This window comes from Hevea brasiliensis, chromosome 18, assembly GCF_030052815.1.
Source record: "Hevea brasiliensis isolate MT/VB/25A 57/8 chromosome 18, ASM3005281v1, whole genome shotgun sequence".
Lineage (NCBI taxonomy): Eukaryota > Viridiplantae > Streptophyta > Magnoliopsida > Malpighiales > Euphorbiaceae > Hevea > Hevea brasiliensis.
In genome coordinates, this window is record NC_079510.1 from 52,051,996 (window position 1) to 52,104,788 (window position 52,793).

Below are 52,793 nucleotides of genomic sequence, written 5' to 3' on the forward strand. Positions count from 1 at the left end.
GTAGAGTTTGGTCCTAGTTGAAACACACCTTAGGTGCCTTGAGAAAGGACCTAGGATATCTTAAGATTAATTTCCATCAAATCAACCATTCTCAATCTAATGAATAGACAAGATTTAAATCCATAATAAGGCTAAAGTGTGAAATATTAATTATGAAATTGCTTTAATAAATAGTTTTTTTCAAAATTTATTTTCAGCATCCAAAATAGATTTAATTCACTCTCCATTTATATTCAGTAGCCTAAATAGTAAGAATTATTGTGTAGCTTGGTACTTGCTAATTAAATTTCTTATGGGACAATACTCTACTTACTACTTTATTACTTGTTAGCAATTCGTGCACTTGCGGTGGTTGTAAAACCAGCAAACAATGGTATACTGTGATGCTTCTAAAGTTGGGTTGGGGTGTGTTATGATGCAGCATGGTAAATTGGTGGTTTATGCTTCTAGACTGTCAAAGAAGCACGAGGAAAATTACCCCATTCATAATCTGAAAATGGTGGTTGTTGTCTTTACACTGAAAATTTAGAGGCACTACCTGTATAGTGAAACGTGTGAGATATACACTGACCATAAAAGCTTGAAGTATATCTTTCAGTAGAGAGATTTAAATTTGAGACAGAGGAGATGGACGGAGCTTCTGAAGGACTATGACTGTACTATTCAGTATCACCATGGTAAAGCAAATGTAATAGTAGATGCTTTGAGCATAAAATCTTCTAGTAGCTTGGCTCATACAACAACAGAGGGGAGACCGTTGATATAGGAGTTGCATGAGCAGATGGATCAAGTTTTGATATTGGATGTAACTGCTTCAGGTGCACTTTTGGCACATTTCAGAGTATTACTAGATTTAAGGAACAGAATTAGAGTTTCCCAGCACAAGGACCCATAGTTATGCTGATCGTGGAAAATGTGCAATAGGGAGAAGATTATGAACTTGGATTTGATGGAGATGGTGCTCTTATGCAAGACTCCAGGGAAGAATGTAACATCTCAAATTTTTAAATAATTATTTTATATGTAAATTTTGATATTTTAATTTATTAAATATTGTGGTATTTAATTTCAATTTTTTAGGTTTTGCAAAATTGTGTTTTTTTTAAGGTAATTAATTTCAATGATTTTTAAAAATTAATTTAAAGACCATGCTACAAGTTTGAAAATATTTTTAGACTATAAATTTTTTTAAGTTTTCTGCAATTTTTCATAATTTTTAGGCCTTATTTTGTCCCAAAGTAGAGCAAAAATAAGTTTTAGGTGTTTTGAATCAGATCAGTCAAATCAAACTGATCTTCTTTTTCTTTTCTTCTCCTCTTTTGTGCCGCCCCGACTCCCTCTCTTCTCTCTCTCTTTTCTCTCTCCTCCCTCCCTATCACTGCTGGCCACCACTCCTCCTGCCTTCCCCCATCGCCGGTGCACCCCTAGTCCCCTTCCCCATCGCCGACAGTCCCTTTTCTGTAAAGAATTGCGCTCCAAACCTCCTCTTGCATGCGGGCGACTTTTGAGCTTCCCTCCCTGTTTTTGGCAATTTCAGCCACCAATTGGACCGTGTCTTATTTCCTTTTTATTCTACACTTTACAAGCTTCTCACAGACACCAATTTCACTAATTTTCATTAAGTGGTTTGTGCGAATGAAACCTTGAAAGTTTTAGTCATTTTTGAATTCCAGACTAAATTTCTCCCAAACCGTAAATCCTACAAAAAAAAAATCTGAGACCACCAGTGCATCATACACATTGAGAGCTTTGCAACAACACCAATTTGAAATTTTTCTGACACTGAAAATTTAGTGCGTCCCATGAACTTGCTAGTGATTTTTCAGATCTTTAATGAGTCTTTTAATTAAATAAAAATTATATTTTAACTCTTTGTGTTCTGAGCTTCGCTTAGGTATTTTCACTTCAAAAAAATTCCACTGGTGACCGAGATTGTAATTTCGGGTTGAATGTGCGGGCTACCAAACCTACTTCGAAAGTGGGTTAATATTATAGTACTTTACACCATTTTCAGATACCACGAGCACATTTTAGGTGTTAGAATTGGTGTAGGTAAACCTGAACTCCGAATTTTCCTTTTTACCTAATATTGAGTTTAGAATAAAAATCCATAAAATATTTATGAGTAGCCAGAAAATTATAATTTCAATTGTGATGCATGCATTTTATATCATCATTTAGGTATAATTTTTGCACATAATTTACCCCTATTCATAACTTTTACTATAGATATTAGCATATATTTAGTCAATTTTGCCTTTTTACACTTCTTAATTTAATTTTTGGAATTTATTTGTTTTTTAGGTTAAATTTGAAGAATTTTGGTGTATTTTGATCAAAGCAACTATTTGGAAGAAATTAGAGTTGAATTGCACAATTTTAAAATTGAGTTAAAGAAACCGAAAGTTGCACAACCTATGACACAACTTATGTCACAGGTTGTGTCATAATCAGATATGAAGTTTTTCTCGGGCAGAAGGTTACACAACTTGTGACACAAGGCACAACACAATCGATTCAGCTTGTGTCATTTTAATGAAAATGGCTGATGTAGCACTTTTATCCCTCTGATTTAATACATCACTTTCTCTAGAATCTTTTACCTTTTTACCCATTCTAGGGCAGACTTCTGAACCATATAAAAACTTCTTTTTCTTTTTCTTTCAAAAAAGAGAAAAACAAGGAGAAAAACAAGGAGATTTTGCAAGGAGAGACGAAGTAGAGAAGCACGTGAAATTTAGTCTTGCTGTAGCAAAAAGGACGCCTTCTGCAACATTCCAACAGCAGATCCTTCATCATTTTACTGGGTTTTTTTGTTCCTTAGCTTAGATTTTCATTATTTCTTCATTTATATACTTAGGTTTGTCTTGAAACCATGATTTGTGAGTAGATCTTTGAGGTTCTAGAGATGGGTTTGTAAATATTGCTTTGCATTGTGGTTTTTGAAATAATTTAGTCATTTAAATGAGATTTGCTGCATTTTGATTTATTGCTTGTGAGCTTGTTGCCTTGCTTGGTGAATGGGCTCTCATTAAGTTAAGTTTTAATCCTTGATAGATTGACTGAAAAGTGAATGTTTGTAATAGATAATCTTGCAATAAACTTAATTTTCTTGGAATTAGAGATAAGCTAAGAGGATTAAGGGGACTTTTAAAATCAATCAAAGCTTTAATTAGGTTTTTGTCAGGTTTGAAATACCATGAAAATAGGGTTTGATTTGATGAATACCAATTTTGAAATACTTGGAAAAAGTTTCAAAGAACTAAGAATTGACTTCCCTTAAAATTACAATTCTCATGTGTTTAGCTAAATTGGGGATAAACCACATGCACATAATATTGAAAACCCTATATTTAGAATCACTTTAATTTTTATTGAATTTAGATTTAAATTCCTCCCAATTTCATAATTAGCACTTTCAATTTAAATTTTAGTAATCTAGTCTAATTAATTTAGTTAATTATTTGATTTAGTTTAAATTCCTTAAATACCAATTTTAACTTTAAATTTCATTTTTAATATTTTTAAATTTTACCATTCTAATTAGCATATTATTTTATTTTCAATTTAAGCACAGTTCTCTGTGGGAACGATATTATTTTTAAAATTATACTACTGTGACCCGTGCACTTGCAGAAGCTATTTCACAGCTAACATCAAGCTTTTGGCGCCGTTGCCGAATTGTTTGTTTTTAAGTTGGATTTTAATTATTTTAAGCTAATTAGAATTTTTATTTTCTTTTATTTTCATTGTTGTTCCTTATGTTTTTCAGGTACTTTTCTTGTTTATGAGACGATCGAAAAGCACAAGTGATACTCAATTATTGTTCAACCCTGAAATTGAAAAATTCTGTTAAGCCAACAAAAAGGAATCTAAGAGAAGAAAGGAAGCAGAAAAAGAAGAATAGCAAAGATTTGAGCAAGAAGAGAAAATTGAAAATATGGAGAATCAAAATAGAGCTATTGATGGAAACAATGAAGAAAATGAGCAAATAGGCAGAATGAAGTTGTTAATCAAAATGATCCTCAGAGAATATCCATGTTAGATTATGCTTTTCCTAGATTGGCAGATGTGAGAGATAATAGACATATCATTGGAGCTAATCAATTTGAGTTAAAAACTGGTCTCATTCAAATGGTTCAGAATTCACAATTTGGAGGTAGCTCACTTGAAAATCCTCATTCTCATTTGAAGAATTTTTTATGATATGTGATACACAAAGGCAGCCTGGAGTTTCAGATGAAGTGATACGGCTCACCTTATTTCCATTCTCTCTTCGGGATTCAGCAATAGAGTGGTATGACTCACTTCCACAAGCTACTATAGCTACTTGGGTGCAGCTATCTCAAGCTTTTCTATCTCAGTTTTTCCCACTTGGGAAGACCACTCATTTGAGGAATTTGATAGTAGCTTTTAAGCCAAGGGATGATGAAACTTTGTATAAATCTTGGATGAGATTTAAGGAGCTTGAAAGGCAGTGTCCTCATCATGAAATACCCAAATGGATGATTGTTCAGAATTTCTACACCAGAGTTACTCCAACCATAAGAAACACAATTGATTCACAAACAGGAGGAGATTTCATGAGAATGACAAGTGAAGAATGCTGTGATCTATTAGAGAAGATTGCTCATAATACCCATTTGTGGGGAAATCCAAGAATAATTGAGCTAAAGAAGGCTGGGATTTATGAACTTGACTCAGTTAGCTACATGAATGCAAGATTTGATCAGTTAACTCAGCTTCTTAGTGATTTTTGCACAAAAGCAACAACCTCAACTCCTACAACTATGCAACAAGTTGCATACACAGATGGAACCCACAGTTGTGGAGTTGATTACTCTTCTTATGGTGATGATTATTTGCAAGAACAAGCTGCTTATGCAGGAGGTTATCAACAGAAATCTATGGGAAATTCTTACTCTAATATGAACAACTCAATATGGAGACCACAAGCAACTTTTGCTCAACAAGTTCAAAGCTCAAATTATGCTCATAACCAGCAGTATATGCAGCATAATAGGCCTCAGTTTTAGCCTCATTTCAGCCCACAAGGTAGCCACAACCTTGATATCAAGCAAGAGCACAACAATCCCTTCCACCTCATAAACCGAAGCCAACCTTGGAAAGCATGATGGAGAAATTTTTTGCTGAACAAAGTAAGATGAATAGAAAATTGGATGAAGAAATGCAACACATGAGACAAACCATGGATCAATTACAAGCCCACAACCGTATGTTGGAGACTCAATTGGCTCAATAAGCAAGCTCATCAGGAAGTAAATCCTATGACAAACTACCTAGCCAACCACAAAACCCTCATGAACAATGTAAGGTTGTGACCTTGAGAAGTGGTAAGAAAGTTGGTCAAGAGAGTGAAAACAAGAGAAAAGAAAAAGAGAGCACAAAAGAAGAAAAATCAGTTGAAAGCAAGAAAAATGAAAAAGAAGAAGAAAGCAAAAGTGAGCAAGATGAGGGAAAGAAACCATACATCCCACCTGAGCCTTATAAGCCCACCCTTCCCTGCCCTCAAAGATTCATCAAGCATAAGCTAAACAAATAATTTGACAAATTCCTTGAAGTGCTAAAGAAGTTGTATATCAATGTGTCATTCACTGAGGCACTATCCCAAATGCCAAGTTATGCCAAGTTTTTGAAGAAGATTCTTACCAACAAGAAAAGACTAGAAGATTATGACACCATCAACTTGGGAGAGCAATGCAGTGCTATAATTCAGAAGAAATTACCTCCCAAACTCAAAAATCCGAGTGTGTTTTCCATTCCTTGTCATATAGGTGATAGTTGTGTGGCAAATGCCTTATGTGATCTTGGAGCTAGTGTCAGCCTAATGCCTCTTTCAATATATGAGAAGCTAAATATGAGAGAGTTAAAGCCCACAAACATGTATCTTTCATATGTATCTTTCATTGGCTGACCGTTCAATTAAGTATCCAGAAGGCATTTTAGAAAATGTGCCTATCAAGGTTGGGAAATTCTACATTTCGGTAGACTTTGTCATTTTAGATATAGAAGAAAACACAAAAATTCTTATCTTATTGGGAAGACCCATTTTGGCAACAACTGGTGCATTAATTGATGTAAAGGGTGAGAAATTGACACTTAGAGTAAGAGATGATCAATTGACATTCAACATCAATCCAGCCATAAAAAGAAAACATGAAGAAATTGAATCCTGCTTGCGAGCAGACATTATTGATAAGATTATTTAAAAGCATTTCAGAAAAAGCTATCCACAAAACCCTCTTGAAAATTGCTTAGTCCATAGTGGGAGCATTAATGATAACAATCACAACATAGCTACTTTTGCATAACATTTGGAGAGCTCTTCACCACATCTTGAAACCACAATTTTTCAGTTTGAAGAAGTACAAACTTTAGAGATTAAACCACCATCATTAAAGATAGATAATACCCCAAAGGTAGATCTTAAACCTCTTCCTTCTAATCTCAGGTATGCTTTTCTTGGACCCAATAGAAAATATCCTGTTATAATTAATGCATCTTTAACTAATTAACTAATATTGAGATTGATAAATTATCCAAAATTTTGAGAGAATATAGGAGAGTTTTAGATTATACAATTGATGATATAAAAAGAATTATTTCAACAGTCTGTATGCATAGAATTTTCCTAGAGTCAAATAGTAGACCTTCTATTGAACACCAAAGAAAATTAAATTCTACAATTAAGAATGTTATGAAAAAAGAAATCCTGAAATTACAAGCTACTGGACACAAAAGATTTTTGCAACTTGATGAATTAGAAGAATTAAGACTTGATGCTTATGAAAATGCTCGAATGTATAAAGAGATAACAAAAAAATAACATGATAAGCACATCGAAAAAAAAAAGATTTTAAAAAAGGAAATTTAGTACTTTTATTCAATTCAAGGTTTAAACAAAGAGCACATCTACATTTGAAAATTTTAGCATTTTTCAAGTTCGAAAGATTATAGAATATTCCCAATACACATAAAATCTTTTTCACAGAAAAATAAACCCCCCTTATAATGTGAAGAGTAAATTCCACACAATTGCGTAAAATAATGCATTTATATCAAGTGCACCTAATAATTTCTCCCTTCATTGAGAGAGTTCTGCAACTAACTATTTCACGTCTACTTCAATTAAGAACAGTTCAAAACTTATATAAATAAGCGAACCACTAGCTTAACATTTACATTTAGTAGCCTCCAGAAGCATAATGGCACTTGCCATGATAGCAGGTCAAGTGACAGCCTACTTACGAATACACTTGCATTCCAACAATAACAATCCCTGAACCACATTCGGCCATGTTCAGAGAAAAGTAGGAGAGATATCCATTGGGAATGGATTACTGAGAACATTATCCATGTAATAATGCGAATGAGTGGTATCCATCACCACAAACTGCATATCCTCAGATGGTTTCCAGTGTCGCTTCCTTTGGTTAATGAACCAGTTGTTGATTTGCTTTTGATCCAGACCAGTAGATTCTGCTAACGCCAGCTTTTGTGATTCCTATTGACACAAGATATAGCCCCGAAGGTATTCAAGTGATATCATGAAAAATGTGAGCACAAAACACATGCTGCCAAAGTGTAATGCAATCACCATTATAAAACACAAATATTACCAATGAGTTTTAACTCTTCTTTAGTATTAAAGTTATATCCAAAACTTTGATATTTTGAGTTCAAATCGCGGTCAAAGCCAAATAAGCCAAAAAATAGAATAGATAGTATACTAATGAAATTGTATGCCATTATATTGCCTTTTAACAGTGAAGGTGGTCAACAGCCGAAGTTTACAAATCTGTCACCATTCTAACTTACAAACATCGAACAATTGCTCAGCACTTGCAATCTACACGAGTAGTGGTGTGTTCACGCAGTATGATCAAGTATAGCATTAATAAAATTTAACTATATGCATACCGATGGATAAGGCCATTTGTAATGTCTGCTCCACCAATCCAGTAACTGTTGCCTGGCTTCTTTGGGTAACTTCCCCTTCTTCCTCTTTTTCATGAACTCTTGCTTGAGACTGCCCAAATATCCACTGTACCTGCGCAGTAGCTTACCTTTCAGTTCCTGATCTTCTGCCTGGGGATCTATGAAGTTGTTGTTCACATCAACTTCTTCTTTGGACGATCCATTCCTTTCATTGGCCTCACCACAAGCTGATGCCAGCATAAACAAGTAAGAACCACAAAATGTATGAAAACAACCTTTACCATAAGCAGCATGAATAAGCACCATAACACATTATGAAGTTCTAAGTTTAGCTCCAGTGACAAGCCTTTATATAACTGATGAAGCTGCTAAGGAAAAAATTATTGCTTCATTAGCCGGCATGTTAAATTTGTACTATAATAATTCTAATTCAACAATATTACAAACCTCAAAAGAAAGGGAAAAAAATTGTCATAAGTTGTGGTATTAACCGAGGCATTCATATTTCGAAGATCATAAGCTAAGCCAAAGAACATATAGAAGAACAATGAACAATTGACCATAAAATCTGCACATTTCCACCCGAGCCCTTGACAAGAACCACTTCCTACGTACTTCCTTTATAAGAACCATAAGTATTTAGTCCTGTTAAACATTGAATTGTGGTCATGATGAAGATAAACATTGTAGAAAGCACAACTTTAAATAATTAATAACTGATATGCATTGCATTCTTTTACACCAAATTGATTTAAATTATGATTTTCTTTTTCACCTGAGTGAGGGCTCTTCTAATCACACGAGTCTATTTCAAGATGCTAGCAGGTGCTACTTTTAGACCCACAGATATCATTCTCTAAAACTATAAGAATAGGAAAAGATGCAAAAGCTCAGATTTTTAAATATTCTTAGCTAGTTTTTTAATGCAAATATAATTCCACAAACAATTAATTCATCAAATGCAATACAACTACAGGAAGTGCCATGTGGAATAATATTAATATCATTGATATTCATAATTTAAAATACAATTCCATTGAGATGGCTCTTCCAGTAATTAATCTTGTCCCATACTCCCAAGGAGATTCAGAATTTTTTTCCCACAAAACTATAGCAGCCTTTTCTCCAAAATCTCCGCATCTCACTACTATTCAATTTCACTTATTTCCAACACCTTCCCAACCGATAAATAACTCGTACCCAAATGATTAAAAAACTTCAATTGCCATTACACACACACACACACACACACAAGAAAGAAAAGCAGAAGAAGCAAGCAACCATGCCAAATCAAGAAGAACTGAGATGAGCTTTCAAAAATTAAAAAAAAAAAAAAAAGAAAGGAGTGTTGTCCAACAAGTTAAAACTCTTTTTTCAAGCCACCATGTATTTATTTCTGATACCTTCTTAATTTTAGTCTCACATGCACCCATAAAAGATAAAACATGACTCCACAATCAACCTTCAATTAAAAAAATGATGTCTGAGAATTCTTGGTTATTTGAATAACCCTTTTAAGAAGATGGCAATTGTCTTCCAAATTGTGCAGCATTACTATATCAGATATTAAGCAAGCTCAAATACATTCTATTCAAGTAATATTAATGATAAAGCAGGTTGAAACATTTAATGAAACACTAATTTAGATAAATAGTCATTGTCAGTTGCAACCAAAAGAGAATATTATGTTTACAATGGCATAAAATGAGCAATCCATGGAAACATTGCATGCTAAGATAACCAATATCCTGCCAAAAGAAAGGGACTGAATTCATTTGTCAGCAAATGTTTTCATGTGTAGGCTAAGATAACCAGCATCTTGCCAAAAGAAATGGGATGATGTCGTTTTCAGCAAATGTTATTAGATGTAAATTCATAAAATCCCTCTGTGCATACCAAAAACAGTTCACAGTCGTACATTACCAGTCTTCAAAGGATGGATCATCTCCTAGGAAATGATATTCCAAGATAGCAATTCTCTCCTGTCATTTTTAAATATTTTAACCCCTTTAATGAGGGGCTTTAGGGCATAGCTACTAGATGTAATCCCCAAAATCTCTCCCTTCCACGCTTTAATTTACACTTGCGAATATACATATATGTGGGGAAAACGAGAATGGATTACGACCATCAAACCAAAAACTTGTGTGCGTATTTTAAATCTCCTTCGCTTCCTTACTGAACTCATCGTGTGCCCAAATCATAACATTGGCCAACTAAAAGGGAATGGACTTGTATGATCATTTATGCTCCTAGAAACCCTAAATTTCGAGATACATCCGAAAAAGTCCTAGGCAGTTTATCTCAGATTCTTTCTGCTCAGAAGCAAACGCTTGCCACTCATATCAGTCAAAACTGAGACATCTTTACAAAAGAATTCCGTGCGCAAATGAATCTCCAGCAGGAGAGTTAATCACTGGCGAGTGGAGACCTCCACAAGGTTTTCAATGGTGCCGTACATGCAAAATATATTTACCTTGCTGAGTCGAGGGCTCTCTTCAACATCTTACAAGGCTCGACATTAACTAGGCAAAAATCCATATACAAGATATTTATTTCTGTTTCCTGGAAGGAGCAAGAAAATGTGCTGATAGCTACCAATATAGGATGTAGAATTCACGAGAAACCGAGATAACACTTTAAAATACACGAACACCAAGAAGAGAATCAAAGCAAGGAATATTGAACACCCCCAACCCTGCCGAGGGAGTGAGACCATCTTTTGCAAGGATACCCTAGCACCTCAAACACAGTTCCGTCAAGGAGAAAGTGGGAAGGGAAAAAGAAAATTACCCACTTTGGGAAAAACAAATTCTTCCATATTGTTAATTAATCCTCCTTGAAACAAAGACATGCAAGGCTGATTATTTTAATACGAAATAAATCCCGATAAAAAAAATAAAAATAAAAAACGGTTTAGGAGATCTAACTCTAAAGACCTACATGACAGAAAGAGAGAATATTATTACCAGAATTTGGAGAGGAAACAGTGAGGGCTTTGAATTGGCACTCCACCCTCTGAAGGAAAAGCATGGCTTCCTTGAAGGGCTTCAAGAGCTCTTGCTCGTACTTGGTCAGCATCTCACAGTAAGCCTCCATGAACTGGTCAAGGGTTGGATCTTCACCGATACAGCTTGTGCCAGTTGGGCCCATTGCCGCTGCAGATGCACAAGCTTCTTCTAATCCAGTCACTACTTCAGGTGGTGCTCCAACCTGAAGATTTGCATATGTGATCTATATAACTCCACAAGCAATAAAGATAAGGAAAGCAAGGGAAAAAAAAAAAAAAGAAAACCTAGTCGTGTCCATCATATTACTCAAAAATACTTTCGACCTCTCACTTTCCCTGGAACAGATTTCTTGAATTCATAAAAGTAAAAAAACTCAAAAAGCTTTTAAGTCCGACGAATTTCTTTTCACAGATCCATAGTTTTCAAAGAAACTTAAAAAGCAACCACAAGTTATAACTGGAGTCTCCAGGGGCTTAGCATGAGGTATCCGAGTTTGTCTATTTCCACATGAGGAACAGATGTGCTATTTATTTGCCCATTAGAGAAATAAGTAGCGGATTTTTGGGCCTATTGGCAGGAGGGCTGTGACTTAAAATTCTGCTAGTCTTCACCTTTTGGCAGTTGATATAGGCAACCAAGAGACGAGGATAGTGAGGATGAGCCATGATCTTAGCCTTGACAGAAGCAGTGCTATCATCGTTGTTGTCCATGAAATAACAGCCGGTGTTACTGTTGCTATTGTGGTTGTGTTCGTCAAGAAGCACAGAAGAGCCACTGCCACTATTACGGTTTTGGTGTTGATTGTTGGTGGAAGGGAGAGGAAGGAATAGGGTATTTGATGATGAGTCTGCGTTAGGAGGTGGAGGGGGAGGAGGCGGATGATGATGAGAAGTCATGAGAGGCATCATCATCATCATAGGACATAGTCCATCACTGTTGTCTCCAAAAGCCATCATACAAGAAGTGCTATTGGAACCACCCTCCATTATCTCTCTCTGTCACACTGCTGTCTTATCCTTTCCTAGTTGTGTTTACTTGTGCTTAGCTATACTAGTAGTACAAAGAAGTTTACCCATCTCTCTTTCTGTTTCGTCTTTCTCTCTCCTACGCAATCTTTTTGCTCTAAAGATTGTTGGTATTGTATCAGCAGTGCTCTCCCGAGATTTATGCTACTACAAACTGCCTTTTTACAGGAAATCCTAAATAGGGATAGTAGTAGTAGTAGTAATAGTCGTGGCAAGAAGTGAGTCAGTTTTGTTATCTTGGTGGGCTTTACACACTTGCCTGGTCTGCAAAAGACTGCTCAGAATTCCTTTGGGAAATGGGTGTTCATCTTTCTGGTCTTAAAAGCATTTAAGTCTTTCCAGAAACGCAGACTTGCCTCTCTCACTCTATATGTGAATTCAGCTTGCGAGGACAAGAAAAGGGGTGGAGAGGGAGAGAGAGGGCTTTCCAGTAGAATAGCTGAGCGCACGCGAGGTGAGGAGAGAGAGATCTCAGAAATAGAAGAAGAGGAGGCGGTGGTTTACGAAATGTGTTATCTTTGAGGCATTGAGGTAGAGCTTTACCTTCCCGATGAAAACTCTCTCCCTCTTTTCTTGCACTGCCACTGACGCTCTGCCGTTACTGGCAAAGAAAAGAGAGAGAGAGAAAGTTTTGTAGAGAAGCGAAGTGAGAGAAAGAAAGAAACGATCAAATCGAGGAAGAACTGAAGAAAAGAGATCTACTGGTCTAATGGTGATTTTTGGGGCTCGGATATCACTGCTCTCACTCTCTCTCTTTCTCTGCGGAGCGCACACTCTTTCTTTCTCTTCCTTTGCATATTGAAGCTTGATGACAATAAATAACTTAAAATTAAATATAATAAATTTCAATTATAAAAATATTAAAATATTAAAATAATTTTTTTATATTATTTTTTTAACGATCATGTTTTTATTTATAAAAATAATTTTAATTTTTTAAATATAATATCCAATAAATATTCAATTTTTTCACTTTTATTTTGTAGTCGTCTTTGACGCACTTAATCTAACAAAAAAGATTAATTATTTAAATAACATTATTTAAAAATATTTTATTAAAATAATACAGAATTTAAAATATTTATTAAAATAATATAATATCATAAAAATCACTAATTAAAAAAATAATTTCATATTTAAAAATTAAAATAAAAAATCATTAATTAAAATATTATTTTTATATTTTTATGTTAATGTAATAAAGTAATATTACTCATAAAATTACTAATTAAATTAATAATTTTACATATTATTACATCAATTAAAATTTTTAATTTTTAACACTAAAATCACCTTTTCATTTAGCAGTTTTAATAGTAAATTTTTGTAACACATTGAAAAAGAAATCATAGTAAGATGAACAAAATTTTTTAATACGTGAAAATTTTCATTAATTTAAAGTAGGATAAAAATTTCATCCTAAGATAAATTATCATATTTTATGAAATTAAAATTATAATATTATAGATTAATTTAAAGAACAATTACAATTACCAAAAAAAATAATTACACTCATAATATAAATATAAATAATAAATAATTATAATACTCTTTATTTATTTGAAACTATTCATTAATTTTCATTTGAAGAAATAATTTCAAAATAAATAATTATATGTTATTTATTATAATAAATATATATAAAATTAATAATTTATAAATATAACATGATAACACCATTTGAGTTGATGATTTATAGAGTAGCACATAAAGCTGCACCGTAACATTGAAAAATATTAGAAACAACTCTCTTCAAAGTTAAAGAGTTTACTTCTCTTAAGCAAGGTTCTCTTTTCTTTCCATTTTCTTCTCAATTCTTTTTTCTTTTGCTCCCTTTATATCCAACAAATGAGTGTGTTCGTGTATATATATATATATATATATATATATATATATATATATATATATATATATATTTTTTTTTTTTCTTTCTTTACATGCAATTTTTTTTTTCTCATGTTATATACAGAGTTTGCAAGTTGAATTACTGTTTGAATTTTGACATTAAGAAGTAAAAATATTACAATTTAAAATAAATTTTAATGTAAATTTTTTATTTTTATTAATGTTGTAATATATTTATTTAATATTTTAATTTTGATAATTTTTTAACATGTATATTAAATTTTGTGATAAATTTAGTTAAAAAATTAAATTAGTATATTGATATGATGTGAAATATTATGATTTTAGTATTATACTATTAAACTTGTGATACTTGGAAGAGTATTGAAGACTGCATTCTAATAATATATTTCATACAATATTTTCATTTATATTTTGTGCAATAATTATTAATTTTCACCAAAAAATTTCTAATACTATTTCTTTGTTTGCTCACCTAATCAAACACCTTCAACTTTTTTTTTCTATTTCAAAAAGTTTCATGTTTAATATTAATTTATTATTTAATTCTTGATCGTAATTTTTATTAATTTACTTTTACTAGATCTAAAAAAAAATTAATAAAGAAAATAATTACACTCATAACAAAAATATAAATAAAACAAGAGTTGCAATACTCCTAAAAAATTATATGCATTAATCATGATTCATACAAATAATAGAATAAATTTTTTTATAAGAAAAAAAAAGAAAAGGAGGAAAAAATGATATGAAAGTAAGGGAACACTCTAAAACCTCATAATTTGTTATCTATATTTTTAAAATATATTTTTTACATTCTACGCATTTCAATGGTCTAACATATTCTGATGCATACTCAATAAAATATTATTTTAAATAGTATTTTTTTAAATAATTTGATACACCTTATAAATATTTTTTAACTGACGATTTTTTAAGCACTGACATGTTGATATACACTTACACACTTGCAAAACACATTGATGAATTACCATTAAAAATGTTTCTTCAACCAGTGGTTTTATATTTACTTTTTAAAATTTGAAAACATTTTTTCAATTGACTTTTTTAAGCAAATATTATTTTTATAAATAATTTTAGATTCATATTAGAATGGTAAATAATTTTAAAAAAATTTATTTACTTTTTAAAACTTGAAAACACTTTTTCAATTGACTTTTTTAAGCAAATATTAATTTTATAAATAATTTTAGATTCACATTAAAATGATAAATAATTTTCAAAAAAATTTATTTAAATAATTAATCCACCCCAAAACTCATTTTTATTTTCTTTTATTTCAACCTATGTCCTGCTGATTATTCTTGCTTGCAGATGTTTCTTGGATTTCAAGTAGAAAAATTGGAAAAAAATATAAAAATAGTTTATACATATAATAACTAAAAATTAGAAAGAACATATAACCTGGAGCTGAAATCTGCAAGTGGAAATTGATAGAGAATAAGTGAAATCATATCTTATCAGTTAAAAAAAAAAAAAGTGAAACTAACGAAAATTTTTTCCCAATATTGAAAATAGTTTTAACCACAATGAGTCTCTCCCGCTCGCAGTATCTAATAATTATCTTCATTACAATCATAACATCTAATCCATGATCATTTACCATGGAAAAAAGTAGGGTTTCAGAAAGCTGATAAAGCTTGTGGGACAGCCCGAATGTCTCTTCTTCTTCTCCCCACCCCCCCTCTCTCTCTCGTATTAAAGTTTGCAGCTGTAGCTTCACAATAAAGAGTGTGAAGAATCGTATCACACAGCTTCAGTCAAGTTGAGCAAATTGTCTCTTCCTCATGTTGTACCCTCCTACATACACCTAATTGCATTTCTCTTCAGACATCAGTAGTAGTAACTAATAAGCATATTACTAGTACCATAGGCATTCTTATACTTTCAAGTTTGAATAGCTGGGAACTGTTTTAGTTTTCAGTATCAGGAATTCTATCTATTATAGTGAATACTATTAATTTCCAATGGAGTTCCATCAAAATTTCTTTTGAGAATGCTAAGAGCTTCAGTGCCTCTCTTTCATCGTGATTTGCAACTCATTTCTGATCCCAAATTTACATTTCTTCTAATGATAGGTTTACTTATATATGCAAGAATTTCTCACATTTTCCTTCTCCCTCACAAATAATCTACTTTTTTTTTTTTTAATTTTAACCTGTTTTATCTTCTAGTGCTAGCTAGGTTTTCTTTCTGTTTCTAGTATTATATATATATATTTTGATTTACATATCTAGTTTTCATTAAAGTTCTACCAATTATGCGAGTTTTGTGTTCATGGCGCTTTTACTGTTTTGAGGAATTGAAACAAATGGAGAGACAATATTTAATGTAGTATTTAATGTTAGAAATTTAAGAAGATGGCTCCAATACCAAGCTGAAGAGTCCTCGAACTAGCATTCAGCTTTCAGTTTTCAAAGAGAAATCAATTCTTCCCAGACTGCCCAATTTCCAAAATTTGTACTATTAATTAAAAATCTCAATAAAACTGATATTGTACGCATAGCAGCAGAAAGGAGTAATAAAATCGTTGAATATTATTCAAATTGTCTACTAAAATGGCTCATGATTTAATACTTAATTATTGTTATTTTCAATCAATTGAGAAATTTTTATTATCTAAATCAAATTAATTTTACAAATTTATCACATGTGCATACTCTCGATAATATTGTTAGCTGATGTCAAGATTTGAATAGGTTAATCATCAATTTGAATTCCAAAACTCTAATTCAAAGTTTTATCTCAGTTTGCCATAATTAATTTGATCATTGAAGAGCTCTTATTGAAATCTAATTATGTCATTTTTTTAATCAAAATTTGATATGGACGAATGTAAATTAAGCCTTTAAAGATTGACGGATAAACTTTTATCGTAAATTATGAAAATGATAATTTGATCCATGATCACTATATTACAATGGTAGAATTTCTGGCCTACCTTGTTAATTTCATAAGAAATTAATGAAACCCTAAACCTCCTTGCCCTTGTGATCTTAAGTCAAAAGAAGCGGGATTGTAAAGAGAAAAAGCGGAAAAAACAAATGGCGAATTAATTCTTGGTTCAGGGATTGTCAAGTGTAGCATCTGCGACTGCAAGATGACTGAAGCCGAAGATTAGGGTTAAGAGGAAGAGAGAGAGAGAGAGAGAGAGAGAGAGAAGGGCAGAAATAGGCGGGAGCGAATGCGAATCCATCACGACAGCGTAAGAACAAAAGCAAAGCAAAGGAAAAAGTAGGAGAACGTCAGTGCAGTGGGGCAAAGATATAATAATAAGGTGGAGGTGGAGGTGGAGGTGGAGGTGGAGTAAGGGCACAATATAGATTTTATAGATTACAGAGACACTGTCAGCCTATGCCCTATTTTCAACCCATTATAAGCTCTTTCTCATTTTACTTTACGTCTTTTCCATCAACAGTTGCATGATATAACGTTATTGAGTATATTTTTATCCTTGATTAATTTCAGGCCGTCATCCCCTTTCTTTATGCTTTGAAAAATAAACCAATTTATTATTCTCGGCTTCCCCAGGAGATTAAAATCAGTTGTAAACGAAACCAGCCTGTGCCTGGCCCTAACTTGCAAGTCATATCCTCCAAGAATCTCTCTTTGCGACCTTGAGCCTTGTTGTGCCTATTATTAATAAAAATTTAAAATATAAATATTTTATTATATATTTTAAATTTATAATAAATTAAATCTAAGCAAAATTTTCTTATTGGACATTCTAATATTTCAATTCCAAATATTTTTTGTCCCATGCAAAAGGATATGCAAGAAATTTAAGCGGCTGACAATCATATGGTCCACTTAACAACAAATGCTTCACCAATTAGGAAATGATTTGAGGCTGGATGCAGCACTCTTAACAAGTGTTGTTTGTGAATGCAAAGTTGTATCAGCAAATGCAAATTAAGAATTACTCATTAATCTTTTCAACATTCTCCTTAAGATATTGGTAATTAAACATACTGTAAATGGCTACTCATCACTATGACAGTATCAGAATGCAAGAACTAAAGTACATAATACCCATTTTGGCCTTTTGTGATACGCCTAAAAAGCACAGCCTTCTTGTTTGTGTTTCTTTGTGTTTTGTTTTTCCCTGTTTCTGTACTGTTATATTCTGATGGTTCCATTCATGTGCTGTTTAGCACCAAGTCGCCACAGTAGTGATTCTTCTCAAGATATAGGTAAAATAAAACACAAAAGATTATAGTGCTGGTGACTTTTTTTTTTTTTTGTAATGTACTTCATTGTATTAAACAATGCCCATTGGAGAGATACAACATCATTTAATTACATAAAGCATAAAGGGCAAAGGCTCAAAACCAACCCCATACAGCAACTCAACCTAAATCCAAAAACTAGCAACCTGGTAAAACCATCCAAACCAACAAACCATGCTACCCATAGGAATAAGAAACTGCCATAGCCACCATGTAGCATCGCTGGACTTCCTATAGCCGAAGTTGGCATAACAATTTAGGGAGAAAATGATTAAAAGAAATACAGATAAACTACATTCGCCGATACTCAAGATTAAGAACACCCATCGCCGTTGGACAATCAACATGGGAGAAGAAGATAGCAGAGGCCATGGCATCCTAACTATGGGAAAACCAGCAAAGAAATTTGTAAGTACTGACTCTAACCCTTGATATGCCATCTTGGAAGCTCCTCCCAAATTAATCACTTACCCTTTCATACGAACTGAGACCACTAGCACTAAGTTGAAACCAAGCAATGCGAACAAGGTTTCCTCCACCATAGAGCCACATCGTAGGACCACAAAAATTTCCTCACCAAAACCACTCATCTTGCAGCTAAAACCACAAACATATATATAAAGCCTCAATTATTGATGAGGAGGGCACCCATGCTCCAGGGAGGAGATGAAAACTATCCCCTACTTGAAGGGCAGGGGACGGCCCAAACAGCTGAGAAAATGAGGGTCTAATACTTCTAAGATTATCATAGTATTTGTCTACCTATTATTTTTTTAATTTAATTTTAATTAAAATTTAAATATTATTTAATAATTATAAAGATAATTCTAATATTATTGTATACACTTTTTTTTTTTAATTTGATTTATAAAAAGTCAAATAAAAAAAACACTATACTGCACTCGCCTTTGTGTAATGATTGGGCAAGTTTATACAATGGATTGTTGAAATTATCACATTTAAATTTTATAAGAATTTAATTTAATTATTTTTTAAATTTTAAATTTAAAATGAAAAAAAAGTAATAATTTAAATTTAAAAAATTTTAATTTAAAAAATAAAAAATAAAAATGATGATATAATAATTTAATATTTTTTGATAAAAATTTAATTATTTTTTTTCTTGCCAATGATTCATTTTTAAATGAATCCATTAAAATTTAAGGTATTGTAACGCATGAGACTTAACAAATTTACTATTAAAATTATTGGTTTGCGATACGATCGATCTGTTCGGGTGTAAACTTCTAAATACATTTTGTGTTTTAAAACATTGCATTAATAAACTATGGGATTTTATACTGCTTTAGCTTATTCTATATATATATATATATATTTTTTTTTTTAATTGGGAAATATGCTATATAGATTGTGGACGCCAACTCTGGCTACCAAAACAATATAAATATCTCATATGGTAATGTTAAAATAGACCGTATAGTAATTTATTTGACACTAAAATTGAAAGTTCAAATTATCTTTTCTAGAGAAACATTGTTTTAAATATTAAAAAATAGTTTGAAATAATTACAAATAAATATGTCAAATTTAAAATTAAAACTAAACCTTAAATTGTTAATAATTATTTTTAAATTAATATTTTTCAATGACAATTCTAATCGTGATATCAAATAAATTCTAAATATATTTATGGTAAGCATTAAGCACAGGTGTATGATTCTCATACATATTTATGGAATTAATGTAAAAAATAAATCCGAAATCGAAATCGACTTTAAATATGAAGAGTTGTGTCTAGGCTTAAACTTAATTAGTCAAGAAGATGTGCTTCAATTGTACAACTCGCGGGCACATATAATATCAAAAGTCGAGATTGAATATAGTGAGCTAGAAACAAAGAATTTGGATTGAAATCCTTCCATCAAATGGTGTTTAACTTTAATTCCATATAAAACATATAAATTATTCTGAGAAGCAAGTTGGGATTTTTTTATATTTGATAGTTTGTATGCTGATCATGAGTATCCTTCGTCCATTGAAATTAAATATTTTTGTCACGATTGAGAAAGTTTGAGGGAAAAAGTCATTTAATATTTCCTAAAAAGATTGAGAAATACATAAATTATAATAACTTTCTTCATATTTTTCTAAAAAGCTTTACTTCCTTGATGTATTTTCCCTCAATCAAACAAAGACTTAATTACCATGGAAAAAAGAAGGAAGGAAAATCTGGGATGTGGGTCTCAGGTGGAATGGCTAGCAATTAATTACTTGATTACATGAACGTCTTGTAAGTATTGACAGCTTAGAAAGTAATTATATGTGGTGGAACTGTTAACGTGCGCTTTGTTCAGGGTGATGGGAGGCAGGGAATGTTAATTATTATTGAGTTTATACATGAAAATGAATGATCATTAAAGTAAGTCAAGTCGTAATGATTTTGACACAAAGCTACTTTAACGTCAACTTAACTACTAGCTATATAGAGTTGGCAAACAGTGCAGGCAATTACACCATAATTAGGATGATATTATGAATAATAAAGTATAGTCAACTTCTAGATTCACCTCTATATTATGAATAAAAAAGCTTTGAACAAGTGCTGGGGTATAGGCCTTCCCTTCAAATTTATTTGTTGTGTTAATTAATCTCGCTTAAAATAAATGTTGGATGGAACTGCTTCAAATGTGGATGGATGTCATTGTCAAGTTATATGTGTGTGTGTGTGTATATATATATATATATATATATATATATATAAAGTATCTGATTTAGAAAAATAAAATAAAGAAGGGACAGTTCATTGTTGCTTAGGCACGGGCAACTACTTCAACCCACATCTCTTATTAGTGGCTTCCGGGTGTTGTTCCCTTTGACATGACTCCATTGTAGCCTCTTTTCATTTGTCCTTCCATTTTTTTCTATAAATAAAACCAAGCTTTATTAAGCTTTTTAGATTTGGGAACCCATTTATGGGTTGGGTTCGGCTCTAGCCCGGTGGATGGCACATGCCAATAGGGTTTTAGGGGGAGGGGATCGGAGGGGCCTGGTCGACCCAACCCTAATAAGAGAATTTTGAAATGGTTTCTTTCGGCCGACAATGAGGCTTTTTGTCGTCCAATCAATACTACTAGGAGTTACATATTAAGATGCGTTGCCCATCTGGAACCTTGAATCAGTTTCCTATTAGTGCAATGATTTTGGCCACACAAATGATGCCTGAGAATTCTGTAAATCAGAAATCATTTTATTTAAAATTATTTCAAAAGATGAGTCTCCATGCAAAGCCCCAACTCGCCACACAGTCACCACCCATTTTAATTCCAGGCTTTCTGTGCTTTTTATCCCTGCCAATACTTTTTTGCGAAATCTGAGAATTTTCTTATTTGTACGATGAAATCCAATGAAGATGACATATATTTCTGCCTTCTTCTTTTTTTACACGCAAACAGTGAGTGTGGCTTCAATAAAACTAGTTTCGGACAGAACCTAGAGAGTTATCCTGATGAACTGGGCATGCGCTAAGCATATTGCTAACCAAGGTCCATTAGAATAAACTTTACAATTATTTTCCAAATAAACATTTACAGCCCCCCCGCAATCATTCAGGCAAATAAAATTTCTACCTGCAATAGTCTTTCCTTAATGCAATAGCTTGGTGTTTAGCCTAACCCCACTCCCAGCAGCAAAATGTCAAGGATGCTAAATATGTTCGTACAATTTAGGCAACAATTGGTGCAGAAGATGCATTTTAAATCACAAAATTGAATTCGGATAACCACGCAACCAGCCACCAAAACCCTCTTTTAATATATAGGAAATGGAGATATGTCCATAGAATTGGTTCGCTTGGTACAATAAGCAGTTAATGACTAATGAGAGTGCACTGCCTTTTATCCAGCTTGGCTAGAATTTCTGAATAATGACTGAATTGGCAAGCCCTGCTTGCTCTATTGTTTGAGTTGAATCTGTAAGAACCTTGGGAGGAAATCCCATCAGCTGCAGCTGATAATTCTGAGCACTTCCAGGTCTAGATGCATTAATGAAAGCTCGAATGTCATTCACAGTGTGGTGGTAATTGAAGTGAGCAATCATGCGGGTCCCATCTGCCAACCTAAGCTGAATGGAAGTTGATGGCAATGTTTCATCCACAACCAGGCCGATGGATGGGGTTGGAACAGTGTTAAGAGGAGCTGAATCAACTGTTGGATCAGTTGCTGCTGGAGTACTGCTGCTACCTAGAGTTCTCCCGACACCCTGAAATGGAACAAGGCGCTGCTTCTCTGGTTCCTGCAAGAAAACAATTAATGAGTACTGATACAGCTCAAAAAAGAAAAAATAAGATCCTTTGAAATGTTGAGCAGCACACAAGCATTCATATAAAACAAAAAATAAATGTCAACTAGAACGACTTAATGGAACAATTTTATCACTGACTGGATTCTCTGAAATTTGCAAATGTCAAAAATCAAGTATGTAATTTTAATAGGAATGCAATGCAACAAGTTAGAGAGAGAGAGAGACAGAGACTTACTGGACACTGTTCATCCCTTCTAATCAAGTTGACGTGAACTGAGGACCTTCTATCTGCAGGCTCAAGCTCCTTCGGGCATTCAGACTTTCTGATACTCTACAACAGAGATGTAACAAAACAATATCACCATTAACAATAAGCTGAAGAAAAAGGGTGGGGAAAAGGAAAACATGAGTAATAAAGCAACAGCAACCCACAACTTATGTGTAAGTTGTGCTGTTTATCAAGTCAACAATAAAAGAGTGCAGAAAAAAAAAATATATGTAAGTTTGAAATCTGCAAATTTGTTTCCTAGATATTTAGACTCATTGTTAAATTGGCAAAAGAGGAAATGTCAAAAAAACGTGGGTGCCTCTTTAAGATGCTTTTGTTTCCTTTTCTTTTTTCCCCCTTTAGAAATATTTCATTTTATCTCACTGAAACTTAAATTGCCATACCTCTAAGAAAGATGCATTTTCTGGATCATCCAACCTCCTCAAAGGGCCATCATTTACAGTGAAACCATTGGTCCAGAACACAATATTGTGAATCATGGCCTCAGGTTGCTGAGGTACAGTCGGTACAGTTTCCCCAGAGAGTAATCTACCAGTTCCAGTAAAGCTTCTTGAGCTTGGAGATGGACGAAAGTGATCAAGAGGACCTTCAACGGCTCCCAATTGCCTAGCTTGATTGAAAATTGCATCCACATCATTTCCTTTTGAAGGATCTTGAACAAGCATACCACTGCAGTTACAAACGTAAGCAAATTATTAATAAATGAGCTTCCTGAGAAGATTGAAAGCATGAAAGAATGGTCAGGAACATCAAGTCAAATAAATAAATTAATGATAGAATATACATAAGAAAAACATATCCACCCAATCAAGTAAAAGTGACAGCAAATTGCACAAATATCAGGTACTGCAATTGAACTGGACATTTCCCATATGTGAGACAGCAAATTGTAATAAGTTAATTGCTAAAAGCAGTGTCCAATCAGCCATTCACAAAAATATGTTTGCACCCATTATCTATTACTTCCTTCCAATTGATGCTTCACAACTTCTGAAATTCATGCACTGCAACAGAGCCATATAAAGCAGAGAGTATAATTATCTTCTTTTTCAGAGTACGAAACAACTGCATTAGGCAGACAATTTTAACTTTCAGTCAAGAAATGATACAACAACTAACATGAAATTAAGGATCAACCACAAATTCCTTGTCACCATAAAATTAAGAAAGGCAAGCTTGCCTTTTAATAAAACTGCCCAAACTGTGAACATGCCCTGAAATAAAAGACAAAATCAATCTCTAAATAAAAATTACAAGACAATCTCATATAAAGTATAGTAATTATAAGAATGAATAAAAAGTTAACAATGCACCAAAGAATGGCTAAGCTTATTCCCTTATCCCAAACCTCAAAGCATCTTCACAGAATACCATTGGAGTCCCATTCCAAACTGTTAGCTAGATCAATACATAGTCCCTTACTTCCAATTAACCAACTCAAATCTACATTACGTAATCCACTTCTTCAAAGGCAGTAGTTTCCATCTCCATTCACAGATGAGAGATAAAGTAAATCCAGGGAAACATCACACCAGTGTTATTAAAGGCGCTTTGAGGCGCCAGGCGAGGTGCTAGGCGAGGCGAGGCGACCCTCTAGTGCCTCGCCTGGCCTGGGTTGCATGAGGCGACCGCCTGGGAGAGAGAGGCGTAGGGCGTGAGGCGATGCCTCTGTTACCTAATGTTTTTTTTTTTTTAATACATTCTTTAAACTGCAAGAGTTAAAAATCCTAAAGAGGAGACTCTCATTTCAACCCATGACTCTGCGGATGCTTGAAAAAGGGAAAGAAGAACAACCCAAGGAGTAAGATATGTCTCTCTCTCATCCTTCCTCTCTTTCTCTCCTCTGCTTCTTCCTTCCTCTCTCTCCTCTCCTCTCTTCTTCAATTCTTCCCTTCTCTTAAGTCTGTCGCAACACCCATGTTTTTCTTCTTTTCTTTTTAACTTTTTTTTTCTCCTCTCCTCCTTTTCTTTTCTTTCTCCCTTTTTACTTTTTTTTTTCTTCTCCTCTCCTCCTTCTCTCTTCTTCTATGCTTTCTTCTCTCATAGTCACGCCATTTTTAATCCAACAGCAACAATTATTTTCCTGCATTCTTTTTGCCTTTTTACTTTTTTTTTTCTTCTCTCCTCCTCCTCTCTTCTTCTATGCTTTCTTCTCTCACAGTCATGCCATTTTTAATTACCCAGCAGCAGCTTTTTTTTTTTCTTTTTTAATTTATTGTTTCATTGTTTATTATATGGGCATTATGATATGTACTTTTAGATGGATATTGTCAATTTTGATATGCTTTTTATTAAATGAGTAGTGTGATATGTTAGATTGAGGTGTGTATTTGCAAATGATTATTTAATTTTGAAATTAGGTCCTATTAATTGGAGACTTGGAGCATGAGTAATTGTCAATTGTGATATATTTTTTTATTAAATGGGTATTGTAATATGTTAGATTGAGGTGTGTTATGTATTTGCAAATGGTTACTTATTTTTAAATAGTTAATGTTCTATTAATTGGAGGTGTGATATGCTTTTTAATATGCTTTTTTACTTCTTAAACTAGTTAAAAGGTATGAATTTTTATATTAAAAGTATATATATATAATTTAGGCAATTTAGGTTATAGCGCCCCGCTTCAAAAAGTCCCCATTCCCGCCTCTCGCCTCTCACCTAAGGCCGTAGGGTAGCCTATCGCCTTAGTGTCGCGTTTCGCCTTAATGACACTGCATCACACAACACTCCAAACCTACCCAAGAACTCTCACTCAAAGCAACTCTCCACGTCCCCAAACACTACTTCCTCCAACCTGCTAAGTAAAATCCAATAGCCCATGCTAACACTAGCTAGCCTGGGAATGTCGCACCCACAATTTCAAAATTAAGCTCAATTTCAAGTACCTCTCCCTTTGGTTAAAATAGCCATTTATTTCCTTTTCAAAACTGTTCTCCGTTCTAACTTCACTAGCACCAAATTTTTATCAACACCAAAACAGAAAACGTCAATAAAATCGATCACATCGTGCCTTTGCAATCTCTCTCCTGTATCTTTCCCTTAACTTTCCCCTCAATACTCACAAATCATCAATTAAATCCCAAAACACCCAAAACAAATAACAAAATTAAGAGTTATATAAACAAAAGAGCAGATAGATAGAACATAAAAAGAAATTTAGAGCATTAAAAGAAAAAAAGCATGCACCTCTTCTCGCCACCGGTGTAGTACTCTTGAGGAGCATCATCGTCGCTGTCGGAATCGGGGCCGGCGTGCCTGTTAAGATCGGAGAGAGTGCGGATACCGCCGGCACGACTGCTGGATGGTTTTACTGGTTTCTTGTCTCGCGATGCCATTAGATTCCTCTGATAGGATTGAAGGACGAATACGAAGAAAAGGAGAAACACGACGGTGGTTCTAGCAGTCCAATATTTCGGTATTTCCTTTGCTAATAATTTATGAGAACTCAGACACGCTCTGAAAAAGCGCGTCGCTGGATTACTCTTATCTTCCGCGGGGTTACACGCAGGATTAAGAACTCTCTGCCACGTCAAATGGGAAACTTGATACTTTTTCATATATTTGCATTATTTTGGTTGTCAAGGAAAAGGGAGATCCAATCTACCTGCTCACGAAACTTTAGTGTGGCTGCGGCCCAATGGGCCCTCCAAAACAAAACTTTGTCATTCGCAGATGCAAAACCCGCACCCACAATTTAACGGTTTTGGCATAGCAAATGTATCTAGATCCTAGATGCTTAATGGCAGAGCCACCGGGTCCAACCAGACCAAACGTGGCTGCACGCAACGACGAGAACCGGTTGAAGTACGCCTGTGACGCCGGAATCTTAACGGACGATTTCAACGCCAATGACCTCGACGGCGAAGATTCTAATAGCACACCAAGTTTTGACTCCGAGAGCTGCAAGTCGCCGCGTCTGGAGGATCTGGCGGCCAGTTTACGTGTCTTCTCTGAGTCGCTAGCGAGAATGGATCTGGCTGAGACAGAGATGACCAGGGCGAGGGAGACTTGGCGGTGCGAGGCAGAGAAGAGGCGGATGGAGTTGGAGGCCGAATTGACTCGCCTGATGTTGGGGACTCAGTTGCAGATCGCATTGATTGTCGCAGGGAAGGGGCCGAGTAAGAAAAGGAAGCGAGCTGAAGAAATGGAAGATGAATCAGGCATCTCTCCAAGGCAAAGTCTTGATCTCTCTTTCTTCAATCAAAAGATTATCTTTACTCAAATGTGTCGTTTATTTGTGTGTTCGTGACTACAGGAAAGGAGCTTTATTGCTAAGTTTGCTACAATGCAACTTCAGCTTTTGAAGTATACAATGGCACATCCTTTGTTTCTACTCGTCTTCTTTCTGGTCAATCTGAAACAATGTGAGCTTCATATTGATACTTAATTATTTTATGCCTCAAGTATTTGGCAGTTGAGTATTTATTATCATCCTATCTTCACCTACTCTTAACTTAAATCTAATTGACCTCTATTAAAACCTGGACTTCTTTGATCTGCATTGCTAGCTATGTAGAGCCTTTCTTCCATTCGTTGCACTTACAATATATTCTGGCAAAGGTGGAAGCCACCCTTTCTCTCCATATTTATCTGCTTGTCCTCGAATTATCTGTCAAGGCCATGAATATAGGCTGGTTAATAATATCATTTGAAAATTAAAAAACAAAATTATGAGAAATAGTTACTGTTGTTGCCCATGACCTTTCAGCTTGTTGACACACATGCCTAATATTACTTCAGCTCATGCTGCAGTAAGCAAGAAAGTATGGAAACATCTTATAACAAGAATTGCAGAAATATTCACTGAAAAAAAAAATACCAACCAAATAGAGTAATCTATCGTGAGGTATTGACTTCGAGTTGCAATAAAAAAAAAAAAAAAAGCAACCCATGCTATTGAGTCAAAGAACAAAGCAGATCAATGTCAATCTGAACAGATAATCTCCATTTATGTTAACTAAAATCAGTTCAAATTCCAAGTTATAGAATTGAAACAAACAACTAAATTGAGACATTAAGAAAAAAATCAATTATTGCACCCACTTTCATAGCCATGTTGATAGAGTTTTAGCCAAATTATTACCCATATTATCAGGAGTACAGATGCATATTGCACATAATTATTAAGATAATATAGCATTTTATGTGTCAGAAATTACTCTTCTGTGACTTTGGCAAATTCCTTTATATCAGATTTTGTTAGGTGCTTTGCATACTGGGTAACAATTTCCTGACGGTTCTGCTCATTAGGAAGACCAAAAGTAATCATTGAATCAAATCGGCCTATAATACCGGTTAAACGTGAGTTAGAAAACACTCCCTCAAGAAAAGAATTGTACCCCTATACCGAATCAAAGCAGGATCAAGGTCTTGTTTTCTATTTGAAGCAGCAATGACACCCATGTTCTTGTTCTGTTCAAATCAATCAGTCTGCACAAATGATCAAAGCACACCAAAAGCTCAGTCAATGTCATATGCAAATTCATACTTTCAACTAGAAATTTTTCTTATATTTTTGCTCATGAAACAAACATCCCAAAAAAACTATGAATGCTACTTAAACAAGACTTTTCTTGGGTGCTCCAATGGAATTTGATTTTGGAACAAGAACTGAAGATCAGTTGAGTAATTAACTAGTAAAGCTTGTATTGGGGCTTCCAAATGCCTTAAAGCCACACTAACATATTAAGCATTGTTTTAATTATAGCATGCAGACTATTTCACCGATAAATTTTGACAAACTGACATTATAAACCATAGCAAGAACAACATATAGCAGGGGCAATATGCCTAATATAACATAAATAATCAGGAGCCCGCAGAAGGCTCATGTCTTGTAATAAATCCACTTCACCTGTTTCAATAAAACTGACACAATTCTGCGTGCAGCTTCATGTATTTCACTATCACGAGCAAAAGCAAAAGAATCAACCTGTTAAAAAGAAAAAAAGGAAGCGAACACCAGAATGTTAAAAGAATTGAATAGCTTGTACTACAACCGGGGGCTATAGCGACAACATAGAACATTAGGAAGGCCCTATCATGTAAGCCTTACTTGCTAATGTTACTTCATCTAGAAATATAATAGCACGCACCATCCATTAGGAAGAGAACTTTTCCCAACGATATGGTTCGCTTTCTTCATGGTACTTTGACATCACAATCTCCAGAAGCACATCACACAAAATCAATAATTATTATAGCTTGAAGGAGATTCTGACGGCAATGAATGTTTAGCAGAAGCCTGCAGAAAGCTCAGTTACAATCAATGTTCTTCACAGCTTTCCAAATTGTAAAGCTTGTTTCAGAAACTACAACAACATTGAATTATTCATAAATAATGTTTATTTATTGTATAATTTCTTAGACCGATGCAAATGGGATAAACCTGATCAGGATCCGCATTGGCTACTTGTAGCATTCCAACTCCAAAGAGACCAGATAAAATAGCTTGGTCGTAGAAATTCCGATACAGCGACTTAATTATCGTTGCATAAGTAATCTAATCATATCAGGAAGAGTAAGCATCCATGTCAATGAAAAAGACATCATATTTACACACCAAACTAATGATTCAAAGCAAAATTTGTAGCAATGGAGAATCTTACGGTGATGGAGACGGCGAAGCTGCCACCTGAGAGAGGGGTAAAAGGTAAAGGAAGCATTTGGTGCCGAATAACGAAATCAAGGTAAAAGGTTAAAACCAACAAAGCTAGTAAAAAAAATTGAATTATTAGAATTATTTTTTTTTATAATTAATTTTAATTAAGATTTTACACTTGGGAATCCTTTCATACCACTAAATTTTTAAATTTTAAAATTTAAAAAGTATTAATTAAATGTAAATAAGTGCGAAATTGAAAAAGTGTAATGAAAATAATATAATAAAGTTTAATTATAAATAAATTTATACAATCACATAATTAAAAAAAAAAAAATCCTTTTGTAGCTCATTTCCTTCATTTATTATTTTCTTCTTTTTCCACATGTCTATCAAACAATGTTAGAGCCTCTACTAAACATATTCTAAAGAAAAAATACAACTTAAAAGTAATATCTTTGACATTAAATTTCAAAGTGAAAAACATTTTTATAAAAAATAACATTTTAAATATTATTAAAAAATAAAATGGAAAAAAAATATTTTCCTATTTTAATATCGTTAATATATTAAATTGATTTTTTTTTAATATTCTTTGAATAATAATATAATTAAAAAGGTAAAATTGATCAATATGTAGTTTGAGTTGAACAACCATGTACTTTGGTTCCCTTTCAGTATTGGGCTTGGGCCATTTGGAATGAGCCGGACTCGTGATGAATATTTAACTAGGAATTGATTGTCTTTTTCACCATAATTTTCAATTTCTTTTCTTTTAGTTTACCATAATTTTCATGTTCGTTTTGAAATAAAAAGGAGTCATTTTGCTTTATCAAATATATATATAGAGATGTTGGGTATTTCTACTAGAGAATGCTATTATTTTCATATTATTTTTGTTGTCTCCATGAAAATTGAAAAGTGAGTAATCAATACAAAATTTAAATAGGAATTTCAAATAAAATCAATGCATTATTATTAATGGCTTTAATATGATAGAAGTGATTATTATACAACATTTAAACAACTGTCCCCTTATTTATAATAATATGTTGAAGATATATGTACCACTAAAATGCAGGACAAGTGACAACTAATTAATAATGTAAAAAAAGCAAACATATGCCATTAATTTTCCCAAACAACAATCTTCTTTTCGATTTAGTTAATTAGTTATATACATCACCATCACAAAATCAAACTTAATAATAATCCATTTACAAACAAAATTAAAATATAATTACCACTCAGTACACCTTTTTTGTGAAGAAGCTGCGTAAATTGAATACATTACCACCAACATTAGAGCTCCCACCGTTTCTATTTTCATTACTCCTACACTGTCTATATCCATTACACAATGGCACTTCCAAATTCACAACTTTCCCACCCTCCATCCTTCTTTTACTCTTCATCTTTTCACTGCTCCGTTTCACTGCTTCTGAGAACCCACCTCCTCGCCGCACCTGCCAAACCGGGCTGCTTCGACCCACGTGGACTCCACCCCTACCCGGACTACTCGGCCACTTTCTTGACTTTGACTCCCCCCCTGAATTACTCCTTGAACAAGGCGCACTACTCACCTTTCGGCTTCCTGCAGCTCCGGGAAACATCCTGGGTCGGCCTCCGCTGTTCCCTGCGGATCTACTGCGTGAAAATGGCCATATATTGATATTCAACTCCGCTGAACTCGCTCCACCTTGACTCTTTTTCTCTCTCTTCTTCTCTTTGTCTTTTTCTTTATCCTTATCTTCTTGGTTCTTTCGGGTTGAAGTTTTCTTGTCACCTTTCTTGAAGATATCTCTCCATCTCTTTGAAGCGGTTGAAGAATCTGCAGTTATGGTCTTAGGTGATGCTCGGGGCTCTGCATCAGGATGCGAGTTGGGCAGTTTAGGGTCTGGTTTCGAATCAGGCGGATCAGGGCTGTGGTGGTTGTGGAGGTGGAGTAAATGGAGAGGAAGGAGAACGCCATCAACAAAGAGTTCATCGGCAGAGAGTAGATCGGGTTCCGGGAACGACGGATTTCGGACCATCCAGAACTCAAATTCGGGGGAGTTGGAATCGCTGCTTCTTCTTCCACTGCTGCATGGAGAGAGTAGTAGCTGGGGTGCTTGGCTAGGTATAGTTCTGGGGCTGTCCATGGTTGAGAGAGACGAGGTAAGGCAGGGAAGTGTGTTAGTTTGCTAAGAAGGAGGGAGTAATGTGAGAGTTTGAGTGCAGGTGACCCTACAGGCAATAAAGAAAGGATAATAAGTAAATATAAATATGTAGGGAGAGTGGACAGGCTGCCAATGCCACGAAGTTAGAGTCCATTATCCATGCAGTTGTGCAAGAAGCCAAACAGATAACTATTGAAAAAGGATAAAATTTTATCTGAACACTTGAATTATGGTTAAGCAATGACAATTAGTGATTAACAAATTCTACCAAAATCATAATAACTCATCAAGAAAATACTATTGACATGGAAGGTGAAAGTGATTATTATTACTTTCTCTTTCAACTTCAACTAAAATTAATATTATATACATCTCATTGAGCATTGTCCCTTTCGCCACTTACACAGCACATGCAAAAGTGTACGGACAGTGTAGTGTAAGATGTAACTGATATTTGATCAGGAGAATCTTAGCCATCTGATAGATCCTTGAACCTTGGAACAAAGCAGGATCATTAGTACCATGGAAAGAAATTGAAGATGATAAATAATATTGGAAATGGATACCCAAATATAATATGGGGCCACATCCTCAAAGAAGAGAAAGAGTGATGTCAAGTCATATATGTGTGGTGGTGGGCAAAAGCAATGGATGGAGCTCACCGTCATTAGATGCGTAAAATGGAAAGATATAATAGAGCATTGACATGATATCTTCCAATATGTCCTGTTCTATGGGAGGGAGAATGTCATTTTACTTAATTAAACAGCTAATTTTTATTCTTACCTGGATACATTACATGGGATATGGAGAATGGCAAAGGAAACTTTTAATATTAAAAGTGTTGAAACAGAGAACTTATCACGAATTGTGTAGAGCTAAGCAGGAATACTATATTTAAGAAGGTGGGGATTGTGGAGGAATTGAAAAGAGATAGCAAGCTGGCCTAGGCCCTGTGGTGTGGAAATGGAATTGGAATGGTATGGTCCCTTTTTGGACGCAATTACGTAAACCACAAGAGGGACTTGTGATAAGACGGACATCGCGGCAATAACGGGATCCAGAACCATAAAATTTTTTATGTATATGGACAATCTGATGGGTTCCACATTCCAGACTATATAAACTGCGAATTGGAACCATGTGATGGGCACGAGTCAAATTAAAGTGATAAAAAGAGAGCATCCCACGGTCGCAAATAGACAATGGGGGTTGGAGCCTCTTGGAAAGTGGGGTAATGGGAATCTAAAGGGAGAGAGGATGGTCCAGAGGAGTGAATTGTTAATGCCATTTGTTTGTAGGCAAAATGATGAGGCATGTGCAGGCAAAAACACCATTATTTTTGTTAACGTGTTGGGTCCCATTTTCCCTATGCTCGATGGCAACTGCCCTTGTACCTCTTGTTAATTTACCTCTCTGCACTTCCCAATCAACAGCCATCAATTATATTATTATCACACATAATCTGCTTCATTTCCACTATTAATATTCCAAGATTAGCCCACCATTGAATCTTGTTCTGTTTTCCTAGTGACAAAAACACACATCATCTGAACTTAACTATGCTATAAGCCATCAATGAGTTGTAAAATGAGGAGAAGATATGAATATTTATCAAATAAATCAAAAGCAATTGCTGTGGTGTTTCATTAATGAAGGTAGATTTGAACAATAAATAAATGAGAGAGAATAGAATAGAACCAGACGTTGCCCAACACCCAACATGGCAACATCAATGAGCTGGTTGAGAAATGAGAAAGGGTCTTGGGCAAGTGGCTCAGAGCACTAGGCCTTGGGCTTTCCCCCCTTTCTATCCTTCGATTATCTAACGCTTGACTTTTGTTTTTCATTTTTTTGATGTGATGCTTACCTACTCAGTTTTGTTTTCAAATCTCATAACCAAAACCCTATTTCCCATAAAAATAATAATAAGAAAAACCTAAATTCATATATCTACTATAATTCTGTTCTAGTGGATTTGCAGGCACTCTGCCAGTATAGAATTTTACAATGGAACAAAAATTCTTAGAAGGTATTATGTATGCAACAAAGTTTTTGCAATGGGTGTGATGTTTTTCGTGGATTCTAATGATAAGCGTAGGTATGTTAATATCTAGAATTGTTTTCTAGTTGGTCCAGTGTCTCTTTCATTCAACAAACTATAGCCTACCCAATAAAGCTACGATGGATGAATAACAGTGTATTTCATTTTCAAAGCCGCATAAGATTCATCTCTAAAATTAATAATAATAATAATAATAATAATAATAATACAATTATTATTATTATTATTCTTAGAGGAAATTACGTGCTACAAATCCAAGCGAGCTGAGTTGGAATATACCATGTTCAGGACTGCGCATTGCTCAAGTTTTTCACATACAATAGAAGCCATTGGTAGAGGACTAGAGGTCGTACAATTGACTAACAGTGCCCTCCCCCTTCTGCTCCTGAAAATTTTGGTTAGCTGCCCATCCCCACCCACTACCAAAGGTGAGATAAAATTCCTGATGCTGAAGCTTTATAGCTGATAGCGTGCCCTTTTTTTTTTTTTTTTTTTTTAAACCATTGCATCCATCCACCTCGCGATTTCCCTTTTCAATTCGCTTGTATCTTTCCCTTCTGTGAACGCGAATAGAGAATGTGTCGAAATCAAAGGGGTTCAAGGGCGTTGTCGTAGCCCTACATATCTCATTCGCCACACATCAGATTCATCACCCCCGCGCAGCCCTACATATCTCATTCGCCACACATCAGATTCATCACCCCCGCGCGGCCCCCAACACCCCACCACACCCCACCCCCCTCTTCCAGCTTTCTTCTTTCCTTCAGAAGGGCTTAGCATCATCCTCAAAGAAAGAGTGTCCAACAGCTTTGATGAACTTCAGTCTCTCGACAAGCCTAATCTCATCCTTAATTGCATGACAAGGGCACATTATTTCAATACCTTTAGAGTGCGGCGACATCAGTTGAAGACTTGAGTTTCGATGGGCAATGAGAATTGCCTGAATTATATTTTTTATTTTTATAATTATAAATCAATGACACAAAAGACTTCCATTTGAAACTTCAATATACAAGTGCAGCTGATAGAAGTAAATTGTAAAGCTAAACCAACAAGAAACGCGAAAATCCTACACTTAAGAAACAACAATAATAACCGGAGAAGGGAGGAAAAGAAAAGAGCAACAACAGAAAGAAGATTTGCACCGGTAGAGCATGAATTTCCGCCCATCCGCAATCCCATACACACCAAAGCGTGAGCTCCCAATTCTAACAATAAGGTGTGATTAACAGCATCAGATCCTAGGCCCATAAATTGGATTGGACCTGAGATTAAATAAAATAGAGAGTTGATCATATAAACTTGATTTAGTTCATGTTTACTATAGAATTCAGTCAAATAATGCCAACCCATCATCAAGGAGACAGTTTGTCAGATTATAGCTTACCAGGACTAATGTATCGATTCTTAAGTGCCCACTCATCCCGCATGGATGTAAATTTTTTGAACGGCGCACCTGAAATCCCATTCACAATAATGAATTTACTGCTTAAAATTTATCAGCAGAATCTAGATATATCACCGCAAATAAATGTATGCTAGTATGAATGGTGACAGCTACGTTATACTATAAAAACAAATGTCAACTTAACCATCAGCGGAAAAATGGACCTAACAGAAAGATAATGTGAATGATAACAAATTCTAACCTTCAAGCTCCACCATTGCCTTCTTAATCACAGGCTTGAATTTACCTGCCAAAAGAAGGGGAAAAAAAGAGAACAATATTTCAGATAGTTAAAATGATTAAACTAAAAAAAATAACAGCCAAAAAATTCATAATAATAATAATGTTGATAGAATATTGCTGGATCCCTTGAACAAAGTTTTGGCGACAGTGCGAGTCTCAGCTTACATTCTCATGTATAATAAACAACCTTACTACTGCATTGTGAATTAACAATATCTTATTTTACAAGCAAAAGAATATTAATTAATAAAGGTGCCAAAAGGGTCCCACTCATGCACATTATCCATGTCAAATACATAGCATGTCTTGTGCTTATCAAAGGAGCAAATAGAACTATTATATCATCAGCACAAAAAGGGACACTCTGATATGTTACAAGTTTGTTTTATAAAAAATGTAACAAGGATTCTGAAAGGATGAAAGCATACCGTGTCTCCTCTCCACGTCCATCAAAGAAGTCAGTGCAGTGCCACCTACTGTCCATTCTGTAACAGGAGCACACAAATTCCCAACCTGAAGACGCAACGAAATTGAATAACATCAATTCAGTAATATAATATCATAGTCTTTGCGTTTTTTTTCCCCTCTAATAAAGCTCAAACAGTCCAGAACCACTCTAGAGATGAAACAAAGATAGAAGGTCAAACAAAGATAGAAGATGGAAAATACAAATAAAATGCTAGGGGTAGACCCACTCACTGATGATATCAACCCAGTTTTTCCACTGTGAAGGAGGGCTCCAGCTCCATATCCCAAAGCATAGCAGTATGTTGCATCAAATTTTGTTGGCAAACCACACCTTCCTTCATAACTGAGACGTAGAAATCAGATATCAGGTTGAATCCCTCGAAGGAAAACCTCGAAGCAAACTCAACTCAATTCAACTCAACTAAGCTTTTATCCCAAGAATTTAGAGTCGGCTACATGTATTCTCTTTCTACATTCTAAAAGATTTTGGGTTAAATCTTCGGAAATGTATAATGCTTCTAAGGCATGTTGTACTACTCTCCTCCAAATCAGTTTAGATCTACCCCTTCTTTTCTTTCTATCCTCTAACCTAATGTGCTCCATTTGTCTAACTGGAGCTTTCATATGTCTACGCTTCACATGACCAAGCCACCTCAATCTACCTTCTCTTAACTTATCCTCAATTGACACCACTCCTACCTTTTCTCTAATACTCTCATTATGGACTTTATCTAGTCTAGTATGACCACTCATCCACCTTAACATTCTCGTCTCCGCGACTCTTATCTTAGACACATGACTTCTTCAGTGCCCAACACTCATTACCATATAACATGACCGGTCGTATTGTTGTACGGTAAAATTTTCCTTTCAACTTATTGTGAATCTTGCGATCACAAAAAACTCCCGTGGTACTTCTCCACTTCAACCATTCGGCTTTAATCCTATGACTAGCATCCTCTGCACACATAGTTATTAAAGGCTCAAGGCGCACTAAGGGGCCAAGGAGTCCTGGAGCCTAGGCGCCAAGGAGTCCTGGAGCCTAGCCGCAAGGCTCAAGGCTCAAGCGCGCGCCTGAGTGAGGTGAGGCGCAAAAGTAAAAAATTTAAAAAGTTCACAAAAATCAAATAAATGTGATGCTTTTCTTTTTTTTTCCTTTGGCATATGTCTTGAATTGGGTTTGCTGGTTTGAGTTTAAGTGGTTGTCTTTTTTGCTAATGAAAGTGCTCGCTAAAGATAGAAATAAAGAAAGCATGCCTTTCTAGAACCTTGTGCCTGGAACAAAGGCGCACACCTAGGCGCATAAGGCGCACACCTAGGAGCATAAGGCGCTAGGGTTCGAGCCTGGTAAGCTTTGAGCCTGAGGCGCGCCTTTAATAACTATGTCTGCACATCCCCCATCTACTTGAAGGATTGAATCGGGATATTTAAAGTTATTACTTTGGGACAGTACCACTCCATCCAAACTAACTCCTTTTTTATCACCAGTTCGGCTTCATTGAACTTGCAATGCATGTATTCTGTCTTCGTTCTACTTAACTTAAAACCCTTTGACTCTAGAGTACTTCTCCAAAGCTCTAACTTTCTATTGACTCCTTCTCACGTCTCATCTATCAGAACTATATTATCTGCAAACATCATGCACCAAAGGATACTCTCTTGTATATGTTTCGTCAATTCATCTAAAACTAATGTAAAAAGGTAATGGCTTACAGCTGAACCTTGGTGTAATCCAATTGAGATAGGAAAATCCCTTGTGTCCTCTCCCACTGTGCGCACAATAGTAATTACTCCTTCATACATATCTTTCAAACCTTGTATGTAACTAATAAATACCCTCTTTTGTTCTAACACTCTCCATAAGACATCTCTTGGAACACTATCATAAGCTTTCTCCAAATCGATAAAAACCATGTGTAGATCTTTCTTCACATCTCTATATTTCTCCATCAAGCTTCTAATGAGAAAGATCACTTCCATAGTTGAACGACCGGGCATAAAGCCAAATTGATTGGGAGAGATAGAAGTGTCATGACGTAGTCGATGTTCCACAATTCTCTCCCACAACTTCATAGTATGGCTCCTAAGTTTAATTACCCTATAGTTTGAGCAACTCTGTATATCTCCCTTATTTTTTAAAATAGGTACTAAAATACTCATCCTCCATTCATCAGCCATTTTCTTTGAGTTTAGAATCTTATTAAACAATTTAGTTAATCATGCCACTCCCATATCTCCCAAACACTTCCACACTTTAATTGATATTTCATCGGGTTCACAAGCTTTACCCACTTTCATTCTCTTAAGTGCTTCCTTTACTTCTAAAAATCTAATCATTCTAGTATAATTCACATTCTTTTCTACTGCTCTGTAGTCTATATTCACGCTATTAACACTTTGACTGTTATTAAAGAGATCATCAAAATAATTTCTTCATCTTTCTTTAATGCCATCATCTTTCACCAACACTTTTCCTTCTTTATCCTTAATGCACCTAACTTGATTGAGATCTTAACATTCATTTTCTCTCCTCCTTGCTAATTTATAAATATCTTTCTCCCCTTCTTTAGTTTCAAGTTTCTCATATAATTTTCCAAAGACTTGACTAACTGCCTTTTTTACCTCTTTCTTTACTATCTTGTACTGTTCATATGCCTCATTATTATCACACTTAGATAATTTCTTATACCATTCCCTCTTTCTCTTCATTGCCTTTTGTACTTCCTCATTTCACCACCATCTCTCTTTTGAGGGTAGTCCATGTCTTCTAGACTCTTCAAGTACTTTTCTAGCTACTTCTCTAATCTTTGATGCCATTTGTATCCACATATCATTGGCCTCCACATCCAGCTTCCATGCTTCGGACTCGAAAAGCTCATTTTTGAACTTTGCTTGCCTTACTCCTTTGAACTCCCACCATTTTGTTCGGGCTACACTATTTCTTCTAACCTTACTTGAATTGTTCCTAAACTTGACATCTAAGACCACTAACTGATGTTGACTTGTTAAAGCCTCTCCTAGAATGACCTTGCAATCCTTGCATACGGCTCTATTTGTCTTCCTGGTTAAGAGGAAGTCAATTTGACTTCTATATTGCCCACTTTTAAAAATCACTAAATGTGACTCTCTTTTTATAAAATAGGTATTTGCTAGTATTAGATCGTATGCCATAGCAAAATCCAGGATACTTTTTCCCTCCTCATTTTGGCTGCCAAAACCAAAACCTCTATGAACATTCTCATAACCTTGCCTATCACTTCCTACATGTCCATTCAAATCTCCACCAATGAAAACATTCTCTTCATTCGGTATGCTTTGCATTAGACCATCCATATCTTCCCAAAACCTTTGTTTACTCTCACTACCTAGTCCTATTTGTGGGGCATAAGCACTAACTATATTTATTGTTTCTCCTTCTAGTACTAGCTTTACTAATATAATTCTATCTCATACTCTTTTCACAGCTATTACAGCATCTTTCAATGTCCTGTTTATGATTATACCCACTCCGTTCTTGTTTCTCTCCTTTTCGGTAAATCACAATTTGTACCATGAATTACCCACTTTCTTACTTTTCTCTCCTACCCATTTAGTCTCCTGAATGCAAGCAATATTCACCCTTCTCCTTTCTAAGGTATCCACAAGCTCCATTAATTTTCTTGTAAGTGATTCAACATTCCAAGTACCAACCCTGATTCTCCTCCTATCCTATTCCTTCCTAATTGATCTTCTTCTATGATATCTTCTATTGTTCTCTATGCATATCTTGTGTTCTGTTCCATTATCTATTCTACTATATGTCCTATGGACTAACTTCTTTACCCACACCCGTCCATGATGTGGAAACCTTGCTCATTTAACACCACACCCGAGCGTCGGCATGGCGCGTCTCTTTCGGTGAACACCCTACACCATTGCATATTTCTTACTACACCCAGGCCATTATCCTAACAATAACATTGTTGCATCAGTGAGTACAAGAATGATAACCTCAAAACAGAAAAATCACATACTTATACACATGGATTCTGGAGAGATACTAAAAATTTAGATATTCTTTAGTTAAAGGTGATAATTAACCAAAGAAGTGGGACTGTCCTTTGAATTGTGCATTATATAAGCCTTGCTGCTTCCTCTTCTCCAACTCAGTTTCAACCATTTGAATAAGCATTTTTTCTGTTTCTATTCTAGCAACCTAAAGAGTAAAAAACAAAAAATAATACCCATAAAAACTCAAGCAATAAAGAATAATACACAGCAATGATACATGATAAATACCTGGACATTTCCATGTGGATCTCTCTCCAGCATCAATTGTTCCTGAATTGCTTGTGGCAGAAATTCAAAAAGCTGCAGAGATTGACTTGTAAGTTTCTTTTTCCATAGCCCACCTTCATCAACAACACCATGGGCCAAACTTTCATTCAGTTCTGCAATGAGATGCTGCACCTGCAGAGTAACAAGAGATATATACGCCAATTAACATTTGAAAATATTTGTGTGCAAATGCAGAACAAAACTAAACACAAAATGATTACCCATTATGCATGACCATTTCAACATGCATACATGCCTAAGGTAGGTGATGTCGAAAGTTTTTAAGATTGACAATTGGTACCTCAGGAATGAAATCAATTAAACCTTCAGGAATAAGGATCACACCATAGTTAAAACCCAGATCAGCACGTTTACAGATTACATCTACAATGTAGTCAGTAACATTTTTCAGCGTCAGCTTCTTTGCAGCAACCTGCGACAAAAAAGAATCAGGTCAGAAGCATATATGCATGTGTGTGTGCGTGAGTGCATGTAATGAACTGCCTAGGACTTGACAAACTACCCTTCAAACCAAGCTCAGTCCTATGCAAACGCCCAGTGCATGTGCCAACAATATCACTAAGCCCAGCTTTTAAATATCAACTCTGAGCATAACTGCATTAAAGTAAAAGGACCGTATTTACATGCAACATAGAAGGGGAAATTTTAGAACACCAACAATAGAACTAGCTTCTAGTGTGTCAACCAAAAAAATTATTAGTTATCTCAGTGCATCCATTAGTTAAAATTCTGATGACTCATAGTAGCATGCTGATAATCATCAGTAACCATACATAACTGAATCAGCCAATAATTTTAAACTGACACAAATATAAAGAGGCACCTCTTCTCCAATGATTGTAATATTTGGATGAGTTTGCAAAGCACACTCTAAAGTAATGTGTGAAGCTGCATGCCCCATAAGCCGTACAACTGCAGTGAAGACACATTCGCACCAATAAGTACATAATCTTAACAATTCTTTCAGTATAAATATACTTAACAATTCTTTCAGTATAAATATATCTATGTTTGCACATGTAAATATGTTAAATGTGTTGGAGAGAGAGAAAGAGTTAAGCAAACCATAGAAGTTGAAGATAATAGAATCTAGGGTGACAAACAATGTACTGATTCATAAGAAAATTGAATTTCGGGATTTTCATATATGCCTTTAGATGAGGGAACATGGTAACACAATTCAAAAAGCCAAAAGTTAGTTTTCCCATTTCTATACAGAATTTCAGACAATGAATGACAACATTAAAGCAATTGACAACTAAGAAGAGTTCTAACAAACTGAATGATTATGTACAGAAAGGACTATTTGTCAACATGATTGTCAAGTAACTATTCTAATATTAGCTAAGCTTCAAATTCATCAAGTGGAGAAAAGGAACTTTATCCGCAAGTTGTACTCAACCTATGCACTTAACAGTGATAATATTTTCCAGTTGATCGAGCATCAATCATTACATTTCCAATCATTTCTGAATATATCTGCATGTACCAAATATATTACAGTTATTTTTGCAACATACATAGATAACTATTGCAGATCAGACTTGGCATTGTTGTAACCTAATCCACAGAGTAAAAAATTCCCACTACAGCAATAATGAAATGTAACAGCATTGAAGAAGGATAGATTCTGACAGGTAAAGAATCAAGTAATAATAACGCAACAAATTTACCACAGAACAGGAAATAATTTTAAGAGTACCGTAGTCAGACGACCACAAAGATGTTTGTAAAATGGTAAAGTCCGGAATTGTCTACAAGCCAGATAGTGTGTCCAAGGATAGAATGTACAAAATGCAGAAATAAAGTTGACTATGGATAAAGCAAAACGAATGTAGCTGAAACTATCAATGATTAAAGAATTAAGTCAATTAGGAGGACAAGTACCAGGGGCTTCACATTTGGCAAAATGAAGTTCTTAAATAATCCATTAAAATACTACAAGAGACTGCTTCATGTAAACAACTTTCCATCCAATCACATAAACTGATTTGAAATAATTTTTTCCCTCACCAAAAAATACATAAAATATAGAAAGTAAAGCCAAAAAGTTTTATCGCATGAAAAATACATAAGTATAACCACCTTGCATGCAGTATCAAATCCAAAACTGGTTGGGACCTCTTTGCATTTCAGATCACCATCAATGGTCTTTGGGCATCCAATTACCCTAGTTTTCATATTTTTACTCCTGATAGAACAAGTGAAGGAAATTAAAGTTATATTGATAAGACCTTCATTGTTTAAAAAATGAAGAAAAACTTTTGTTCTCATCACTACAGCAACAGCAACCCATTTCAAAACATTTTCCAATAATAAACTTTGTCATGGCATACCTGAAGTTTTCAGCAAGAAGGCAAGCATTAGTGTTTTGAGTCATCCCCACCAATAACAACAAGCACATCCAAATCAAGCTTCAATGCTGTCTCTGCAGCTTGTTTAAACTACAAAACACATTGCACACCTAATTAATTTCAACAAGTCCTGCAAAAACACAAATGTGAAGAAGCGAAAAAAGAGGCTCACCTGCTCAGGTGTTTCAATTTTGTCCCTTCCACTACAGATCATATCAAAACCACCCTGAAAATTTGTATTTGGAACATAATCAGATACAGCCCTTCATAGAAACATGATAATGTGCCAAAAATAAATTGGTAAAACAGGTGAATGTACATATCGAAACTTATTGAATACTAAGTCTAGTTAAATTTCCAAAGGAAACAACTTTCAAATTAAAATGTGAAAAGCTAAATTTTAATAATAGTAGATAAAAGCATATAACCAACTAATTAGTACTTAAAACCTTCCCTTTAGTGCAATTGCCATTACCTCAATTTTTAGATTTACTCCAAGTCATCACACATTCACTTTGATAAAAAAAAAGGGAAAAAATTACCTGACTTCTGTAGGGATAAATATAATCAGCAGTTAATTCTACATATTTGCACTTCATGATCCCAGCAGGACAACCTCTAAACCCATATAATATGCTTCCCTTCGCACGGTCCTGCAAGTAATCTACCACCAGCACCACCAACCACCACAGATTACATTCAGAAAATAAACCAGCGCCGGAAATGAAATGCATTGATATTCAAATAGTCGGAAGAATAAGATCCTCACCGAAGATTCCAGAGATCACATTGTGTCCACCAGAAGCCTGACCTCCAGATAAAACAACACCAATCTTCAGTTTCTGATCCGAAGGTACTGAATCAGCCCCATTGGGCACCAACATTGACGATGGTTGTCCAAAAAGATTTGGAAATAGCTTCGCGATCTCATCTAAAAGCAACACGTAATACATATAAAAAAAATATTTTTAAAATATACAGGAATAGCAAAGCGACAATGTAGTTTCACTTCTAGAAACAAAATTCAAAACCTAGTCCCCTCGATTTTCCCGGCAAAAAAGTGAGAGAGAGACTGGAGATTTTGTTGAGTTCACTTCACTGAATCAATTGATTGACAGCGGATCAAAATTAAAATGGAAACAATAAATAAGACCTGGATTGCCAGCCGCGGAGCTTGGGGAGCCTTCGACGATTTTGAAGCGGTTTTTGAGGACAGAAGGGAGAGGAAGGGCGTGGTCGATCCGACTCGCTTGCACTTCACTGTAAAAAGAAGCGACGCGGCCCGTCGCCGGAGAGGACTTGAAGGTGGGAACTCTGCCGTTAGTTACAAAAGAAGGAGCCATGGAGTTGGTGGTTGTTGGTTTAACTCTCGGTTAACAGGCTTTTAGGTCCAGGGGGAGAGTGAGGGACTGAGTCGAGTGATGAGAGTAGAAAAAGAAGGTTCTTGTTTAAGAGAAATTATATCATACTAAACAATTCACACCGCTGAAAGGGTAAGATGGTCATTTTAACTTCCGAGTCAACGGAATCTCCGCCCCGGAAAGGTAGTTGCCCTCCGGTTTGTTATGAGAGAGGGCTAGAATGATAAGAGTTTCAGAAAAATCAGGAGTGGACGTATTACACGTGGCGCAATGTGGGGCTCAGTTTGGTAGGAATTGCTGATAATTGGGATGGGCAGCGATTCTCATCTCACCGAACCTTCAACTGGTTGGTGGGAGCGAGTGAATCCAAAACGCCGGAGGATATCGTAATTAGCAAGGAAAAGATGATGGATTTAGGCAGTGGATGTGGCAAGTACAAGTAGGATGAAACAAATGGTGTTTATCCCTTGATAAAGCATGTCATTCACAATTTGATTTTGTTAGCAAAAGCTGCTTTTTTTTTCTTTTTTCCTATTCGATAAATTTATTCAAATTCATAATTACTTCTCTCAATAATATATTTTTCAAAAAATTAAACATAAACTCCCCCGTAGAAAATAGGATTCACCATCACTGTACCTACACTTGTGCTGGCATAAAACCTATGCTTTCGCTAGCAAAACAATAGGCTCTTAAAACGCGCATCAGTGTGTGCTCCCATCTGGTTACAACAGTAAGTTCCATAGGCCTTTTGTAGACTCAGATTGAGAAGATGGTATTTTAGTTTCAAACTCTTTTTTTTTTTTTTTTTTAATTTTAAATTCTACTAAAAGAGCAGTTTTACAAAACTATTTTGCTGTTCTAAAAAATTTGGTATTTGATTTGGTGTGAATTGTTCTTGTTACCGGATGCTTATATAGATGGCTATATCTATAACGTCGTGGCCACAGAGCGAAAAGAAATGTGAATCTTATCATCAATTTATTAGGAAAGAATTTATAGATACCTATCATCCATCTGATGAAGAAGCTTTGAGTTTGACGCAAATATTAGTGAATTATAGAAAACACCATACATAGTGGAAATTTGAACAACTTAATCCTCAAGTGTAGCAACTAAAGTTGTAACACATTAAATCAATTCATTGAACATCCTCACAACACTTGAAGAAAAATGATTTCCTATAACAATACATAACATAAGCATTTTATTTTTGGTTTACCAAGAAATAGTAGGTCTTTTTGTCCAAATTCAAATGTGCACCCACTCTCTTTGGACTATTTGATCTACCCCTTTATTCGATTGAGTGTGTAATTTGTTGTAGTACTCCACACAAGCAAGTATCAGACAAATAAAATTGAAGTATGTGATTTTGCCATGGGGCTGTTGTGATCTGCTGGTAGCATGCATGTGCTCAAGGGAGCTACCTGCCTTGCCTTTCTAAGCAAGTACTTGTAAGTTTTTGTCAGTGATGAATAAAGGGGGAAATAAGACAGGGCAAAGATGCCTACTGGAATAAAGGAAAGTGCATATAGAGTGATTTTAGTCCAGCTTTCCTTGGTGTGAATCATAAGGAAGATTGTTGCTCCAAACGATATCATCATCATGGCCACAGATAAAAACAAAAATGTGAAGCCTAGCATCAACTTGCTAGGAAGCGACTGTTTGAAGTCCTCAAATCTGAAAGGTGATGAAAGAATTGAGAGAAACGTTACAACCGCTGTCAATGCAAAATTCAAAGAGAGTACGTCTGTGACCGTGAAAACCACAAACAATGGTTGATTCAGGAGGACTGGAAGGCCAGTACTGCTTTGATTACCGCCTGGTACTGTGTAGGCCGCAGCAAATGCAACAGTAGCGATGAGAACTGCCACAACAGAGCATCCTTCTGCAGTGCTTTTTAGCCATTCTTTACCTGCACTTCGAAGTTCTGAATTTACAGTGTTGAAAAACTCATCCGCAGGGAGTTTCATATTGTTTTGATGATACATGAAGTGGGATGGAGTGATTTCTTGCACCCTCTGCACCCACACAAAAGTAAGTTATAAAAGTGATGATTATGTGTATATGAGGGGAAGCAGAAAGTCTAAAATTTGCACCTCAAACCATAATAACTCCTCTTGCAATAGCAACGCAGGGCCTTCCACCTTCTCAGCTACAAAATCTTTTCTTTTCAAGGCGACAGTGTGCAGTATCGTGTTGCCATTATTGTCAATCTAGGATACACGGAAACGGGAGGTGGGAGCGTTTCCCCGTTCTGGAAACGTTTCCTTGCCGGAAACGTTAGGACACGGCGAGGAAACGTCTCCGGGCCGTTTCCGTAATTCATTGAAATCGGAAACGCGTTTCCTTCGCCGGACACGCGTTTCTTAAAAAAAAAAAAAAGTCGCCCACCTGCAGGAAGAAAGGAGAAGGCAAAGAAAAAAGAAGAAGAAGAAGAAGAAGAAGAAGGAGGAGTACCTGGTGGGGGCAACGTGCCGGCGGTAGGTGACTGGTCCCCGATGCGCTGCTCCTTCTTCGATGGCTCGCTCCTTCTTCGATGGCTCACTCCTTCCCCGAATCCTAATACCCACATTATTTCCTATTTGAAAATCTTTTTTAATCATTATTATTTTTTTTATTCAATTTTCACTTTATCAAAACTTTAAATCCTTATTTTCAGTATTTTAATATTAATTTTATTATTCTATATATTTATTATTTCAATTATTTATAATTATAAATATATAAATAATCTAATTAATTAATTAAATAATTAATTTTATTATTTTTTTCTTTTTTTAAAATTTAAATTTGTTATAATTAGGACTTTCAAATTCATATATATATATATATATATATATATATATATATATTGTTGTCCCAAAATAGTCCAAGAGGGGGGTGAATTGGACTTTAACAATTTTTCGGCCCTTGCTTATAGCCTAATGAAAAATTGTGGCTTTGTTCAACTATGTGATTCTTCTATATAACGAGAAAGTAATATGTGCTTCAACAATGTGTTTCTATGTTGCAATTCAATTCTCAATCAATGTATATGGCAATCTCTAATAAAGCATTTATCAACTAATTTTCTCAAGTCTCTCAATATGTCCACAAATTTATCAACTCAATCTATTTAACCAACATTCACTATCATGTATATGAGAAAAGAAATTTAAATTGCATAAAAGTAAAAGAGGTAAAGGTTAGAGAAATCAAACACAAGGATTTTATAGTGGTTCGGCTTAGCTAGCCTACATCCACTCTCTCAAAGAACCCTCTTTGAGTCTTTTCTCCACTATTTGCTCTTTTGAAGGCAAGAGACCAAAAGCCCTTTACAATTTCTCAACACCAAGCTTTTACACCAAGGTAGCTTGAAACCTTCACAAGTGCTATCACAAGCACTTACACTCCCAAGCTTCAATAGGTGCTTGTACAACCTCTCTTGAATGTAATTCAATATTTCAACACTCACTCTTACTCAATACAAATCAAACTATAAAGAAGAGATGAGTTGATTTGCCAATGGTAGCTCAAAATCTTTAAATGCTCTTGAATGAAAGCAATAAATAAAAATTCAATGTTGGAGATCAAATGTAAGCTTTCATTAAATTGTAAATGAAGTAAAGAAGGTGTATATATAGTCCCAAATTATTTTAGACCGTTTGAAACCCTTTTGGAACGTTATACACACTGCCCAAGACAAAATAGCCGTTATTTTGTCCTTTTGTGCGAAGTTGAGCTACGATAAATTAGCAAACTAATAAAATTTTAGGAGCGATCGAAGAACGGTTAGTAAACTAACGATTTTAGCAAACCAGTTAGCAAACTAAGTCAACATCTGCATATCTCAACTTGCAATGTAAAATGATTTAGACCTTAAAAAAATATTTCAATGGTAGTATCCAAGGTCATGATGAGAAAAAAATAATCAGAAAATAAAATTTCATTTTTGAGCTCCATATGACTAAATTCTCATTCATTCTTTTTACAAAAAACCTAAGACTCACTCCTTAATACTATGCCTTTTATACCTTTTCTTTGAGTCTTGGCTTCCATAGTCTTGTCCTTTTCTTATTTTGAATTTGTCTTGAAATGCCTTTGAGTATCCTTTCTCCTTAGATGCAACTTCAAGAATTCTTTAGTAATAAGACAAAGAATCTACACATCACTTTTAAAGTTGGGTTAGATAGATTCTCTTTGAGTTTTGTTATCATCAAAATCAATGCTCATTTTGAGCTACACGGGGTCAACAATCTCCCCCTTTTTGATGATGACAAAACTCAACTGAATCAACAAACAAAAATAAAAGTGTGTGAAAGTTTATGTGAGTATGTAAATCCAAGTATAGTATACAGAAAATGCTCCCCTAAATATATGCACATAATTTCCAAGAAATCATCATAAGCTCCCCGAATTTATGCTATAAAGCATTTTCACAATTCTCAAATATAAACACCAGTATAAACACATATTCATCAACACAAGTATCAACACATATTCTCATATCATCACACTTCACAAGTATATCAACACATTTCCATATTTCCATATTTCCATCAACACAAGTAAGTATGAACACATATTCACATCAACATATTTCATATTCACATCAACATATTTCCATTCTCCCTTTGTCATCAATCAAAAGGAAATAGGAAAATAATCCAAAAAGAAGCGAGTCACCCAAAGTAGGCCTTGATAAGGTAGACAGTAGCAAACTAAAAACCAAAAGTAGCAAACAGACTAGGAAACTAAATATGCAAGAATCAGAACCAATTTTAGCAGAGGAGGAACCACCCTTTTCAAACCTTTTCTTTCTTCCATCGATTATGCGAATGTATTTCTCTAAGCACCATCAAATCAGTCCTAGAGCTTTCCTTAGAGACATTCACATTCAGCTCTTTAAACACAGCAGTCAAGAGATGTGCATAAGGCAATTTTCCAAATCCATAAGCTTTGCACATGTTCTTAAAAATCTAATATGCCAAATTCATTTTCACTTTGTTAACAATGTGCCACATGATACACATATCCAAGTGACTCAAATAACCATAGTAAATTGCTCTAAGCACCTTTTTCAAACTTAACCAAATTAAAGCCTGCCATCCTAGCAACATCCTTATGGGTGGAAATTTTATTTCCATCATTGGGCAATTTCAAAGCTGTAGCAATCAACTTCAACAGAAACAACATACACACTACCATTCAAAACAACCTCAAATTTTTTTTTTTCATCATCAACTGTTCTTAAAGTCCTATAGAAATCTTGAACAAGCCTAGGGTAATATGCATTTGTACATTCACAAACAGCCATCCATCCTTGAAACTCAAAAAGTTCTTTGAATTGAAAATTTACCTGACCAAAGTACTCCCATTTGACAAATTTACAATCTAACAGCGCCTTGTCCACTGAACCCGAAGATTTGACAGCGCCCGTTTTGCGTTGGGTATTAATCTCTCCCATTTTTCGCTTCTTTTTCTTTTCTGGTGTCGATACAGTGGGTTCAACAGCCTTGGATGGGTCGGAAGACGCACTAGTTGATTTCGATTCAGGTAAGTTTTCCTTTCCTTTCAATTTCTTTCGAAATGCGGCAACAGGGATATCGTCGGAGGCTGATGAGGATGACGAAGCAGCAGCAGCAACAGGAGACTTCCGTTTAACACGAGCCATTGACACAAAAAATGGAGAATTTGAACACTGGTTTTTCGGTGTGTTAGAAGTGGAGAGGAAAGGAGAGACGAGAGGTCTGATGGGTTTGGATAAATTTTGCCGGAAAGAAAATGGGTCTATTTTGGAGGTGTCGTGAACCGAAGCAGAGGAGAGAGAGGGTGACGGTTTCGTGTGGCAGAGGTTTTTAAGTTCTCTTGAGTCCCGCGCTTTTCTATTTCAGTGTACTTTCTCTGAACCTGTTTTCTTTCACCTTTTTTTTTTATTTATTTTAAACAAGTCTATTTATCCATATATGCACAAATATATATTTCTACATGTCTGACACAGCAGTGAAAATGTGATATCAAATGTGAAAAGATAAATGCATTGCTGGACACGCAGAAAATTTCAAGCATAATCACGTTTTGGTTTGAAATTTGAACAGTACAAGATATAGCAAACTAATTTTAGTCACGCAATATTAGCATACAACTTAGTAAACTAATTTCACGAGTACACAAACAAGTTAGCTAATATTCTTTAAAGATTTCTTAGCAAACCTATATCACAGCAGATCATTCACATATTTAACAAAATGTAAAACATGAAATTATTATGAATTAAATTTCAAACAATTAGTTCACACATACCAATTTCCCTTCTAATTCTGCAAAATGTTTCTTCATTAAGAGGTTTTGTAAAAATGTCAGCAAGTTGATTTTCAGAGGCAACAAACTCGATTTTGATATTTCCATTTTGAACATGATCTCTAATAAAATGATGTCTGATCTTAATGTGTTTAGTTCTTGAATGTTGGACTGGATTTTTGACCAAGTTTATGGCACTTGTGTTGTCACACCTAATTGGAACAAGATTATATTTTAAACCAAAATCTTCCAATTGTTGTTTCATCCATAAAATTTGAGCAACACAACTACCAGCAGCTATATATTACGCCTCACCATTTGTAGATAAAGCTACTGAAGTTTGTTTCTTACTGTGCCAAGAAACTAGTGCAAGACCAAGAAATTGACAAGTACCTGAAGTACTTTTTCTATCCAGTCTACTTCCAGCAAAATCAGAGTCACTATAGCCAACAAGATTAAATGATTCACATTTTGGATACCATAAACCAATTGATTGTGAGCCTATGAGATATCTAAAAATCCTTTTAACTGCACTTAAATGGGATTCTTTTGGACATGATTGAAATCTTGCACACAAGCAAACACTAAAGTGTATATCTGGCCTAGATGCAGTAAGATACAAAAGAGAGCCAATCATACCTCTATAAAGCTTGGTATCTACTTCTTTACCTTTTTCATCACTGTCCATTTTAATTGTTGAACTCATAGGAGTGCCCATGCTCTTCAAATTTTCCATCTTAAATTTCTTTAACATATCCTTGATGTACTTTGATTGATTTATGAAGATGCCATCTTTCATTTGTTTAATTTGAAGTCCAAGGAAGAATGTGAGCTCACCCATCATGCTCATTTCAAATTCATTCTGCATAATCTTAGAAAATTTCTTGCAAAGAGATTCGTTAGTAGCACCAAAAATTATATCATCAACATAAATTTGCACAATGAGCATATCATTATGATGCTTCTTAACAAAAAGTGTTGTATCCACTTTGCCTCTTTGAAAATCATTTTGTAAAAGAAATTTACTAAGCCTTTCATACCATGCTCTAGGAGCTTGCTTTAAACCATATAAGGCTTTAGTAAGTTTATAAACATGATTTGGATGTTCATGATTTTCAAAACCTGGAGGTTGTGCAACATACACTTCCTCATCAATATAACCATTTAAAAATGCACTCTTGACATCCATTTGATAAAGCATAAAATCCTTGAAACATGCAAAGGCACACAACATTCTAATAGCTTCAATTCTAGCAACCGGAGCAAAGGTTTCATCAAAATCAATCCCTTCCTCTTGGTTGTAGCCTTGAGCCACTAGTCTAGCTTTGTTCCTAACAACATTGCCTTTTTCATCCATTTTGTTTCTAAAGACCCATTTAGTACCAATAATTGAATGATCCTTTGGTCTAGGTACTAAATTCCAAACTTTATTTCTCTCAAATTGATTTAGTTCTTCTTGCATAGCAAGAATCCAACTTTCATCATTTTGAGCATCTTCAAAACATTTAGGTTCAATTTGTGAAACAAAAGCAACATTACCAAAATATCTTCTCAATTGTGCTCTAGTCATCATCCTCTGAGATGGATCATCAATAATGTCTTCTTGAGGATGGTTTCTATGGAATCTCCAATCTTTAGGTAAATCTTCATCTTTGGGGCTCATTTACTTGTAATTCTTCCAAATTTGGCATTTCTTCATTAATTTGATCTTCATTGGCATCATGGACATCTATTGTAGTTTCTCCTTGAGTTTCCTCATCTTTGTCATCAACTTGTTCCATTTCTTCACTTGATAATATATTCTCTTTTCCAAAAACCTGCTCATTATCATCACAAGCATTTTTTCTTCTAATAGAAGGGTTAGTCTCATCAAACAAAACATGAATAGTTTCCTCAATAACCAAAGTTCTTCTATTGAACACTCTATAGGCTTTACTCTTTGTTGAATACCCAAGAAAGATTCCTTCATCGGATTTAGCATCAAATTTCTTTAGGTTATCCTTCTTGTTATTTAACACATAGCACTTACAACCAAATGCTTTAAAATAAGAGATATTTGGTTTCCTTCCTTTCCATAGCTCATAGGGGGTCTTTTTCAAAATTGATCTAATCAAAACTCTATTCAACACATAACAAGATGTATTATGACTTCAGCCCAAAAGTACTTTGGCAAATTATTTTCACTCAACATAGTTCTAGTCATTTCTTGCAAAGTCCTATTTTTCCTTTCTACTACCCCATTTTGTTGTGGTGTTCTAGGAGCTGAAAAATTATGATTGATTCCATATTTATCACAATATTTCTCAAACAAATGATTTTCAAATTCAGTTCCATGGTCACTTCTTATAGATGAGATGCAAAAGCCTTTTTGATTTTGAACCATTTTACCAAAAGAGGTGAATTTTTCAAAAGTTTCATCTTTGTGAGCAAGGAAAAATGTCCATGTATATCTTGAATAGTCATCAACAATAACTAAAGCATATGACTTTCCACCAAGACTAGTAGGAGTTACGGGTCCAAATAAATCAAGATGAAGCAATTCTAATGGCCTAGTGGTAGACACAATATTCTTAGACTTAAAAGATGCTCTAGTATGCTTTCCTAGTGCACATGCTCTACATTGAAATTCATTTTCATACTTAATCTTAGGAAGACCATTAACAAGTTCTTTCTTAGACAGTTTTGAGAGTGTATGCATGCTTGCATGACCCAGTCTTCTATGCCATAAATAACTAGAGTTATCAAGAGATACTAGACATGTACCATGATTAGTTTCAAAATTATTCATGTCAAGCAAGTAAACATTATTTGA

The 52,793-nt window shown here is 34.8% G+C and overlaps 5 protein-coding genes and 1 pseudogene across 7 annotated transcripts; 1 reads left to right on the top strand and 5 right to left on the bottom strand.

The window, feature by feature from the left end:
* Window positions 1–7,056: 7,056 nt before the first annotated feature.
* Window positions 7,057–12,683, bottom strand: LOC110668674 (homeobox protein SBH1). The gene is made up of 4 exons (XM_021829994.2): window positions 11,582–12,683; window positions 10,929–11,172; window positions 7,942–8,186; window positions 7,057–7,525 (listed from the first exon to the last, which is right to left on the bottom strand). Exons 1-4 carry the CDS (start codon window positions 11,954–11,956, stop codon window positions 7,322–7,324), a joined length of 1,068 nt encoding a protein of 355 aa, XP_021685686.2. The 5' UTR covers window positions 11,957–12,683; the 3' UTR covers window positions 7,057–7,321.
* A 9,164-nt stretch (window positions 12,684–21,847) lies between these two features.
* On the bottom strand, window positions 21,848–26,221 carry LOC110668709 (plant UBX domain-containing protein 4). The gene is made up of 4 exons (XM_021830027.2): window positions 25,850–26,221; window positions 23,044–23,329; window positions 22,607–22,702; window positions 21,848–22,362 (listed from the first exon to the last, which is right to left on the bottom strand). The coding sequence occupies exons 1-4, from the start codon at window positions 26,218–26,220 to the stop codon at window positions 21,979–21,981; spliced, it is 1,137 nt and encodes a 378-aa protein (XP_021685719.2). The 5' UTR covers window position 26,221; the 3' UTR covers window positions 21,848–21,978.
* Window positions 26,222–26,263: 42 nt separating this feature from the next.
* LOC110668710 (uncharacterized) lies at window positions 26,264–28,113 on the top strand. 2 transcript variants are annotated; one of them, XR_009145987.1, is made up of 3 exons: window positions 26,264–26,841; window positions 26,924–27,027; window positions 27,857–28,113. XR_009145987.1 is itself a non-coding variant. In XM_058140325.1 (2 exons), the coding sequence occupies exons 1-2, from the start codon at window positions 26,379–26,381 to the stop codon at window positions 26,965–26,967; spliced, it is 507 nt and encodes a 168-aa protein (XP_057996308.1). In that variant the 5' UTR covers window positions 26,264–26,378; the 3' UTR covers window positions 26,968–27,109. The 2 variants fall into 2 exon arrangements, 1 of the variants encoding a protein (XP_057996308.1); XM_058140325.1 differs by lacking the exon at window positions 27,857–28,113 and having other exon boundaries at window positions 26,924–27,109.
* A 2,283-nt stretch (window positions 28,114–30,396) lies between these two features.
* Window positions 30,397–32,228, bottom strand: LOC110668677 (uncharacterized). Of its 2 annotated transcripts, none has more exons than XM_021829999.2 (2): window positions 32,210–32,228; window positions 30,397–31,490 (listed from the first exon to the last, which is right to left on the bottom strand). In XM_021829999.2, exon 2 carries the CDS (start codon window positions 31,403–31,405, stop codon window positions 30,512–30,514), a length of 894 nt encoding a protein of 297 aa, XP_021685691.2. In that variant the 5' UTR covers window positions 31,406–31,490; window positions 32,210–32,228; the 3' UTR covers window positions 30,397–30,511. The 2 variants fall into 2 exon arrangements, with proteins under 2 accessions (XP_021685691.2, XP_021685689.2); XM_021829997.2 differs by lacking the exon at window positions 32,210–32,228 and adding an exon at window positions 31,827–32,186.
* Window positions 32,229–34,405: 2,177 nt separating this feature from the next.
* Window positions 34,406–44,058, bottom strand: LOC110668772 (pyrophosphate--fructose 6-phosphate 1-phosphotransferase subunit beta-like; annotated as a pseudogene).
* Window positions 44,059–44,767: 709 nt separating this feature from the next.
* Window positions 44,768–46,204, bottom strand: LOC110668767 (ankyrin repeat-containing protein ITN1-like). Its single transcript, XM_021830139.2, has 2 exons — window positions 45,799–46,204; window positions 44,768–45,720 (listed from the first exon to the last, which is right to left on the bottom strand). Exon 2 carries the CDS (start codon window positions 45,688–45,690, stop codon window positions 45,043–45,045), a length of 648 nt encoding a protein of 215 aa, XP_021685831.2. The 5' UTR covers window positions 45,691–45,720; window positions 45,799–46,204; the 3' UTR covers window positions 44,768–45,042.
* Window positions 46,205–52,793: the final 6,589 nt, after the last annotated feature.

What these genes read in the sequence shown, in the direction of transcription:
- LOC110668709 (XM_021830027.2), bottom strand. Translation starts at nt 26,220, where the DNA reads ATGAAAAAGTATCAAGTTTCCCATTTGACGTGGCAGAGAGTTCTTAAT. An exon ending in AAAATGCATCTTTCTTAGAG is followed by an intron (nt 22,703 to 23,043) that starts GTATGGCAATTT and finishes TCTCTGTTGTAG; the next exon opens with AGTATCAGAAAGTCTGAATG. An exon ending in GAAGGGATGAACAGTGTCCA is followed by an intron (nt 22,363 to 22,606) that starts GTAAGTCTCTGT and finishes GTTTTCTTGCAG; the next exon opens with GAACCAGAGAAGCAGCGCCT.
- LOC110668767 (XM_021830139.2), bottom strand. Translation starts at nt 45,690, where the DNA reads ATGTATCATCAAAACAATATGAAACTCCCTGCGGATGAGTTTTTCAAC.
- LOC110668677 (XM_021829999.2), bottom strand. Translation starts at nt 31,405, where the DNA reads ATGGACAGCCCCAGAACTATACCTAGCCAAGCACCCCAGCTACTACTC.
- LOC110668710 (XM_058140325.1), top strand. Translation starts at nt 26,379, where the DNA reads ATGTATCTAGATCCTAGATGCTTAATGGCAGAGCCACCGGGTCCAACC. An exon ending in AGGCATCTCTCCAAGGCAAA is followed by an intron (nt 26,842 to 26,923) that starts GTCTTGATCTCT and finishes ACTACAGGAAAG; the next exon opens with GAGCTTTATTGCTAAGTTTG.
- LOC110668674 (XM_021829994.2), bottom strand. Translation starts at nt 11,956, where the DNA reads ATGGAGGGTGGTTCCAATAGCACTTCTTGTATGATGGCTTTTGGAGAC. An exon ending in CCTATATCAACTGCCAAAAG is followed by an intron (nt 11,173 to 11,581) that starts GTGAAGACTAGC and finishes GCAAATCTTCAG; the next exon opens with GTTGGAGCACCACCTGAAGT. An exon ending in TGTTTCCTCTCCAAATTCTG is followed by an intron (nt 8,187 to 10,928) that starts GTAATAATATTC and finishes TGCTGGCATCAG; the next exon opens with CTTGTGGTGAGGCCAATGAA.